General features: G+C 42.4%; 1 protein-coding gene across 2 annotated transcripts; it reads left to right on the top strand.

Moving 5' to 3' along the window:
* Window positions 1-29,654: 29,654 nt before the first annotated feature.
* Window positions 29,655-71,553, top strand: VPS54 (VPS54 subunit of GARP complex; the record flags this gene model as incomplete). 2 transcript variants are annotated; one of them, XM_081998380.1, is made up of 22 exons in its annotated part: window positions 29,655-29,790; window positions 30,693-30,898; window positions 32,363-32,441; window positions 35,410-35,444; window positions 36,756-36,887; window positions 39,538-39,923; window positions 44,352-44,478; window positions 45,514-45,621; window positions 48,741-48,796; window positions 50,655-50,751; window positions 51,229-51,566; window positions 53,460-53,589; window positions 54,036-54,217; window positions 55,006-55,118; window positions 56,392-56,455; window positions 58,622-58,727; window positions 62,194-62,281; window positions 63,912-64,033; window positions 64,145-64,225; window positions 67,882-67,989; window positions 68,953-69,047; window positions 70,977-71,553. In XM_081998380.1, the coding sequence occupies 22 exons, from the start codon at window positions 29,655-29,657 to the stop codon at window positions 71,080-71,082; spliced, it is 2,895 nt and encodes a 964-aa protein (XP_081854506.1). In that variant the 3' UTR covers window positions 71,083-71,553. The 2 variants fall into 2 exon arrangements, with proteins under 2 accessions (XP_081854506.1, XP_081854505.1); XM_081998379.1 differs by having other exon boundaries at window positions 30,657-30,898.
* Between the last annotated feature and the right edge of the window lie 241 nt (window positions 71,554-71,794).

Here is a 71,794-nt window from a genome sequence, read left to right as displayed (position 1 = left end):
ACATTGTTAAATGATCCCTTCCCTGAGTAAGTTACATGTAATGAAACGTAAGCAAAAACTTTAGCTAAATGGCTAGGCTCTTCTAAAATGTCAAGAGCTCCTGATTCCATCTTACACAAAATCGGATTGACACTTCTCTGGTCCCCATCTTGTTGACTATGGGGATATGAAAAGGACATGATGAAAGCTACAAAGCAGTGTGAGTAATATAAAGAGAAATCATGAAAACAGATTGACAGCTGGGTGGTAGCAGACATACGGAAAGCAGTATACTCGCCCTGTGTTGGAGGCACGTCTGGGTGCTGGTGTGGAACCAAAAGTGCAGTTGGGTATATGCGCATCTGACTGACTACTGGAGGGGAAGAAGAGGGGTTCATGCCCAACACACAACCATTGTTAAGCCTCTGACCCGTGAAGATGATATGTTATTGCTTTCATTATACTTCTCTACCCTTGCTGTCCCCCTGTCTGCCCTGCCTCCCTTCACCCCCCCACCCTCCCCAAAAAAAAAAAAGGAAAGAAAAGCCACAGAAGAAGGTGCAGTCTTAGCAGAGCTGGCTGTTTCTCTGGCTAGCGTTTCGCTAAGATGACCCTTCAGAGTCTGCCCTACACTCTCTGCCTGTTGTATGCTTTTCTTGACCCAAACTGGGCTTGTTAATCCCATTTCTAAAAGGGCAGAACCTGGGTGTTCAAATCCCCCTGTCAAAAGCTGGGTAGCAGCAGTTGAGTAGTTTGAGGAACAATTTCCGTACAACATGCAAGCTAACTAAAAGCAGTAGCTTTGACTACGCTTCGCTATTTGAGTTCCCCCAAGCTTCTGTTCTTTAATAAACAATTTAAATAGAAGGTCTTGTACTCTGTAAACTGTAAAATGAATGTTATGTTAAAAGTAAAATGATCCCTTTGACTCAACCAGCTGACTGAAACACTCCGAACTTTAAGGCCTTTGCTTCTGAACAAATCTGGGAGCTGGGAGAAGCGCAAGAGGTTGCGCTGTGCTGGCTTTGAGACTATTACAGCTCCATTTGTGTGCAGCCTAAATCAGCCCCTCATACCTGCAAAAAACAGCCCCAAATGAGATCTGTGGCCTTAATCTGCTTTCAAAGGTTGGTTTGAAGGGAAAGAGGCATCCATGATGCAACAGCAGATGGGACAGGACTGTTCCCTGGGAGATCACCGCCAGGTATGTGGAACTAATGAGGGAATACATGTAGAAATGAGGTAAGTGTAGGCCCTTTTGCAGCCTTAAAGGTTTGTGAAGACCTGCAGAAGTGCATCTGGAAATCAGCAGCTAGCTTACTGCAGTTGTTTCGTGCTTGGCTGCTCTGTTTTGTGCAGTTCTGTTTATGATGTGTAATGCAGGTGATTTAATGAGCTAATTTGCTTTTCAGCTGTAGGAAATCGCATGGATTTAACTCTGGTAAAAGGCAGCAGCTTGGCACAGCAGCTGGCTAATGAAGACTTTTGGGGTGGGTTTTTTTTTTTTTCCCCCAAAGCAGAAGTGGGGCAGCTTGGTGTGTTGACTCACAGCAGGGCAGGAGCATGTTGCGGAGGGGTTGGGGGGAGGCTTTCCCTGCGGCGGCGGTGGGTAGCGCAGCACTGACGGAGCCCTCTGTTCCCTTTGCTGACTCAGCCGTTGGGCTCAATACCATGAGCGTGTGGTGCGTAGCTCTGAGATGCGTGGTGCAGGCTGGGGATGAGGTTTTCTAATCCCATCTGTGCTAGGCTTGTTACACCCACAAGAATAAGACGGGTATCCTGAAAGGTTTAATGACGAGATGAAGTCACCCCAGCAGTCCTCCTGTATTTGAAGGTGCTCTGCAAATCCTGTAATGACCCTGCTGTGGCATGCTTGAGCTCTTTCTGAAGAGACACTTTACAGGCCTGATTCTAAAAATACATTTACACTTTGGCAATATACCGGTATCATGATGACTGCAGTTACCTACCTGCATGCTGTCTTTCAGCCTGGATTAGGTCTGGTTGCTGTTGAATTAGAACCAATTTCCTGGTCCTAGTCTTGGCTTGTGCAATCCCTGCTTTCTGTAAAAACACTGGCAAAGCTCATCTATTTTTAATTGTAGAACTCAGCTTTAACATAAGGGCTGTGATCATCCTAGAAATGCAGCTTCTAAGGCTCTTCCGTGGCTATGGGAGGTCACTTGTACACGCAGTTGTGCATCCTGGGGAAAAGATCCAGGAAAGCATCTGCGGGAGCTGTGACAGTTCCTGTGATTTGTGTCAGGGGCTCTTGGGCAAGCGTGGCCTCTGCATGGCCAGCAGGGAGCCTGCCCCTTGCCGGGTGCTGCTTCTACGGCAGCAGCAAGAGCTCAGGACTCTGTTGTGCTTGCCGTGAACGGCACTCTGTCAAACTGGCTTTGGATGCAGTATCCCATGGTAACGTACTGGGAGCCAGGAGCCAAGCCGGGGAAACACCGGTGCGTGCTATTGCACAAGAAGCAGCCGTCTGCTTCAGCTGTGCTGGGTGCTACCAGTTTTTGGTCTGGTCCTGTCTCCCTCTTGAAAGTTTTTAAAAGAGGTGGCAGATTTAAAGAGCAGCAAAAAAGTGCTTTTACTCCCTCGAACTGAAGCTGCCCCTGTCAGAGCAGTCTTCTCAAACACAGCCTCAGGGGACTGCAAAGCCTGCAGCAGGAGTGGTGGCTTTGGATGCGCCCGAGGCTGTGCCTCGGTGCAGTGTTAGGGAACGGTGTTAGCCGTAAGCCCCAGTGCCTGAATCTTTATGTTCCTGCCTTGGTCCTCCTGCGAGCTGCTGCCCATCCTCCTCCCTCCAGCCCTGGCAGATACGGTCCATTATGTGGCTGCAGCAAGCAGGCGAATTGGCAGAAGCCAGCCCTGTTTGCCTTGACCCGGTGCTGGCTTGTGTGGGATCAGGTCAGGCATCGGCTGGGACTGCATCCCCTGAGGCTGAGCTCGGTGGAGGATGAGCAACTGGGGGCGAAACGCCAGCTCCAGCAGTCTGGAGCTCCCTGCCCCACTCCCTGACTCCAGCCCTCCCCCAAGATCTCCCCGCACCTTGGCTGCTGCCATGCAGGGCAACAGGAGCATGGCAAAATGGGTGGACAGTGCCAGATTGTGGTGTGGAAAAGGGGGGTGGACCCTCAATCTGGTTTCTGAACTCTAGAGCAGGAGAGCTGACAGTGGTCCTCCAGGTCTTCCTGCATGAACAGCATTTGGATTCAGAGTAATCGCTCTTTTATAGTGCGTGGTCCATCCAACGCCACTGCTTGGTTTCCAGGGGTGGATGTAAGTGTGTGTCTGGGAGGAGTAAGAACAGCACCAGCAGATGTGACACTGCCCAAGCCTCATACAAGTTGTGGCTCGGAGGCTTTGAGTAAGAGGTGGCATCCTTGGATTTTTCTTCCTTTTATATAACTTCATTTGAGCTAAAATAGGCTTCCAGCACCTGAAATTCTTGATAATTCCTGAAAATTCTTGAAAGGAGACCCAAGGCTCAGCTGCACACTGTGGCACTGTGAAGTGTCTCATTTGTCTCGAGCCTGATGACTTTGCTTTCTACCCAATTTCTTGTGTTACAAGAGGCAGCGAATAACCATTTCCCATTCACCTTTTATCTGCCGCTCTTGATTTTGCACTAGCGCGCCCGGCTGTCCGCCCTTGTCCTACTGCCCCTCTTGTGGGGCTGGCAGGAGGGAATGGGAACCGGCACCAGCATGGCCCTATTTCCTGCCCTGTGACGTTTGCCTGGCTCTGCGGGCTCCGATGCGTTTGTGGCAGCAGCGAAGGCACCAGCAAATACTCGGTTCTGCCATCCCTGCTGGGGGCCCAGCGCTACCGTGCAGGGGGTTGAGACACCTCGCATCCTCTGCGTGGGGGCGAGTGACCTCACGGATCAACTGGAGAAGCACTTTCCTGCTGTCAGAGGCAACTCCTCTGTAATTTGGCAATGCCTGCAATATTGTGATGTTTTTATTTTGTATTTGCTTTTGCTGATTTAGTGTCACTGAACAGCTCTGAGGCAGGAGTAAATTATTCATCTGCTCTGACTTCCTTCCTCTACCCTGTCTACGTACACAGTAACAGCTCTGTACTGAGATCGCTACTGGAGACCTGCTGCCTTTCAGAAATACCATGAGAGTCCTTCGGAGTTATAACTCACACCGGGATCATCTGTTTTTCTTCATCCTAGTGGAAAGGTCTCATTAAAAGGCTTCCCCCCGCAGCACTTGCACAGCACATGACGGATTCCCGACGATTCCCTGTGAGAGTTCCGCATGAAGCATGAGTGGCACGGAGAGGGTAGGTAGGAAATGATAATTCATATTTTCAGACAGTAGATGAAAGTACAGTACACAGTTAAATCACACGAGCTGGGGAGGACTTCCCCTAGGTGTATTCTTTACTAATAACTCCCAAGATCATCCTGTTGGCTTATTTATAGCTCATTGTCCTTGTATTTGCTTCTGCTTAGCAAAAAAAAAAAAAAAAAAAAAATCACTCTTCATCTGCAGTTGTTTTATCTGATTGTTTCTTGGTCATGTTCACTGTGGTTATGATTTTTTAGTGTGTTTCTGTCAAAATATGTGATTTTTATTGCATTGAACCATGTTGGCTGGACTCAGGCTCTGCAAAATGTATTTTGGGGTTTTTTGGTAATCTGTTCGTGAGCCTAGATAGGGTTTCCCTTCAGTGACTCCTGGAAAATGGTGGAAATGTGAGCTGGTAAAGGATAAGGGAAGAGCGATGGCTTTCCTGGGTTCCTGGGAAATAGCCACATGAAAGACGAGCATTTCATCTCTGGGCTGAGGACATCCACTTCTTTCCCTGGATGACGCTCTGATCTTACCAAGTCCCAGCACCTCCCATGTCTCAGCACTCTGATACCTGTAAAATAACTTTTAAATGTGACTGCCTCACAAATAGGATCTACCTGTGCTATTCCCTTTGGTTGGTTGCAATTTAGGAGCTGAATGAACACGAAGCTTTTAGTGTTTCCCTATCCTCTTCTCTCCAAAATAATATTTTTAGCTGATCCCAGAAGATTTGGAACAAAACAAATGCATGCAGTGATATTCTAAACTTGCCTGGATGCAAAGCTAAAAACTGCAGCTTGCTGTCATGCGCTGTAGGAAAGGAATTGAGTCAACTCATCCTTTCCAAAAAAAAACATGCTTTTTTTTTTTTCTGTTGTGTGGGAGGAGGAGAGAATTAGATATTCAGTGGAACGAGGACAATTAAAAGGAAACGCAGCTTCCAGCGATGCCATCATCTGTTCTGTTAGCCCTGAGCAACACTGAGACAACCTGGCTTTGTAATTGGGCCTCTTTTTTTTTCTCCCCGGCCTGCGCTTCCAGTTGGCACGGTGGCTGACATTTTCCGAAGCCTCCGTAGGATTGGGACGCAGGCGTGCCCGCTTCCGTTTTGCTTGGACAATCACCTAAAATGCGACTTTAAAGGGGATGAAAGGCTCCAAATTGCAGGGGATTGAGAGGTCATGGTCTCACCTGCCCAGCTTGCCCTTCCATGGAGTGTTACCTTGTAATGGGGACATGTCCATGGGTCCTACCACTGGGTGAACCTGTGGTGCCACCCTCCACCATTCCTGGAGGATAAATGTTGTCCGAGATGGGTGGCGGGGATGCAGGCGCCTCTCCCATCTGCTGCCCCTTCCCCACAGCCCGTGGTCATGGCGGCCAGCTGGGCAAAGCCGGTCCCAGGCTCTCCAGGGCAAAGCTGACAGGGCCTCAGTTCATTTAACTGGCGTGCTTCACTTCTAAAAGGGGAGCTAAATCAATCAGAAGGTCTCTTAAATGCCACATAACAGCACGGAGCATGGATATTGTAATGCTTTTTCACTTACTTGCGTTAAAAGTGGATTCAGAGCAGCTTTCCTGAAAGGCAGGGTAAGCGATGCCGAAGTCCTCAGCTCCACCATCGCTCCGGGTGTTTTCAGTGTTACTCAGCATTTCTGCCAGCGTCACTCTTTATCGCTTGGAAATCTCACTCCGCCTGTTCTGGAGCAGGAGAAGCAGAAGGTGTGTGCGAGCGCCTTTGGGCGTCGATGAATCAGTGCTCATGTCGCACTCCTTGGCAGCGCCTGACAGCTGCCTGCCAGGAAAACCATCCCCGGAGCTGGGGCAAGTGCCTTTGCAAAAGCGGGGCTTGACTAGAGACCGTGCCAGCCCGAAAGGAAAAAACACCCCAGCCCCCTCGTCCTTAAAACAATATTGCCAAATGCACGGTATTTATACAGTGGAATGTTGTTCGTACTGTGGAGGCCTGGAGCGTTCCTCATGACAGAATAAATATATTTATAGACCATATGTGTCTGCATTTTGTTATATTTTTATCTTTATAGGCTAATGGTTAATAAAGTCAGGCTGTATTTATATTTCTGCAGCAAAAAATGTGTTGAGTGGTATCACGCAAGGGCTGCTGGCCCCAAACACTCTTTCAGGTTGTAGTTGAGGGGCTAGTTCGCACTACAGAAGTACAAAGGTGGGATGTCAGAGGTTGGCTTCCCCAGGACGCAGCAGAGGAAGAGATGAGCAGCTGTGGGAGTCCCCCGGGTGGAGGTGTTTAACCCACCAATGCATCCAGCGTATTTTCTGTAGCAGCGGTTTCTAAATGACTTTCCTCAGCCCAGCTTGCCGCCTGGCTGATCCTTACATCCTGTATGCATACTGCCAGCGACCACCTTACGTTCGCTCCCAGATCCCAAGCACCAACGCGAAGCAGCGTCAGGTCTGCGCACCTCCTGTGGGCGATTCTGTCCTGCCCGTGGCAGAGCCTCCACCGCGGGGATGTCAGCTAATGCATTTAACGTGAGCTTTTCTGATAGTGGAGAGTGCTAATCTTTTAATCATAACGTTGCTCCGTACTGAGTCAAATGTCTTACAAAACTCGATTACGACTGCCTTTTATCTGCCAAACTTGTTATCTCAGAGGAGGAAAGCAGGGTTTGCCAGATGTGAGTTTTTCTTCAAAAAAAAAAAAAAACCCATGTTGATTGGTATTATGTTATTGTCCTTTACGTGCGAGCTCTGATAAGCTTTCTCTTTATTTTGCTCATGGATGTCAGATGTGCTAGTCTAAAATTGTAGTTCTGGTTCTCTTTTGAGTACCAGAGCTCAGTGTCTCTGGAATTTCCCTACTATTTCAAGGGGGGGGAAGGAAAGAAACCAATAAGAGTTCCCAGATTGCATCAAACAATTTTTTCACGAGTTTAGATGCAAGCTTCTTCGCATCAGCTGAATTTAAAATGTCTTGTTCGTAATGTAACCATGGATCCATGGAAGGTCTTCTCCTGCATTAGTCTGCCCTGTGGCAGGGTCAGCTCTACCCAAATCCTGCTTTCACCCTTCCAAAATGTGCAGGTTAATGGAGACACTACAGGCAGCCTGTTCAGCTGTTCAGTCTCTGCTCAACTATCCTCCTAGTGAAAAACTGCTCCTCATTTTGAACTTAAAGCACCCCCAGAAGGAAAGCTTTAGCATGTTACTTCTTGTCATTGCTTCCACAACCCAGAGGATGTGGAGGCAGTAGTTTTTTCTCCGTTATTTTCGCAGTCTTTTACATAAGTGAAGGCTGTGAGCATGGCTCTTCTCAACCTTTTCTTTCTGCTGAAGCAGTCCTTTTGATCTTTCTTCGTAGGTTGTGCTTGCCAGACTGCCAGCGTTCTTGTTTCTGTTTCCTGAGCTCTATCCTCAACTTTGCCACGTCCTCTCCAAGGCCCTCCACTCGCTGAGTGAAGGGAAAAGGTCCCTCCCCATGACATGCATGCTGTATGTCCCTCCCCATGACATGCATGCTGTATGTCCCTCCAAAGACTCTTACTCACCTGCTCCCATGGGGAAAAATATCCTGATGGTTCTTTGTTTCAGTACATTTCTGCCCATTGAGAAGCATTTCAGTTTTGGGTGCCTGAGCCCTGAATACTGAGCAATTCACATCTTCTACAGAGTCTTTCTTTCAGGTTTTAACCACAAAGTGAGGGGGACTACCCACAATGGAACAATCCTACACAAGCAAATATTAGTGCTGCTGGTAGTGTCACTGCTGCACCAGGAGAGGGGCTGTGCACCCCTGGGACAGGGGTTGCTCGGGCAGAGCAACTTCCACCCTGAAAAACATGATGTAGAGGCTCCCTCTCTGCCATGGGCTTCTGTGCTTCTCCTGGAGCATCCCCAGTTCACCACACTGCAGGGAAGAGATCCTGCATTAAGATCAGTCCTACCCAGACCAACAGTCTTACACAGCCAGGCTACTCCCATCTTCCCTGTGAAATCAACTCCTTAATGAATGAATCTAGAACACATCAACTCCCACTCTACTAAGGTAAACTGAAGAGCAAGTTGAGGCCAAAGATGTACCTACCATTTGGGTGGGTGGTTGTTTTTTTTTTTTCTTAAAGAAAAAAGCAACCCAAAGTAAAAGATTTTGTATTCTAAGCATTTGTGCAGATTTTGGAAATAAAAACATTACAACTTTCTGCAAAAGGTACTCCTGTTATTGATTAACATCTTCCCCTGCATGACACTGAATGAACTCGTCAAACAAATGGACCAAGAAGAAAAAAAAGGGAGAAAAGGTGCCTACAAGCCTTAAACCTCTGATATTCAATTTATTAAAATTTAATTATGAGTATTAATAATGAATGCAGCCGGGAAGATGGGAGAACTGCAATAGAATGGCCTCGAGATTTCTAGTGAGCCAGATTTCCCTACAGAGCTGTGAAAGAAGAGGGCAGCTTTCAAAAGGATGGAAAGAGTCCTCTGAGGGACAGATGTAAGCAGCAGTCTGCAACAGTCTCTGTGGTCTGGGTAGGTTGGTGGAAGAGTATTTTAAGTGTTTCTTTCATTAAAAGCTGGACTGGGGGTGGGTGGTGTGCATGTCATGTAAGGAAAAGATGATCATGAATGCCAAGACCTTGAGTATAATGTAGGGAATTGGGGTCATTTCCTCACTGACAGTGATTTCCTGTGTGAAATGAACTCTTTCTCCCTGCGTCTCCCATCGCTTGTGGTACGCACACAAAAATACAGCCTCCTGCATCTTCAGCCAGATTTCAGGAGCCTATGTTCTCATGGCAGTGGCTGTCGGGGACATACCGAGCCAGGGACGTGATGAACATTACACCTTGAGCATAAACAACTCGCTTGCCTGTTCACCTTGTAGTCTAGACCATTTCCTTTTGGTGGCCTCACGAGCCAGCATTATTCAAGTGAAGATACAGCACATCTGTGACTTCCCTTTCCTAGCTGCCATGCCAGCTGTCTTATCAAAGAGAGAAATGGAGTTGGTTAGACACGTCTTGTTTTTGTAAGCCTGTAGCAGTTGCTTTAGGATCACATGGGTCTTTAAGATTAATTAATGCTGTATTTGGATGTCCCCCTAGATATTGATAATAGGTTCTCTGGTCCTGTGGGACCTCTCCTGTCCCCCAGAGTTTATGAAGTCGTTCACTGATGACCATTTGATTAGTTTCTTGAAGGCCCCAGAGTAAATTTTACTTGGCCCTGCTGACTCTGAATTCCTCTCATCTCTCTTAACTATTGTTTAAGCTGTTCTTTTCCTCATCTGGCCTGTATTTCCTGTCTCTGCTTGTTAGTAGGAAACGTGTTAATAAGCATCTGGAGGCCATTAACATATTTTGTGAGAACAGAAGCAGCATAAAAAGTAGAAATTGAAGGCAGAGCCTATGTAGAAGTGAATCTGTGTTCTTTCGTGTTTGCATCAGGAGCAACCTCCCAGAAGAAGACATCCTTGCACCTCCCTTGTACTTGTGAAACAGACCACTAGGACTGATTAATAGCAGTGAGGTAGGTATAAAAACACAGTATGGACAAGGGAGTTGCCATGTGGTAATAAGAAATGCTTCCACAGGATCCAGAGGGTCTTAGAAAGAGCTTGGTGTGCCTGTGGTTGTCTCAAACTCCCCCATCCCAATAATCATTCCTGTTCTCGCTCCGCGAGCAGGGAATAAAAAGTGGCAGGACAGAAAAGTGCTGATCACCTTTCTCCTTGCTTTTCAGGGCTGGGTGAATCCACAGAGTCTATCTGAGGCTGTTTTGAACAGTCACCAGCTGATGAAGTAATTTGAGGCCTCGCCCACACCACAATTTATTCAGCCAGCTGCTGTAGGTCTTTTAACAGAGGTGCTTTTTAATACGGCATGAATATCTTCTCAAGTCAGGCACTGAAAAATGTCACTTTGATTTTGACATACTACCCAAAAAGTATGATGTATTTTCTGTTATGTGTTGTTGTCAAGGTGAAAAAATGAATTAGCATAGGTTTTTGATTACTTTGATCTTGAACTCTGATATAAGTTGGAAGGGAAACATCATCCTAGATGAATAAAGAGGTGGTGCAACAGCTGATCAGACCTCTGGTGAGAATCCAAGCCCTACAAATGCAAGGAGGTGATTTTGGTGGTGTTTCTACCTCCAGCTTCTTCGATCCAGTTGCTCAGTTCCTACCAAGGCTTCTGCTGGCAGCAAGTAGACACCAGGAGACAAGACACAACACGTATTGTCTGAAATCCAGGTACTCTTTCATTTCTGGAAATCTGGGGAAAGGCTGCCATCTGCTGTAATACAAAGCAGGTGCTGGAAATAAATCTGACCTAAATCAAATCATAGTAGTCACGTTGAAGCTGTGATGCGCTTAGGGTAGAAGCAAGTTAAGACAAGCAAAGACAAATTGTGCCCTTAAAGGCATGTTGATGCTTTCCAGAGAGATCACTCTTCTAGCAGTGGCTATTACCTATTCCTACAAAATCATGCCCTTAGAGGAAAAGAATCACCCTTGTGGTCCCCACCTGCTTTAATCCCTGGGATTTCCAGTCAAGGTCAGAGACGGGCAGAGGGGGACTGAGGCACCGTTCAGAAAGCTGCTGGCTGGGGCAGCCTGCTGTGAGGGGGCAGGGTGCCGCTTCCTCAATTTGACCTAGGTGCCCATGGTACTACCGCAGCCAGCTGTAGAATTTTAAAATGCACAAAGGTGTGTGTTTTTCCTCTCGGTGGTATGTGTGTGATACCTAAGACAGCAATGACTTAACTTGGCCGATTCTGCATTACTTTGTTGGGATTCCTGTGGCTGTACTGTCTACCAGTGGACCTTGCAACCTAGAGCAGAGCAAAGTCTAAAAACATCTATAATTCAGGGCCTTTATCTCTGATCTTTAAAATAAAACCTGTACTGAAACCTGTGGTAAAACTAGAATCAAACTCGTATCTCTGAAAGTCCCTAACATCCCAGCCCTTCTTGCTTGGTATCTTCTTTGGTACTTGGTCTGCTTTTTCTGTACTTCTTTCTTTTTCTCACTCCACGTCATGGCTTGCTTGGAAACTGCACATTTTGACTCACAAGTAATCTCAGAAAAAAGAGTTTTTAGTTTGCCTGAATAAAGACAGACAGAGGCCAGACAGAATTGTTCCAAATAAACAAGTTAGCACAGGGAAAGGTGGGACTAAAGGATAGGCGCTCCTGACACCCTGCTCATTCTGTAAAAAGAAATTTACTGCATGGCTGTGGGGTGGCAACTCTGGCAGATGCATGTTCCTGGAGTCCTTTAAGAATCAAACACCTTCTCTTACACATGCTCAGATGAAAAGGATGCACTTAGAAGATGTAGTTTTTAAAACATTTGGGTTGTGTATTGTCTGCCTGCTTGTAGGCATGTGTCCGTCCCTCTGCCAGACGGTGCCTAATACACTAAAATCCAGTAAAGCCAAGACCTTTCGCTGCTTCTGAAATACCTGGATGGTTGGAAACAGTGAGGTCTGGGAAGGAAAATAATCAATTTTTGGCTATGTTTTGTTACAGTGGTCAGGAGGTCTAACATCAACTATTGCTGAACATCAAATACTGATGGTCAGCTCAAGATGGTAGGTAGTCAAGCCTAAAATGGTGGAAGCGGACAGAGAGAGAGGCCAATAAAAGAGAGGTAAATATTTGTCAGCAGTACAAAAGTGTGGGTCATACTGGTGAGAACACCCAGGATGTGATGTAAACAGAAAAAAGAAATGAGAGAGAGAGAGGAACTTCTTCGGGAGTATCTCTAAGAGCAGCAAGATTAGAGAAAGAGCCTACAGGCTGCAAAAGGAGAAGTCTTATATAGACCCAGCAAAGATGGAGGGCTTGATAAGGCATCTTAATCACTGTGGATGATTTAAGTAAATGCTATAGGTGAATTCCATAGGCATCACACACACCTGGTCTTCACACAGTCATTCCTCATTGCCAAACAGGAGAATCTCCTGTTGTGTTTTTCAATAACTTCCCGTGTCGCTGTTTAATTTAAAAGCAAAGCTCTGTTTGAGGTTGGTGATATTGGAGTTGCCGCTCAGACCAGACTGTTTCCCATTACACTTCCCTGAAAGCATCCCACTAGAATCCCTCCTTTTGTAATGTCGGGGTGGCGGTGGCCGAATTCAAAGGGAGTGCTGCACATAACAAAGCTAGCCTGGAAAGCTGACATAAAAAAAAAGCCAGAGCCCCTGATGACTCAGGTATTAATGTACTCTACTTCATCAGAATAAGCTGCTGTCTGATAAAATGTGCTCACTCCAGATACAGAAGCAAGAGCTTTTAATTTTACGCAGCCTTTTTACTGGAGGTTGACAGTACCAAGAAGAAACTGGGTTAAATGCAGATACATCTGCAGCATGTGCTGAAGAATGACTTGGAGCCAGGAGGAGCTCCGTATCATGTAGGAGCAACGGGAGAGACTTGGCATCCTGGTTTTATGGGCTGTCATTATTTTGCGTCAGTGTCTTGATGGAGTCTATTAAGAAACTGTCCTAGACAGAGCCATTCACCTCCTCTACCCTCATCCAGCCACTTTTCCTTCCTGCAGGCCCCTTCTTCTCACACTTTGTGCGCTCTGACACGCAGTAGTGGCCCGGCTCATTCTCACCTCTGAAGAAAAAAGTGGGTATTGTCCTCCAGGGTCAGAACAAGGTCAGACCCATCCTGCCAGGTATCTTGCCTCTAGCAAGGATACAGCATGTCAGGTGGTGGCCCATGAGTGCAGAGGTGGGCCAGTCATCCGTCTTCTCTACATGGCTCTGATCCTGAGCTCTAATAGTTAGCATTTGGTTGACGTGATAGGAAGAACCTTCAAAACTGTTGTAGGTTTTCATTTTGAAAGCCTTTAATGTTACCCTATAACACTGCCATCCCATTCTGCATCTTTCTAACCTCCTGTCTTTAAAGGTTTCTTGTGGCATTGATCGCCATGCTTCACTTAAATAAGGCATGGAAATGTTTTCCCCACTGTTGGCATGAAAAATTGAGTCTTAATATCCCTTCACATCACTGAAGACAAGGAGAGCAGAAACTCTCCACCTGCTTTCTCTGCAATGTTCATTATTTTACATATTTCTTTTATATGTCTTGCTTCCTCCAAGGAGAGCTTTTCCTTCATGTTTGGTTGTTCCTATCATTGTTTAATGCTGCTCTTTTAGAGACAGGATTACCCACTACACTCATGGTTCCTGGGGGACCTGCCCCTCTAGTGACATTTAATCATTATATTCCCTCATATTCCTTATAGATCCCAAAACCTTGTTCATTTTTCACTTGTAGTACAAGCTGAGCAAAGGTTTTCTGTGAAAGTTTCTGAAAGCTGGCGGTACCAGAGTCCTGCAGGCAAGGAACTTCTAAAACACTACAGCATCCCAAGCAAGGTGCATAGATATTACTAGAGATAACGCCCCTTTTACAGTAGTTGGCTACCAGTTCTGCCACTGAGCAGTAATACAGATTTCTTTACCTGTTATTGTCTCTTGGACTGTCTCATATCTGGGAAAATGTCGAGCTGCTTTGTTCCTTTTGCAGAACTTTGTTCTTTTGTTTATTTTCCACATCACAAAACCTAGTTCCTCCCGTCTCTTTTCCAAGAAGACTCTGCAGAAGGCTCCTGAACCAGACTGAGTGTAGGAAAAAACCCTGTCATATTTCTGTTGTTTTTCAAGAATGCCAATTTAACTCACGTATCTGAAAAAGTAGTGGTAGAAAAATTATTCCTGGCTTAAACTACAGGGGATTGGAGTTGTTTACCTAGGAGACTCTTTACAGGAATGTGTCCCACATGCAGAGGAACAAGGATGTTTGTCATTTTATATCACCGGGGCACTGTAACACACTGGCAGCGCTGAGTCACGTTCTCCTGCAAAGCTGACATGGCCCTCAGCAATCAGTAAGAAACAGAGATAACTGAAATCTTACAGTCAGAAGAATTATCATAAAAGCATACTTTATGGACAGAAGTTGTACTCGAAGAGGTACATAGACAACACGTCAGGTGAACTGTGGTTGACTGGCTCACAATTTCCTCACCAAACTCTGCTGGTAAAGAAATGGCCGTTCTTATCTGCAGAGAACTATCAGTGGGTTCAGGCTGCGAATACGAGAGTTCACAAAACCAGCCACACTGTGTGCCCTGGGGAAGTTTGTTATGGTATAAATCAGCCTTTCTTCTCAAAGTCACTAGAAATCACCCACTGAGTATCCTACAGTTTGGGCAGGGAGGAATTATCTCGGGCTGGACTGGAGTTGTCACTGCCACCATGGTGTGTAGCCAGAAGATGACAGTCAGAAAAGCAAGCAGCAGGAGGTAACTGCATGTCTGTCACCCTTTCCTTCTGGTCCGCAAATATTATGCAGCATTAGTTTATTTTTCCCCAAGGGGAACAGAGGGCTTTGCTGTTAATTCAAAATGCAGCAGAACAGTAACAACATTTAACTCAGAGATAACGTCAATGAAGCATAAGGTAGAAAATCAAACAATTAAGGTAGAAAACCAAACAATTTGTTACTTTCCCTGTGTGAGCAGTTAACAAGACTCTCTTCATTGCAACTGAAACATATTAAAGGTCATGGGAGGGCACATGGCTAAAAGGTGACTTTGGGGGTATGGAGTTCCCCTGTGTCTCTGGCACAATTAATCATTGTGGATTTGAATGTAGCTCTGGTGCAAGAGAAACACAGACCTGAGGTTTTCAGCCAGATCAGTACTTCCTGGGCAAATGTTACCAGCTCTACATAAAGGTCATTTCATGCTAAGCAAGTGATGCAAAGTTTCTGTTTTAAAGCTGCTCTGAGCAATTGACTGAGATAAACCTGGCAGGACATCTCCCTAACTCGGGTGAAGGCGCTTCGATATCAGAGGTCTGAACCTCACCAGCTGAGCACCGAGGTCAGTCCTGCACAGCTGGACTTGGCTCTGGCACCGTTTGCAGGCCAGGACTGGACACATTGCAGCGGTGAGTGTCTCAGCCCATGATGCATCCAAGGGAGATGTAGAAAATGGCATCCACACTGCAGCACTCACCTTCAGCCTCTCAACCCCACAGGGCTGCAGAGGGAGAAACTTGGCTTACCACTGAGGCTGTGGGAAGGGCTTTCCCTTCCGAACAGTGGCTGTAGTTAGTAACCACCCACATACTGGGGATTCCCTTTCTTTTTGCCTTTCCCTTCCCCTCCCATCCATCTCTTTGCCAGTGGAAAGTGGTTATGTAGGTACTCCCAAGTCCCTTCCCAGAAAGTCAGACTACTGAAAGCAAACAATGAATATGCTTTGGGCAAACCCAAACTTTTCATCTCACTTGTGAGTGCTTGCAGGAGCAATGGGGACATCCCCAGCCAGCCATGAGCAATGACAAAGCAGCAAGGCAGGAATGCCATCCTCAACCCACATGGCTGAGGACATTCATCTGATACAACAGTAAGTAACACAAAGCAGAACTGCAACGGAGGACTGGGCTAACACAGCCTCCATCCCTCCCACAGCCTCTCTGATTTCATTGATCTTTTCCACATGAGTAAATTCTGCAAATTCAGTCTTTCTGCAGTCTGCATCTATTTACAGCAATCAGTTTTACAGTATGCTTATGATCTCTCACTATATTGTAACTGTGTCATGTTTTGGGGATTAGAAAATGGATAGACTTCAACTAATGTGATCCCCAAGCAAAAGAAGAAAAACCAAAACAAACCACCATGTTTTCCCCATGAAGAGCATGTCAAATGTGTGCCTGCAGTCTAAACATGGCTGCAACTGTAAGGGACAAAGAGATTTCTGCCAGGTAGTGGAAAAGATGCCATGAAAATACTGTGAGTGACATTTGCAGGTTGGTGGAGGGAAATTCCTGTTGGCTTCTTAACAAGCATTTAATATTTAACATGTTTTTTTTACTGCTTTTGCTGTTCCAGCTTCCAATAAAGCCTGTTGGAGCTGTGCTGAGCTGATATTAATTCCACCACCTTAGGAAGCCAAGGATGGCATTTTGAAGCATGAGAAGGTACAGCTTTATTTTCTAAAGCAAGTCTAGGAAACGTATAATGGATGTCAAGAGAGCGCAGCAGTGGCGGTGATGACCACTGACACTGAAGCCAACAGTTACGAAGTAATAGTAATATTAAACTAGTATTTCCTTCTGGTATTGCCACATTTTCTGCACTATAAAGTCGTTGTATAAACCAGTTACCTCTTGCAGGTAAGACAATTTCATTGCACCATCGCATGCAAAGCAGCAAATGCTGCTATTTCAGCCTACACCAGTGTCTTCCAGACTGTCACACACACATGAGCAGCAATCAGTGGGCCAGGCTGAGTAGCTAGCACTTCGGTCCACATAGGAGCATGTTAAGCTGTGCTTTTAATAAGCTTTGCGATGAAAACTTTGCTTTTTCAGCTGTGTAAGCGGTGAGCCACAAAGACATTGTAAAAACTGCCAGCAATATTCTGATACAAAAAGTTCAGGATCCACAGCAGCAGTTTTCACTCACCGGTCATTGTAGCTTTACGGTGTTAATCTGAATCAACAATAGCAACAACAACAACAGTCAAACCTCCACTTTCAGCACTAGGTGTGAAATAAGCACTTCCAAACAGGGCTGGAATGTTTTGCTTATTGGAAAACAGCTGTACTCACACTGTAAATAAAAGGGAGTCAAAGGTGCTCCCCATGCCCTCAATAAATTGTGATGTTGCACAACTAGGGCTGCCAGATGTGCAGGCTGGGGCTGTGATTATGTCAGGAAAGGGTCCTAGACTGATCTCCACCATGTTCACGGGCTTCCATGTGGACTGTGGATGAGGAATTTGCTTGGCTTTGTAGCATGAGGCCAGCTGGGACCTTGCAGATAGGGAAGCGAGTGGGAAGTAATTGCAAGGTAGGCATCTTAAGATCCTTACTTGTGCTCCATGGCATTACTCAGTCTTTCACAGTCTGAAGCCTGGGGACCCACGGGAGCATCCAGATGTGCAGTGGCCTGAGAAAATGAAATTAAGCAGTGAAAGCAGTAAAACTGAAGCCACAAATTTCTCTCTTCTGCATCTACAACTCATTCCTTCTCTTGCAAAAAGCCCAGCCTGCTGCACCAGTGACTGGCACAGGGTCGTAACGGGTGTCAGCAGCTTTCTGTTGCCTTTAGTACATGTGAGAAGGAAAAAGCTGAAGGCAGGAGCCTGCTACCTGGCAGAGGAACATCCCGAGCCAAAGGGTGAACACAGGTCAGGTCAAACACGTCTCTCCAGGAAGCCATTGAAGAGTCCCTGTGACTCCCAGGCGCCTGATCCTGGCAACACCCATTTAGGATTTACTGGTCTGGCATCTGCGAAACAAATTGTACCCAACAAAGGTCCATCAACACTGACAACCAAGGAGCAAAAAAACATCTTCAGCCCAGCTGGGGTGACACCAGTCTGTTTGGTGTCAGCACAGGGGCAGACACAGAAATGAGTTAGCGAGCTGCAAGCTGGGGTGTGAATCCATGGATTTCCACATATGTGCATTTATGCGGCCTGTAGCCACGTGCTCACGTGCCTCTGCTCGTTAACACAAATGGAACTACTGCTATTAGTTAATCAGAGCCTTCCTCTGCTTTGTTATCTTTGGTAACTGCTGCAGGACTACAACAGATAATTTAAGTTGGGGCATCAGGCTGTTATTGCTTAACTGGAACTTAACGTATCCCTGTATTTCAGCATCTTTTGTGGTCTGATGAAGAATTATAGCCTAAAATATGTCTGAATAAGAAGTTACCAGCCAGGGGATTGCTGGGTACAACGCCTGATTAAAGTCTCTGAGCATGACCATGGCCACGGGTCACAATTTCCCCACTGCTGCGCAGCACAGCGGCCATGGCCGAAACCCATGCAGGAGCAGCTGCGGTCACATAGCCCCGGCTGCTGTGGTCCCCCTCTCCTGCTCACTGCCAGCTCGGAGGGAAACTTCGAGGCCTCCATGGCACTGAGGAGACCCTGCTCCACCTGCCGGGGGCACTGCTGGGGCACGTTTGTGGGACCGCTTGCACTCCAGAATGGTGGTGCCTTGGTTGTGGGACACTTGTGAGGACTCTCAGACCCTGGGATGGCGGTGCTGTAGCTGTGGGGCACTTGTGGAGACCCTCAAATGGCTGCACCTTGTCCCTGGGTCATTCATGGGGCCTTTCACACCCTGGGATGGTGGTGCTGTAGCTGTGGGGCACTTGTGTGGACTCTCAAATAGTGGCACCTCAGCCATGGAGCATTTATGGGCCCTCTCCAATGGCAGCACCTCGGCTGTGAGTCACTTATAGGGCCTCTCACACGCCAGGATGGCAGTGCTGTAGCTGTGGGTCACTTCTGGGGGCCTCTCAAATGGCGGCGCCTCGTCCGTGGGGCACTGCGGAGCCTCTCGCCCCGCGGGATGGCGGCGGGCACTGCGGGCCACCGCCGCCAACCGGGTCAGGATGGCAGCACCTCAGCCCTGCGGCCTCCCTCAAAGCGGGCCCCGCGCCAAGGGCCAGAGCCGCTCCCAAGGGGACGGAACCGCAACCCCCAGTGCGACCGGGCAGGGGCAGCCCCTTCCGCCGGCTGCGGCGGCGGCTCCTCCCCCGGGCGGTGAGGAGAGGCGGTGCCTCGGCCCCTCCCGCCGCTGCCGCCGCCGCCGTCCGCGCCGCTTCCTGCGCCGCTCTGCGCGGGGGGGAGCGACGTGTCGCCGCGGAGGCGCCGGCGCCGCGCTAGGCCGCGCCGCCCGCCCGGCGCCGCAGGTAGGCAGCGGGGAGCTCCCCGCCTGGCCCGGCCCGGCCCGGCCCGGCCCGGCCCGCACCGCCCGCAGCTAGGCCGCCGGCGCAGGTGCCTCCCCGCCTCCGCCTGCGGCCGGGGGCTCTCCCGTAGAGCGGCCGGGAAAGTTGAATTTTCCTGGGTGCCCTTTGTCTTTGCGGCCCGGGCCCTCCGCGGGGCGAGGGCTGCGGGGCGGCCTGGGGCCGTGTGGGGAGAGGAGGGTGTGAGGGAAGGGGTGCCCACTGCGAGGCGCGGGGGGTGCCGCCCGGTTCCCCCTTTTTTTCTGCAAATTTACGTTTTGTTATTTCCATGGTAACCCCCCGGTGGGAAACGGGCGGTGTCCGAGATCGGTGTCTGTCCCTGGCAGGGAGGCGTTGAGTGTGTGGAAGTGTCAACATTAAGCCAGGTTTTCCTGGGCAGCCCTGAGCATGGCTGTGGTGGCCCTCTCTCATGTGGGCTCTCTTCTGCAGGCCACCGACGCGCTGTCCCTGAGCTCTGAGACTAGGCAGTTTTCTGTACAATGCGACCAGGAAAGATATGACGACGGCCTCCCTGAGATCTTCCTGGCGTGTTCTCGCTAAGGTACGGCCGGCTTCTCACATGCCGGTGCCACACTCATCAGGCACAGCTTTTATAAGCAGTTGGTGCTGGCATGGGGAAGTAACGTTTGGAGCAAGTATTTGGGGTTTTTCTCTGTAACGCTGGCACATGACACTCATGTTAATGGCAACTGGGATAGATGGGATGTGGAGAGCTAAAGGATTTGTTTGTTACAAAAACCATTTAGGATTGCAGTGGTTCCTGGGTTTATAGATGATCCTAACATCGTGTGCGTAGACAAACATAGTTTCTCACCCTTTCCTTACTGTAATTTTTCAAACACAGTAAGTCCTGTTCAGAGGAATACCCATGTGTGTTTGTAAAGTACTGACCTCCTGTACTTTCAACAAATACTAACTTGCTCTCTGTGTCCAGTTTTGGCCTTAGTATTTTATTGATTCTCCTTTCCTTCTCCATTTTCTCTATGTTTTCTAAGTACTTAGGATTTCTGTTACAAACCATTGAGTGCTCCCAAATGTGTAAAGTACCTGTATTAAAGTACGTAAAAATATTTACTTAGTTACAGATTTGCATGTATGTTTCTGAGAGTTTTAAAGTGCAGGTGGTGTACTGGCTTTACCATCTTACCTATACCCTATCTGATGGACTCCCGAGCAAGAAGTCATTTTATGGACTTCTGTGCAGCTGTGGCCCTGCACAACCACAGCTGCTTTACGGCCCTGTGAAAAAATGCTCTTACTAAAAAACCTGACTGCAGTATGTTAATTGTTGTAGAGGCTGCAGTAATTGCTACTTTAGCCTGAGAGCCAGTGTGACTTTCCCAAACTGTAGTATAGACAAAAGCTATAGTTCCCTTGAAATCCTCTGGGCATAGGATGATGCTTCTGTTGGGTAAGAAAACAATGCCTAAAATCAACTAATTGACGGGAGATCTACAGCTGCCTAAGCAAAAGCTGATGTGCATTGTGTGGGCAGCCTCACTAGTGAGGTCTGAAGGCACACTGAGAAGCAGCTCTACCTCTCCCATTGGATTTGCCAGTAATAGCAGCTGTCCTGGGTGTCCCCGTCAATACTGTCTTTCTCTGTAGTAGGAGTCTGGCGCATGTGTGGTGGAATTTTGCTTTCCTGTCAACAGCACAAACTTCATGGGGGGAGAAGGGGACATAAGTTTCCAAGGTTGAACAGGAATATTGTTTGCCTGAGAAGTGTCAGGAGCCACTAGAGAGAGTGGAGAAAGCAGACCACAGACTTGCTCTTTGGCAGTTTGAGCGGGAAGAAGTTGGGAAATGGAATCATGTAGTTATCGTTTCTTCTTTTGGGGCAGTAACTCTGTGAGGAAGCCACTTCTGCTTTCCTTCTTCAGACTTTTGGGGAAATGAGGAGCTGCAAGCTTCTCAAGAAGAAGAGTGAAGGGCCACGAACATCTTACCATCCTTCCAGTTCAGAGGCTCAGTTTTCTTTTTGGTTTCTGTTTCTTTTTTTCTTTTTTTTTTTACAGTCTGTTTTGTTTTATGAGTATAGCATAAAGAGAGAAAGGATGATCATGAATGGATGTTCTACATAAATATTTCTGTGGCCTCATATGGTTAAGGCCAAGGAAATACTTACCAGCACATCTAAGATATGTCTTCTCCATAACTTTAACTTTTTGCACCCACCTCACCGAGGTTTTAAAAAAAGATCCGAGTATTCTTTTCAAAAGGTAAAGAATCCTTAACGTATGTCCCTTGTACTCAAAAATGGTGGATCCATTTACAGATCAGATGTTCCAAAATACTTATCTTTGGATGGAGAAAAAGCTAAGATATTTCAACTGTTGATCTGGTTCTTAAAAGAAGGAGCCACTTTGGACATGGGGCGGGGGGGGCGACGTGTTTAGCATAGATTATTAGAGTTGGAGTAGCATATCTGGTGCTTTGCAATATGGCAGAGAGTTCCCATCAGTTTTACACTCCTACTGTAAGCAGCGCTGTAAGACCTTCCTTTTATTTTTTGGGATTCTAAATGTAGCATAACTATACTGGTTCTTACATTTATAGAAATGTTTATTCTACTTGTAAATGAAGCTATTCAAGGCTTGAAAAGTAAGTGATGTGAATAGAGGTGATCCGTTTCATTTGATTTCTGTTGGGCAGGTATTAACACCACAAGAACCATCAATAAACATGGATGGCACTCTGGTGCTCACCATGGTAAAGTTTGGATGGTCTTGTCTGCTGGGTACTTGCCTTACAGGGTGGCTTACTGCCTTCTGCTTAGTGGACTGGCATCTTTTGTCAAGACCACTTGATAAGACTTGCTCTGAGGTATGCTGTGCCTGCTTTTGGATAATCCCTGGTCTCAGCTTTTTGCATAATGTCAAAACTATTAAATATTTTTATTTGGCTCTTTCATAGCTACATGCAGTTTTTCAGGGCTTTGGTAAGGCTTCAGAAAGACATAATTCTCATGAAAAATCACATTTTTAAAAAACTGGTTTCAGATTAACAAATTGACCCTAACCCAGCTGAAGATAGCAAGTGGAGAGCCTGCACAGGGAAACTTGCTGTTGATGCAAATTGCTGTCAGCTTCTGTCAAACTCCTTTCATAAAGTCAGGACCTTAGTGTTAACGATTTTTGCTCTGGCTGGTGCAGTTCTGCCTTTCCTCAAAATGTCACTTCTCGCAGTCTCTGCCTTTGACAGACTTCTAGCTGGAATGCCTGCCGGGGCTCCTTGATCTTGGTTCAGCTGCATATACCTTTATGGAGGTATATGAGATGCTTATATTTCACCATTTTCCTAGGGGATAATGCACACTGTAATGCTTGTGACTGAAAAAAAAGAGTACAAAGAGATTTCACTCTCATCTTGTGTGATTGTGTGGGCAACTAACCACAAGGCCTTTTCTTTTCTGAAGTTTATTTTTACTGCTTTGTTGATTGTTTCTGAATGATTCTGCCATCCCTGCCATGGAAGAACTTGATGCATAATGACCTGAATAGCTGTAGAAAGGTCTGTTCCTCCAGCACAGAAGCTGCCTTCTGATTTCAAATTAGCATTCATCATTGGGAAGTTAGGTTTCCGGATGAGAGGAAGTGCATTTAGTACATTGTGTATATCACAGATGTTTCATCTAATTGTTTTATTCAGTACCTGAATAAAAGTGAAATACTGCTTTTAAGATCGTTTGTCTACAGGGAGATAAATTTCCACTTTTTGACAAAATGTTTACACTTGTGTATTATTCTAAATAACTTTTGCGTACATGCATTCAAATAACAATATGTTGTTCAGCGATGGGGATTTTTAGGGTAACTTTTTTCAGAGGATCTTATTGCATTTAAAGAAGTGAAGCTCAACTAAAGCTTTTTTTTTTTTTTTAATCTAGTGCTCAGGTGACTTCAGCTGGGGAGGGCAAAAGAAACAGGTACAAAATATAATAATATGAAAATCAGATGCTGTTTTACTCTGGCCTTGTAGTTGACCCATAGTGCTTTGCAATGGGGATGCAGCTGTCCTGTCGCTTTTTCGTAGTCTGATTACTTTTTCCTTGCCAGTTTTCCTGTGTGAGGAGAGCATTTTGAGATGGCATTATGAAAGGGGTGGTATAAGGGGAGGCATTACTGCCAGTAATGGTGGCATTATTCTTTAAGCTATTCAAGTGCTCTTGCTTTTCCACAGTCCCCATTATGCAGTTTGTTGAGTAAGTAGCACAGTCTGGCTCAGCTCAGCGCTGTCCAAGGAATTGCAGAATATGCTGGATCGTAACAGCACATGTGGCTAAGCAGAGCTGATGAGAAATGCAGATAACTCACATATAGCTTCCTTGTCAGGTTGTTTTCATCCCAGCAAGGCTAATCTGGGTGGTCATCACTCATGCTAACTTTGCAGAGAAGGTATACCCTCAGTGTGGGAACATGAGATTTGGGATACTATTAAAAAATGTGCAGAATGCACTGAAATACATGTGTGTTCTTGAATACAAATATACATGTATTTATTAGGCTTTCAGAAAGGCTGGGCTGATGCAGACTTCTCTCCAAGTTGTGTATGGAGGTTTGGTGTTGGAGTGTGCACCAAATGTAGATGGCTTTTCATGGGGACAACTGTCACAGTTGTCACAGCTGTCCTCTGACTCTAGCCTCATCGTTCCCCTGACAATCATCTGCTTCCTGCTGTAAAACCCTGGGGTGGAAATAGGTGTTCAGAAGGAGCTTGAGTTGGCAGAACAGCTTCCGCAGCCTTAACCTCATTCTCTGAAACTGCTTAAACATTTCTGCTGAACACTAACCTTCTTGGCTCCCCCACTGAAAGAGGGATGTCTGTCTTGGGGCAGAGGGGCAAGCGTGGAAATTTCAGCCTGAGGAATTAGCTTTTTGAAAGAAATTGAAAGCTTGCATTAGTCCAGGCTGGTTCACATTGTCTTACAAAGGTGGTGTGTACTTTTGCTCATACCATGGTTTCTATGTTACAGGGTTAAATTCTGCTGATTTAGCAAAAAAAGCTGTATAATAGAGTGGGAAACCTAAACTTTTGAGGACAGAGTAAGGATATTAGACCAATAAACAGGCATGTTGTTGGCTGTTGAGGTCCTGGAAGGAATCCTTTGTGCATTTTTCCTCTTCTAGTTACGTTTCAGGTATCCTTCTTCTTTGTAAGTATCTGGTATTTATCACTTCTTCTAGAAATGGTGAAATATTTTGCTTTAGCATGACTTGTGGGTGTCTTCTGAAGGTTTTCTATCCCGAAGGGTCTTGGTAACCTGAACAGTACTTTAAAATGTTTTGATTTCACTCTGTTGCTGCCAGACAAAGCCCTGAAAAGCAGCAGGGACTTTAGCATGCCATTCGTATTCATGGAGAAACTTCTTATCTTACCTTTGGGATGCAGAGTCTACCACTTGAAAAGTACCTAGTGGTGTCCAAGTGTGGCTCATTGTGGATAATGTGGGAGACTAAAGGAGAACTTGCTCGGTGTTGTGTGGTCAGGTGGAAGCCCTGGGCTCCTTCCCCTGGGTGCTTAATGTCTCTTCTCAGATGTCAATGTTTTTGAAGCCAAAATCAAGGTTGGAGAGCAAATTCTATGAATCGTATGAAGGACTGGAGCTAATAAGCTCCGTGTTCCTGGGTGCCCCTTGTAGTACCAGCTAACATATCAAAACTACCAGTTTAAGTTGAAGGTATTACTAGTAGGTTGTAGATTTATTTTTGTTTGGAGAGTGAGTGCAGAGAAAGGAGAAATATGGATTTCTTTAGTGCATAAAATTGAGACTTCAGGCACCTTGCATGGATTGTGCTGGCTTCATTAATTCTAATTTGTATTGTTAATACAAATTACAGCTTTACAAACCAAAGTGTGTGCCCATGAAAATTCCCAGTAAAAATGATTAAGCCATGTAAAGCTGTTACCTTAAGTAGGAAATAGAAAAATGGTTGATAATGCTGATGGAAAACTGCCTGAAAATGAGGAAACATGAAGTTAATATCCATGAATAGGTGAGGTTTAGTTTGCACCTTCTCTAATACTGTGTTTATACAGAGATAATACTGGATGTTTCAGTAGTGAAGACTAATAATCTGAAAAACAAAACATGCAAATAACCCTCAGAATATGGAAAGGCAGTTTCTGAAGAACTTCATGCAAGTCTTAATACTTACAAAAACAAGCACATGCTCAAGAGTCCTGTGCAATTACTTCTGAGTAATGTACTTTGTTTTTTGTTGTCCTGCTCTTCTAACTGCTGCTTGGGTGTGAAACTCAAGAGTCAGAGTAGTCATTACAGAAGTAACTTCTTAAAATTCATGTGATTAATACATGACTAACTGCACAGATCTTCTGCTTTGCTGACTGTACAGTATCCAAGTATGTGGTTATTATATTTGTCATCACAATAATTTTATTGCATGCTGTGTGTTGTACAACTTTGTCATATCATAGTTGCTGAGCATGTTATTGAACAAGGATTTTTTGTAAAGAGGAAGCTGTAAGATTGTCGAATATGAAATATTAATCATCACATGTTCAGACTGTAAGAATACCATAAATTCAAATCATCAAGGCTACTTTCATTGTTGTGATGACTGATTTTTTTAAAAATGTTTAACTTCAGTGATATGAAGTCATTACAGTGACAATGTAATTTAATGTCACTTTTTAAACGAAGGAAATTAATACAGTATGTACAAAATAGATTTAACATCTTGAAATATATTGTTGCAAATACTTGCGGGATTATGGCTATATTTCCATCATTACCTTTGCATCTAACCCCTAAAGGGTTTTTTTTATTGTGTTAGCTTAATTCATATTGCTAGCCAAAATGTGAGTAAATTAAGGTGATTACTGGAGAGAACAGAGTTAATCTAACATAGTTTTTGTTGTATATAATCTAAATTTTGATGTCATTAGGTTACACAGTTGCATAGTCTTATGGCTTCACATATGCTCTTCTAAGTAGGAGGCTCAGGGGACTCACCATTTCATAATTCATTCTGCACAGCTTGTGCAGTTAACTACATTTACCTGCATTTCACTTGCTTCTAAAGTTGAACGAGTTAAAATATTCTGCAGCAGTTTTGTGCTATGTTAACACTGAGTTTCATTTTTTTGGTAGTATGTTTAAATCAGCAAATGTATGTATTGTTGCATATTTAAAAATGCTGATTCAGAAGTCTGGTTATAGATTAATTTCTTATAAAATGTTTAATAGTGTAGCACAAGGAACACTTCTGTTGGTGAAAGAATGAAACTATTTTTCTGTTGTCTGCAAAGTTAGCCTACACAGAAGGCCTCAGGTGTAGGGCAAGATTTTTGTCTTCATATAGACTTGTCACATATTCCTTTGTAATTTGAGTTTAATTCAGATAATTCTGTCCAGTTTTCTTCCTCTCTCTGAAGCTATACTTACTTGGCTAGTTTAAAGACTGCAGTTTGAAGAATGCCTGGTTTTGGGCAGTATAGATGGGTTTATTCCTGTGCAAATGGGGCTGTTCATTGAGGTTAATTATCCATAAGATCCTGACTTATGAGGCTACTAGAATAGCTGTTAACTATGAATAATTTAGTAGAGCATCATATTGCATGCTATTTAAGAAGGCTGCTGTCTGTGAATCTTTTTATCTTGTTGAAATCCACTCATAGCATGAAGGTTACTGCTTGCTGATGTTTTATTGTACATCTTTCCATTCAATTTTAAGATTTTTTCAGTGTACAAAGACAATGTGAATATCTTATGGTGATAAGTAATAAAAATACCTGTGTGAGAGTAGGTATAGTTTGTTTTGAAAAGTTGAGGTATTGAACCAGTCTTCAGTGTTAAATTGTCTTTTAAATTTATTTTAAATCTTACACTGGCATAATGCAGTTAGCATTTTCTCGGCTGAGATTTATGTAGTTGAGACAATTCACATCTTAGAATATATGTTTGGGCAATACCTCATTATGGGGAAAAGGAGAGAGGCTTAATGAAAGACGTGCAAGCAAGAGTACAAGATTTCAGTGCTTTCTACAAATTCTTAGTTGCTTGTACATCTGGCTAGAGCAGACTGTGTGTCATATTACAGAGGCTTTTTCAGGAGAAAAACTGCAAATACAGAACTTTGAAGCAGTGCCAAGTGCAGAAAAATTTACTGTCAGCCTTTAGGAGACTTGATCATTATAACTTAGCACTGGGTATGTTTTTTAAGAGTGCTAAACTGATATAGTTCTGTCATTATAATAAACTAGATTTTTTTACAAAAACACCTCAAAACAGTAGGGAAGAGCTTCATAAAGAAAGAAGTTTCTTTGGAAATGTTAAGGGAAGAACATAGGAATATGAACGTCTAACAGAAGTAGTAGTGGAAAAAAGTTTTCTTTGGGGTGTTTTGGGGAGAGAGGCTGATGCTTTATGGTATTTAAGGAAGGTCTGTCAGATGTCTGGGAAGGTTCTTCCCCTTTCTGACTACTTTCAGTTTTCCATTAGTGTTCCCATTCTCTATCTTGACCTAGTAAGTTTTTCTTCTGTAAGAAAGGAGGGAATCCGCTCCAAAGACAAACTGTGAGACAGCTTTTCAGTCCTGCTGCAGTGTTTTTAAAAAGGGTTCTGGTGGTCTATTTTCACCCCTTTCAAATGTCACTTCTAAAAATGATATTGGAAGCACATAATCCTCCTTGTCTTGCTGTGATGTAGATAGAAAGGGAGAGACGCTCGTGAACATCAGGAATGGTACCCAATGGACAGAGATTTGGCCAGAATATGTGTTTGTTAGTCATTATGAGCCCATTCATTGGGATGCTCTGTTATAACCGTATGTATCTTAACTCGTCTTTAGAATTGTTTTGTAGGACACTTCTAACTTCGTTTAGAAAGTAGAACTTTTTTCTTTTCCAAATGGGGTTTGCTGTAATGTATGTGGTGCTGTTAGAAGTTGACATGGTGACGTACAGTCATCCCTTGGTGCCTGCTTCAGTGATTGAAGATAAAATAAGCCTTTTATCTTTTTGTGCTCCTTCACAGGGTAGTAATTAATTTAGGTGTCCCTTAAGGGTTGTTAGTTAAATGCTAAGATCTTGCTAGATGTGTTTATTTCTCCTTAAAGGCGAGGATTCAGATAGGTCCTTTGAACGGGCACTCTTTGAGCTATACGTTATAGGGATGTTGTAATAAACTCTTAAACCTCTAATAGTTCTGCAGTTTACTGCTGACTGAACTGATACTTTGATGGAAATGCAGCTTTGTTTACAGATGGAAAGAACTCATTATGTTGTTCAGCCCTGGTGTAAAATTTTTAAGGCTTTTTTTTTTTTCCAAATTGGGAGCTTAAAATTCAACTGAAAATTAGTGGGACTTTCCTTACTCCGGAGCTTTTTGATCTATGTTTTAAATTGTCTTCTCTCTGCAAATACTTTTAATGCTGAAATAAACTATAGTTTACTAGGCAGCCAGGGAAAGTTGAATTGTCAATTTTCCTGATTCAAGTTATAGAAGTTGTCTATGTTATATGCATTGTGTGTGCTTGTGCTGTTCCAGTATGCTCGTATTCTTCAGGTTCTTATTTGTCTGAAATCCAGTGATTCCCATTACTATAAATCATTAATGATATATTCTATCTGTGGGTAGCTGTTGCTGGGTTTGTCTGAATCACATACGTAGGCTGCAGACCTCCTCCTTTGGAAAAACAGCACACCTCCTGTTGCTGGGGTCCTGACATTAAGGCAGAGCAACAAAGTGAAGGTATAGAACATCCCACCTGCACCCGTTACCTTTTTCACTGCAGGATGTAACACTATGGTTAAACCTCACTGCACGTGGCGTGCCTTCGCAGACATCTCGCAGGATGCTCTGCCCGCCTTGCGAGTAGAGCAGTTGCGGGAAGCCTTTTGGAAGGCAGCTTTTGTGAGCTCCGTCGGCTGTGATTATGCATCAGTTTTCAGGCTTTCAATCCTTGCCTAAGCCCCTCATGCAGATGGGGTAGTTTTTCAGAGGGTTGTCTTGCTGCTGCTAGTCGCTAGTCTCCGAAGCAGTTCTTTAAAGACTGAGATAATTTGTCTCTCTTTCCTTGCCCTTCCTGGGCTGTTGTGGTTGTTGTGGAGCGCAGCCCCCAGGACAGTAGAAGCACTGTGGGGACCAGATGCAAAAGGTGATCTGCTCCCTGCCGTCGCTGAGGATAGTAGGTAGGAGGGCAGAGGAGGTGGAAGGCTCTGTATTTGGCTACCCAAGCTTCCTGATATCTGTGCGAAGGTTCTACTGTGAATGTGTGCGGTGTGGCTGCAATAGTTATGGCAATAGAAAGGAAGAAGTGCCCAAAAGACTTTTTTTTTTTAAACATATGATTTTATTGGTCCTATCTGCAAGAACTATCCTCCAAACCTAGAGGTGTGTGAGGAAACAGGCTAGGAAGTTGCATTCTGCCTTTTATTTTTGTGTTTAAAATGAACTTTCCCCTGTTGCTGTTGAAATATGTCAGTTAAAAAGTTGCAGTACTATGTAGCTGGCAGAGTGTCATTGCTTTGATGCAGTCTGTAACAAGAACTTTATTAGAGCCTTGATATTTATTGTTTCTTATTTAGCTTCTATCAAGTGGTGATTTTATGCAATGGCATCAAGCCACAGTTCTTCACCAGTGCCTCAGTCAAACAGCAGTGATGCTTTCTTTAAAAAGGAAATGGATGCCACGAAATGCTTTCGACCTGTGCAGTCACTGCCTGATGTGTGTCCCAAGGAACCTACAGGTAATGTTGGTGTGCAAGGAGAGTGACAATGCAGTTAAATTTACTAATCCATTTACAATTGTACAGTCAAATTTTCTTGTATATTGGGTGTAGCGTACTAAGCTCTAGTCTTATTTCAAAGTGTGCTGTAATTCTGCTTTATACCACCCAGTGTCCCTTTGGAGCAATGGGAGAGCCATCCTATTTGCAGCTTGTTTTCAGATGTCCACATTAGAGAGGGAATGTTGCTTGTGTGATTCCATGTTATAGCTATGATCCATACTACATGCAAGAAGAGGGTATATTCTGTCAGGGCCTGTAACAGACCTGTCCAGCATGCTTGTCATCTAGCTGTATTACTTCTGTGAAACACCCCAGCCCTCTTGCAGTAGGAAGCAAGAGACCAAGACCTGCCTCTAGCACTGTCATAAGTCTCCAGTGGTATTGTAAAACCTGGTTTTGGCCACAGTTATAGCTGCTGCCGTATACTAGAGCTTAGTTCATAAAAGGAGTAAGTGGGGTGGCATCTTAAGAATTACAAACTATAATGCTAATGAATTTCAACTGTCATTCTGATCAAGTTCAGATTATAAAAAATATGTTTGTGGTTGGAATTTTTTTTCTCTTCAGTAGAAGCTAATGTTCTGCAGCTAAATATATTTAACGAGTGTGACTGCACCACTGTGTTCAAAATTTTTGTGGTTAATCTGATAGAAGAAATGCAAGTTAAAGTGTTGCAGAAGGAGAATATAATGAGTCTTTTGCATAGATAATTTTCATCCACTGTGTAATTGTGGAAACATGGTTTGCTTAAGGAACCACGTTTTAGCAAAAATACAGCTTTCAGTTTCTCACCTTAACAGAATGTCCTTTCTTTTGTGCTGCAGGTGATCCCAATAACTTATGTGACAGCCCATCTCTAGTTGTGGATCAGCACAGATGGACTATTTATCATTCCAAAGTCAATCTCCCAGCAGTACTAAATGATCCTAGGTTAGCAAAAAGGGAATCTGATTTCTTTACAAAAACATGGGGAGTGGACTTTGTGGACACTGAAGTCACGCCTTCATTCTACCTCCCACAGATCACCAAGGAACATTTTGCATTATATCAACAGGAAATCACTCCGGTAAGAACCCAAAATTAGATGCATGTAGTACTAGGGTCCAGAAGGAGATTTGAAATCCTTCCTCTAATTAGACATTGTCCCTTCTAATAGTCTATCATAGAGTTAGCTGATAATGAATTTTCTCTTCAGTGCTTGTTGACTCTTCATTAGGCATTTCTTGTTTTATAATTTCAGTATTCGTAGTGTGGAAAATGCTGTCTAAATTCTCCCTGGGCAATTTCATTTATTTTTGTCAGTTGTATTTCTGAATACTGAGCTCTGCACCAGGGCTTACAGGTCATATTTATTCTTTCTGATTATTAATCCTTTTTCTCTAACGATTATTTAATGATTGGGCTCTGCAGTGCAATATAGCATTTTCAGACCTTTGGATCAAATATGAAACATGACTGTGCTGCAAGGATTGGAAATATTTTTAAAGAGTCTCTAAATGAAACATTTATATGTGAAGTTCTTAAACTATAGATAGGCCTATTATCTCAATGATTTCTTTTGTAACAGGAAGGTTTAAGGTACATCTAAGGACACCAGGAGCAGTAGGAGACTTCTACAAACTCTTAAAATACAGGTGTCAGTAAGTATGTAGTATTCTTTTTTTTTTTTTTTTTAAGTGAAAGAACATGTAGAAGTCTCCCACTGTTTTCTGCTTCCTTGGTTTGTAACTTTTTTTTTGCTGCTACAGAATTGGCTGTAGGAAGTGTTACTTGTTTAAATCATAGTTAAGTATGTGAAATTGAATTGTCTGTAGCTGCATTATTGCCATTAGTTCACACATTGAACATTTAAAATGTTTAAGAGCTCATCCATTAAAATTAATGTGTAATGCACTGGCTGCTAAATGAAAGATTTTTGGGAAGAGGGAACTGACCCGTGATGTAGCTTCTAGCAGAGACCTAGCTAACATTAGTGTTCTTCAGAAACTTAATTTCTCACCATTATGGTCCCTGGTGTTTACACCTGTAGATGAAATTTGAAGCTCTGCATGATGAAACAAGATACGTGGTTTCAGCAAGGTACTGATTAGTAAGATGTGGAAGCTATTTCTGCTTTGATCCAATTTAATTTAGCAATGAAAAAGCATTCATTGTGTGTTAGTGTGATTTCTGGATTAGATAGCAAATAAATGTTTGGATATGTAATTACAATTGATTTGTGGTTATATCTCATTATGTAGAGAAGCTGCTACACCTCTTCAATAACTTTTGTCTTCATTTTCTCTTGAGATGTAAAGGTGCAGAGAAAACCAACGTATTGACTGCAGGTTGAAATTTTTGGTACCTTTCATCTGGACAAACATCATCTGAGTCTTTGAGAGGAAAAAAATACTGTTGTGAACTTAGAATTAGTTGGTGTAATGCAGTTATATTTCACTGAAAATGTTCTGAATGCTGTGTTTCAAAAAAAAAATCTTTTTTTTTTTTTTTACCCTCAGACTAATTCTTTAATATATTTTCTCTTTTACAGAGAGAGAAGGTTCATGAAAGATGCAAGAATATTTGTACTCCTAAAGATACCTTCGACAGGACTCCATTACACACCCACGGTACAGTCAAAGCCTTCCTTTAGTCATTAAAAAGTAATTTCTTTTTGTTTTGGTATGTTATAGCATTCATTATTGAATTTGATCATCTCCTTTACTTGCTCAAGGGCTTAATGTGTAATAATAGCTGATGATTATTTCTTTGTGACAATAATTGAAAACCCAGACAAGGTTGACTAGAACTATTCATGACCACTGCTGATATTTTATGGGTGAAAACGCTTGTGATACCTGCTCTTAAACTTTTCCTTGGGATGTTTGCATTCATGGCAGGTCATTATGTCCCTGGCAGTGTTTTCTTTAGTTTCTTTTTATTTAAGATCTGTTGAAACTATTGCATCAAATTTCTAGCAGCTGTTGACTTTGCAATGAAGAATGGCGGTGCTGGGCCATTCCTGTGTCTCTGCCATGAGGATCATGGAATGGCTAAGGTGGGAAGGTGACATCTCAAGATGGTCTAGTCCAACCCACCTACGCAAGCAGGGTCACCTGTGTGAGAACAGTGTCCGATTGGGTTTTGAATTTATCCACGGATGGAGATTACACAACCTCCCTGGGCAACCTGTTTCAGTATTGACCACCCTCACAGAAAAAGTGTTTCCTTATGTTCAGATGGAATTTTTCATGTATCAATTTCTGCCCGTTGCCTCTTGCCCTGTCAGTGGGCATCACTGAGAAGAGCCTGTTCTGTCTTCTTTACACACTCTCATCAGATATTTAAAAACATTTATAAGATTCCCCCTGAGCTTTTGCAGGTTAAACAGTCTCAGCTCTCTCAGCCTCTCCTCCTGTGAAAAATGCCCTAGTCTCTTAATCATCTTTGTGGCACTTCACTGGACTCGCTCCAGTATGTCTAGATCTGTCTTGTACTGGGGAGCTCAGAACTGGGTACACTGCTCCAGATGTCTCACCAGTGCTGAGCCGAGAGGGAGGATCACCTTCCCTCAACGTGCTGGCAACGCTCTGCCTAACACAACCCAGGATGCTTTGCCGCAAGAGCGCGTTGATGGCTTGTGGTCAGTTTATCTGCCAGGACCCTCTCTGCAGGGGTGCTTTCCAGTTGCTAGACCTCTAGTGTGTACAAGTGCCTGGGGTTATTCCTCTCCAGGTGCAGGACTTTGCCTTTTCCTGTGTTGAACTTCATGAAGTTCCACTCTGGCCAGTTCTCTGACTAGTATTTCTCTGATTACTGTTAGCAAAGACTACCTGGCAAACTTCTTTTGATGTCTGCAGCTGTAGCAAGGCTGAATTTCAAGATTTTATGAAAGTAGTTCAGCTAATATGAAACTGGACAAAGGAAGGTGAGAGGCAAAAGGAAAAAGACAAGACAAACAAAAGGAAATTAAACACTTATAACCTGGAGCAAACTTTTAACATGTAACTTATTTTCTCAAAAATATTGGCTTAAAAGGGTTCATTTGCCAATCCCTGTTTGACCAGGCTTGTCTATATCAACGTCTACAGGTAATGCAGCAGGAAGCATTCAGTAGTTTACTTCTTTTGATCAAGTTCTTTCCATCGGCTTTCTTTCTCCTTTTCCATGCAGAAGGAAGCCCTTCTGTAGAGTTTCTCTGTACTTGGTGTTATTTTGGAATAGCTGTTCCTGAATGAGCCTGTTTGTGGTACGTTCTGCAAAAGTTCCTTCTTCAGGCTTAGCTTAATCCATTTTGAAAGAGGCTTTTTTTAAAAAAAGAGAAAATTACTGTGTCACCAAAGTAACTGGGAGCTTCTTGGGTAGATGGACAATTCCTAGTAGAAGCATCATTTGCTAAACTGAAACTCTGTATTTTCTATAGTTTCTTTTGTTGGCATTGCATTTCTTCCTCCAACTCCAGCCCATGAGACTTGGCCTTTCACTTCCATAAGATTTGGTCTCTCCAAAGACTGAGGACAGCAGGATGATTCCTAGGTTGCCTTTTGTATTTCAGTACAAATAAAGTAACAAATAAAGTAAGAACCAAAGAGGTGGGAGATAATGCTGATGTAGCACTTACAATGTTTGTCAGGGACAAGTAGACTGTCCAGCTGAGGTATGGGCTTGTTTTTAAATTCCTCACCTCTTTTAGCCTCCAGTGTGCCCCCTCTTCATGATGCACACTAAGTTAATGACATGGGGAGGAAAAGAGGATTTTGGCTGAACCTCAAAAGTCTGAATTTGCCTTTTCTTCAAGTTCTGCTGCAGTACAACCATGCATCTCTTTTCCTAGCTCAACTATCTTACCCTCTGCAATTGTCAGGTCAGCTTACTTCAAGGGAAGGGCTACTTCTGTGCTACTTGCTCAGTGTGCTTAGGACTCTGTCCTGAGTCCTCATTTATTCTTCTTGCCAGCCTTTATGCCTCCATCCTCCAGGTGCTGTGCAGAAGTCATTATATGGGCAGCTTCAATCTGGAGCATTAAAATTGGGGTGATGTAAGGAGGCACCTTTTAGTGGTCCTTGCCAGTTGATTGAACAGTGCATTAAGGAATGTGAAGTGCTAAGTAGATTGTTTTGTATGACTAACATTTTTGCTGTCAAAGAGCTGAGCGCGAGCACCTTTGAATACACTGAGCACGAGACTTAAACTGCAAAGGATGACAGAGTGTTTCGAAGAATCAGAATATTTCAGGTTAGAAGGGACTTCAGAAGGTCTTTACTGCAACTGCCATCTCAAAGCCGGTTCAGCTGTGACGTTGGGCCAAGCTGTTCAGGGCTTTATCCAGACGGGCTTTGAAACTCTCCATCCTTGGAGGTTATCTAGCCTCTCTGGGCAGCCTGCTCCAACGCTTGATTGTCCTTATGGTGAAAAAGGGTTTCCTTATGTTCAGTCTGAACCTTTCATTGTAATTTATAACCGCTGTTTCCTGTCTGCCCCCTGTGAGGAACCTGGCACCGTTGCCTTGAAAACTTCCTCATAGGGTTTCATAGTGTTCAAGGTAATTGTTTCCATTGGTTGCTCATGAATGACTACTTGTATTTTGTTTAATTTTAGATAAATCCAGGACAGATCTGGAACAAGTACCTAAGGTATGGTTCCTGTGCACTCCAAGCTTTTATAAGAATTTCTCACATGTAGTCTTGAATATATGAATGTACTCTCTTCATGGTAGAAATTTTGTCCAAGCTGATTCTCAAGACAATCTGCAGTGCTCAGAATTTAAAACAACTAAGAACAATCTGCTTTTTCTTTCTTTTTGTTGTTGTTGTTTCCTGCGGTCTTGATTTTTTCTTACTTAAAGTAGAATACAAATGCCATTAATTCTTTCATCTCTAATAGTTAAACCTCAGAGCTGGGCAAAATTAGCCACTCTGTGTTCTAGGAGGAAAAGGAAACTGAAGAGTTTAACAGAAGCTTGACTATTGCATAGTGTACAACTTAGCATTAGGTTTAACTCCTTGAGTCCTTGAGCAAAGCCCTCTTGCATATATGCTTGCAGCATATATGATGTAGGGGTTTTTTGTGACAGGTTGACAAAAGACACTATTCCAGGTTCCATTTTAGTCAGAATAATTTCTTCTAGGTACATGAAGAGTCGACATTAATATGGGTCAGCATCTCTGTGCTAGTAGTGTAGGCTGTTACTTTAATATCTGTCACTGTGATGTTTGAAGTCCAGGAAATGAGAATGTTTGTGTGATGTGATGCTATAGTCTGTGTTGAACCTTTTAAAATTACACTTCATGAATACAGGGAAAGGGATACTACTGTCTGCCTGGAAGCTCAAGGTTTGTACTAATTTTGTCAAGTAAAAATAACATTATCAGAGAGAATTTTAGATTAACTCTACACATCTCAGAACTATTAATGTTACATGTTACTGACTCTCTCTGTGACCAGCCCGTTTCTGCACTGTGCTAAAGGAGATCAGGTTGAGGCCCTGTTCCCTCCCAGGTAACACTTGCTGCACCCTGACAGCTGTCTGGATCCTCAGTTTGGTAGGAGCCGTGGCCCCAGAAATGAGCACAGCAGCAGTAGGATGCCCCTGCTATTGAAGAATGTTTGCTCTGATCCTTTAGAGGACCCACCTGCAGTTTGATGCTGCCTATGTTTCCATGCTCAAGATTTTTAGACCATCTTGGGTGCTTGTTAACCTACATAATTTTGGAGCTGTGACTTCCACTTTTAGGAAGATAAGACTTGGTCAGATCACACAAGCTTTTAAGATGTAAAGTAAATTGGTCGTAAGGTCTGGAATGAATTTGTTTGCCTGGATAAATGAAAATTTGTTTTTTGAGAAATCAAAAAATTAGCTTCATGAGACAGGAGGTATGTTAAACTGGGGAGGAAAATGTAGGAGTGATAGAGGTGCATTTATTTCTTTTGTTTTTCTGTTTCAGATTTTTATGAAACCAGATTTTGCCTTGGAAGATTCCTTAACATTTAATGCCGTTTTACCATGGTCTCATTTTAGTACTGCGGGTGGAAAAGGAAATCGTGACGCAGCTTCCTCCAGGTTACTTCAAGAAAAGGTACAACTTTGATACAAGATGTTGTTATCCATCACAGCTGTTACTTACTACAGAGAAACTTCATTGCTGCTGTTCCACACTGTTTGTTGAGATGTCACTGTTGTGGGCTTTTTTATCTCTCATCTTACACCAGGCTGCAGATTGTTAGTAAACAATGCAGGAAGCATCTTCCTGAGAGAGAATTTTTTTTCCCCCTGCTAAATAAACGTGTCTATCAAATCTGGAAACAGGAATCTGTATATGGCATAATAATTGGCACTTCATGACCACTAAAACTTAGTGAAGCAGGTATATATTGAGAACTTCAGAGATGTGGAGCTGTTTGTTAGGGAGGAAGATAAATTCCATGAGAAGAGAAAGCTAGAGGTTGTACACTTTTTAAAACTATTGCTTTCTTACATCTCCAGAAAACTCCAGCTTCAAGGCACTGTGGTGTCTGTGCTAAAAGAAATACTGAATCCTGAGGTTTTGGATGTCAGGAGCTTGCTCTTACCTTTTGTTGTCGTGTCATCTGCACTGATCCATTTTTGTATTTCCAAAGCACTTCAGTGCATTGGGGAGAATGAAAGCAGAACTGTTTCTTTCGTATTGGAAACAGAAGTCTTTACTTGGTCTTTTTTGTTGTTGTTGTTAGTTATGTAGTCATAGTGTAGAAAATCCCATAATGAGTAATTTCTATGGTACAAATACTCACAAAATGCTTATAGAAAATCTACATGATTTTGGAGTCTGTTTTCTAACTTCTAAGTCTGTTTTCTAAGCTTCTGGGAGCTAGGGGCAGGGGGGAATAAAAAAAAAATAGTGAAGTGCCTTAAGAAAAAATAATATGAGATCTTCTGGAAGATGTTTCCAAATTTACAGGAATTAGTCTTCCTGCTCTCCCTCCAGGTCAGGAGGAAGAGACAGGCTCAGCTGGAGGCTAACTTGTTCCTTTATTGGGTTGTCCTCAACACCTAAAGTTAGAGGAATACTTCTTTGTGGTAGTTTCTTGTGGCAGTTGCTGTCTGAAGATGAAAATGCAGCGTCTGGCATATAGTTTAAACTCAAAGTGAGCCTGGCAGCAGCAGGATGGACACTCGACGTGCACTTTGAGCAAAGGAGACCCAGAGCCCTCTCTGATGCAGTGGAGTGAAAATAAGGCTTTGAATAGCAGTGAGCCACGCCTCTTTGGAGAGGTGATACAAATACTTAAGAGTATAAAACAGTTCTGTTCTGCCTCCAAAGCCACATACCTGACAAACAAATTATTACACTGCTTCCTGTTACTGAAGTGGGCCCAAATTTTTTGTTTTACTTTTTAAAGGTTCTGAACTGCAAAAGGTTTACACTTACCGTGTGTAAATAGGATAATTACGGCAGCAGGGTGCCTTAGCTCCAGGCACTATTTTAGGCTATTAGTCCTTTTAGGCTGCCGCTGATCTACTTGAACAGTTTCCCCCTGACACTTTTTTCCTCTTTACCTCCTTCCATATCTTACCCTACATTGCAACTGTAAGCTCTTTGAGGCAGGCATTATAATTTTATTCTGTTTGTTCACCTCACTTAGTATAGTGAAGGGACCTGGGGCATCTGGTTGGTACAATCATGTAAATAAAAAAATGTAATAACCTTTTCTCTGATCCCTGTGTCACAGTCTGTCTCAGCTTTTCCTGTGGGCTAGGTGTGTCACAGCTGTTTGGTGGAGGATGTTAAATGTCTTACAGAGGATGTTAAACACTGTCCCCAGTGTTAAATACATGCAGGATGAAAATAACTATAAGAAGGAAACATTCTCCAGATGATTTTTTTTTTTTCCCCCCATCTCTGGATGTGCCTTTTGAAATTCAGCATGAGGTTTGAGTGCTTGGCACCTCTTAGAAACCAGGTCATCGGAGTATTAGCATTCAAATGAGCATCGTGGTGCCTCAGTCCTTTGAGTTTGCATATTCAGCTTAAGTCGGAACACAGAGCGCTTACAGCACAAACAGTTAGGCTAACCCAGTGGTCTGGTAACTGTTCAACATGGAGAATTTGAATTTCAGGTTCTAAACGTGTAGGGGCATACTCTCTCTAGGAATCCCACAGTGCCAGCACATGTGAGATATGTTTAGTAGGAGCTCCAGCTGGTTGGCAAAAAACAGCTGCAGCCAGAGATAGCCTGAGGATTTTTCTACAAAGAAGATGCTACAGCTACATGTTTAAATGAACAGAGCCATTCCAAAGCCATGTCATCAAGTATAGTTGGGTTGTATCTTCAGGAACTTCAACAACCTGATGTACACAGCGTATTTGCATCTGTGTACTGTTCTTACTTGCAAGCCAGTATCTAGAGCTGTCTCCTGGTTAATTGGCTGTGTTGTAACGGTGCTGGTGTGCAACCTAGTGGTACAGAAGCTTGGGTATTTGAAAATTATTTGCTTTTCTACCTTGTAATTTTCAAGCAGGAGAGGCATCAAGTCAGCCTTAGCGAAGGGATTTTGAGCTCATTTAAAAATAAATGATCAAACCACAATGGGTAGTTATTTGCTTGCTAATCTGACAAAGGGTTTTAATTTTTATTAGCAAAATTTCCTCTGATACAAGAAGACAAACACTCTGAAAGTAGATTTGCATGGTGATAAACTTGCCAAGTCATAACAACGCTGTTCGTTTTTCTTCATACTCCTTCTAGCTGAGCCATTATCTGGACATTGTGGAAGTCAATATTGCTCATCAGATTTCTCTGCGCTCAGAAGCTTTTTTTCATGCAATGACCTCTCAGCATGAGTTGCAGGACTACCTCAGGAAAACCTCCCAGGCTGTAAAATTACTTAGAGAGAAAATCTCCAAAATTGATAAAGTAATGTGTGAAGGATCACTTCGAGTTTTAAGACTGTCACTCACCAGAAATAACTGTATAAAAGCGTACAATAAACTGAAGTTAATGGCTACTGTACACCAAACACAGCCCACAGTACAGTTGCTGCTATCTACTTCTGAGTTTGTGGGAGCTTTGGACTTAATAGCAACAACACAGGAGGTGTTACAGCAAGAACTTCAAGGCATTCACAGTTTCCGGTAGGTAACTACCTAGGAAATTAATAAAATGCTGGAAGAGCTAGAATGTGTTGAGTACATTACGTTGGCTGAAGGGATTTGTTTTACCTTTGTTCATTCCTGGAGGACATAGTACAAAAGGTACAAAATGTAAGTGTGGCATAAACAGTGTGACTAATGCATGTGCCGGGGAAAATTTTTTTTAGGGGAGCATGAACTTTTAACATCTAGATGGTTTGTACTCCGTTTTTTGTCTACAGATGGTTTAGGGGTGCAGAGATGAGAGCCAAGCAGTGGCTAGACCTTCATCTTGCAGGGTTTGTAGCCCACAGCTGAGAGATGGTTTCCAAATGGTGATCTCCAATCCTCATGCAATGCAGCATCCGATAGATACAGTTCTTGTTACACAGCTCCAGTCCAGGCCGCTGTCTTTGGTGACTGACCTAGGCATGTGGTGTTACAGGAATATGCATGGACTGTATGTCGAGTAGGTCGGCCTCCACCCTGTTCTTGTGCTGGAAGAAGATTTGCAAGCAAAAGCCAGTGCAAAGCCATCAAACCATGGCTCGAAATGTGGTCTGAGGTTGACAGCTAGTCAGATGGGTCATGTCCAGCTATGTCTGCTCTTGTGGAGGGCTGTATTTACAGTGGCCAGGAGGTGCTTCCTCTGTTCCATCTGACTGAGAAATACAGTTCTGTGAGTTGCTGAAGTTGGGAAGGGAAGAAACAGTGGGAAGGTGCTGCCCAAGCTGCTGTTGCTACTGGTTTTTTCACCCGTGTTTGGTACAGTGATGGGAATTAGTGAGTCCAAGGTCCCATGCTGGCTGCTTCTCTTAAGAATGAATGCTTAGTGCTCTGCCTGGGAGATGCTGCCGGACTGAGCAAGGTTCTCTTGTGATATGCGAGAGTATTACTACAGTAGAATCCTTTCAGCTGATATAAAATAAGCTATCTTAACAGTCGTATACAGGATAAAAATGTCATATGCAGAGCTGCCACTGTGGTAGAATGCTGACAGAAGTAATGTATGTTAAATCATCTCCGAGACTTGCATCAGCCAGTTGAGGAGCTGTAAACTTAGTTTTATAAGTTGATACTGGATTTGTGGGTTTTTTTGTGTTTTGTTTAGAGGTTATGTGGTTCCTGCAACCTGGTAGTTCCCACCTTGCATAATAAAAACATGGTTGTTGCTCAATAACTGTAACATGAATGTTCAGAACATCATAAGGTTACTACTCTTGTCTGTTCGGATGGGCTCCTCTTCTAACACCCCTTCTAGCTGGTTTGGAAAAAGACTCAAATTTTATGTAGAAAAGATCTCAAGAAAAGTTTTGGGTTTTTTTTTTAATTACATTTAAAAAAAGATTTAAAAAAATTTTTTTAGAAGAGCTAATAAACTATTGGGGGGAAAGTTGTTAGAAGCTGTTAATCTCTTTCATTTAGCTTAGATGGTCCATCTTCAGACGTCCCACACCACCTAAGTGCAGCTCCTTTCCTCTTTACTGCTTCTACTCTCAACCACTTGATTATGGTGCATGGCCCTTGACTGAGTCACATATGTATTTACCTTGATGATAGTGAGTGCACTTATACAACCCTGTGACAACATCAATCAGAATTAGTTGTGTTTTCCAATTAAGTAACCTCTGTGCTATGTCAGCAGTGTGCAGTTCTGTTGTCATTGTGATTAGTATACATGATGTCCCAATGATGTGCTGTTATTTTAAAATGAGTCAGATGTGGAACATATTTGCAGGTAAACATTCACCTTGTCTGTAAAAAGTGATTTCTGTGAATAACGCTTAGTTGATTGGTTTGGTAGAGTTAAAAATAGTGATGGGAGTGGGAAATGTTCCCTCTGCTTTGGATATTAAAGGTTCAGAAAGGTGAGTTAAATGTAACCTAAGTCATCAACCACAGATGCAAGTGCAGTTGAGAAGCCTAGCACAGTTGTTCCCAAGTCTCACAGTGGCCTGTGTGTATAGTGTCTGGAGAAATAATGTGCAATGGGAAGATGGAGATCTTGATAAAGCTTCTCAGTGTTGTGTTTTTAAAAATAGATGAAATAAAAAAACCCTAAATTAATGCCATACACAAATACTTCAGCTTTTTCCAAGAAATGCCAAATGGATGTTCTTGCTTTGTTCCAAGCAAGAATGCTGCAGTTGTCAAGTGAGTTAAATATCTCATTTATTTTAAAAAAAGATTAACTTCTAAATCAGTATCTCATTTTTCTAAAGAATTAGTGTAACTTTTTTCCCCTAAATAATTTGGGTCAACATTTAAAAAAAAAAGACTTGTTGCTTTAGTGTTGTGCATGGCAGCTCATAGAATTTTCTTTTGAACAGCTTTAAATTGAGACATGTTGCATGATCATTCAGTGTAAAGCACTAAGAAAACTATTCAGATCATCCATATACAAAAATTATTCTCCTCTTGTCATGCTGTATGCAGAAAAAATGTAATTTGATTCTGTTTAGCAAAAAGTGAAAGCACCTTAATGGTGCTATGAAGTAATAAATTGATGTCTTTAGTCTAGGTTAGTATCCCCAGTGATTTTTTTGTATCAGTGATAACTGAATGATTATTGCTTGCTATTGCTATAGGATAGAATTAAAGTTTGAGAGCTTTTTAACCTTTTCAAGTTAATCTTTTTAGTTTTACAAAAAAAATACTTAGGTGTTAACTAAATTACAAATCTGTACTGCCAGTTTTTACATTGTTTTCACAATCCTTGTTGGGGTGATGGAGATCTGGTGATTTTTTTGCATGGGTATGCTGGCAAACCACAGATGTTTGGTAAAATAGTTCTCATCTGTGTATTTTAAAATAATTTTTACCCTGCACTCATAATTATACATAAGAGAATTGCAGTATTCAGTCATTGAAAGTACCTGCTGTGGGACTGGTACCTCTTAAGAGATCATTGCCAAGAGGTTTTGCTGGAGTATGAATTAAGGTTCGACTTACTCCTGCGTGTTTCAGGGTGGAGTGATGTTGTTGTTGTTAGGGGCTAGAACATCTCGGGTGGAGGCAGTGCTGGGAACTCTTTTTGGGTATTTCCATACCTGAGGTCTGAGAGGGTAGGTTACATTGTGTTTCAGTGCAGTTAAGCACATTTGCAGAAATAATTCACATCTTTGTGCTTACCTAAGTAAGAGCCTTTGTGTTTTGAGTATTAGTCCTGCAGTAAGTTTCGCAACTCATCATTACCTTGCAAATAACAATCTTTAATTTTTTCTGTTGGGTTTGTTTTGAAATGTCCATGATGCAACTGGCTTGGATTTTCTAGAGGCCTTTTTTGCTTAAATTAGATATTTGAAATCTGTCCATTTTGTCCATTCCAGCCAGTTCTTGACCAACAATTTCAAAAGAAGGCACATCCCTGGGCACCTTGAAATTAAAAAAATTAACCTGCTTAACTGAGATCCAGCAAGATTCGTTCAGTTCAGCTCAGTGCTGTCCATGTAACCTTCTGCAAGGAGGAGCTACCCTGGCATCGTGCTTCCTCGCACCGTGGCACTGACTTTGCCCTGCATGTGCTGCGAGGCCAGATCCTGTGGGCTTTGCATTGGTACAAGCAGGGCTCCTATCAGGGAGTCCTAAGACTCTTTTGCTGCTCTACGCAAGCTACCAGTCCAGACACACCAGCTCTGAATTAAAGCCAGTGGGCCATGCAGGTTCATCCTCCCCATTTTGTATCCAGGTTTATCTAAAATATCACAGCTCCTTTTAATTATCATTGGAAAAGCATCTGTTACCTTTTTGGGTTTTGTTTTGTTTTTTAAAAGGAAAAGCAGTCTGATTTTTACAGATATTTGGGGCTCCCAGCTGTTAATGGAAGTCTGCAAAATATGGTTTAAAATCTGTAATACATGGGAAAAATATTTTTAATTTAGGATAGCATAAAAATGGCAAATTTGAAAACTCTTCTGTGTTCTCTGAAAGCCATCCTGTCATGTAAAGCTATTACCGTATCTCAGTCATGTGAATTAAATCTGTGACCACATTAAAAGCTCAAATGTTTGAAGTGGAAGAACTTGCAGATTGATGAGCTGAGGAACTAGACAAGCAGAAGAAGTATTCCTTCTTTTTAACACCTTTATACTGACAAGCACTGAGTATTCTCAGTTGTGGTTCACTTCACGGGGAAGAGAGGTACTCAGCACCTTCTCCCCCCCCCCCCCCCCCCAAAAAAAAAAAAGGCGCTAATTCCTATTTTTACCCTCCATCAATATTCAAGTCCGTATGTTTTGCTGCAAGGTGATGGTGCCTCTGAAAAATGCATGGTTTCAGCTGCTCTAAGAAGTGAAAGATTTGAGCCCTCCATTAAGCCAGCATTGATTGCATGGAAATTACCTGCTGGGTGGTTATTTTCTTCAACTGTGAACTAATGGTTCGTTTTTAGGTTGATTATTTAGCTCATATCTCAATGGCTGTTTTTCTTAGGCATCTTGGCTCACAGCTTTGTGAATTGGAAAAGCTGATAGATAAAATGATGATTGCAGAGTTTTCAACTTATGCTCGCAATGATTTAAATAGACCCCTAGAAGATGACTGCCAAATTCTAGAAGAGGTATGTCTGTTATTGAAATAAACTGTCTGATGAATATGTTTGCATCTTTAACATACTTAATTAGCACCAACTAATTCACTCAGGTCCCTAGTGGCAACAATATAATTTTATACTATTTCTCTCTTCATCCAAACCTTCCCCCGCCTCCTTTTTTTTGTGCTTGATAAAATTAAATAATTGTAACTAAACTCATGGAACTGCAATCCGGTCCTACTTTATTTTTTCAAAATAATCAGTTCTCTTTTCTCTGATTAAATGTGTACTGACTTTGCCTCATGAACCTCAACATGTAAGTGGAAAAGAACATGGACTCTCATATCTACCAACCAGTAAAATTTCTGTTTTGCAATGAAAGCTGATAATTGCATGTTCTCATTCTGTCTCCCTATGCATTTATGGGTGCTTGTATCAAGTCTATGGTTGCCGTGAATACATGCTTCATTTGCAGTGTATATATGTTTATTCCTCATTCCTCTGAAGATTAAGCTATTGTGATTGCTTTCTAGCCAGGAAAAGACTTTTCTGGATTTTGCCTGTACTATTCTTCAGAAATTGCTAGACCCTATTAACTGTTTAGTCTTGTTTCATCCATGGGTTTCATGAAATACAGTGAATGGCAACAGCACTTAAATGTTCCTGTTTCTGCCATACAGTTTCTTCCTGCCTCTGTGCTGCAATGTGATAGCCTCTCACTTGTGCAGGTGCAATTGTATTTAGTGTCATTCTTGCTCAGGGTAAGGAAACTCAGAAATACTTAGAAATATCCATGTTTTTAAGCACAAGTGGATGAGCACAACTGAGGAACAGGCATGAAAGGGGCTGAGTGGAAGGGACTCAGCTGGTATTGCCACAGGGAACTTTGTATAGTTAAAGCATGGCATTAGTCTCAAGGCGCTGGACTGATCTATATACTCTTCACCATGTGTTTGATACATGAACTTTCTTAACTGCTGTGCCATTTCTTAAAATTGTTTCTGGTTCTCATCTTGATATTTTTAGTGTATTTTTTCTTATTTTCTTTTTTCTTCTTGATAGGAGAGACTTGTGTCACTAGTATTTGGTCTTTTAAAACAAAGAAAACTAAATTTTTATGAAATATATGGAGATGAAATGATTATTACTGCAAAGAACATAATTAAACAGGTAAGTGAAACACTTCTAATGTATCTGACAAGGTACAACCCCTTACAAGTTATTTTTCAAGTAGTTAGGAACAGCTCTGGTGAAGTTTTTTGGTGGCTGATGGTCTCTCATTTAGAGCAGCTGGGCTTGCAGACACTAAGGACTCCCTGAAGCACAGAGGTCTGTTTGCAGAAAAGACCACCTGGAAGGAGTAGGTAGCTTAAGTACAGCAGATCACAGCTTTCTCTCTATAATTGCCATTGTTCTGAATCCTCTGATTTTAGCTTAGTTTTTTTTCTTTCTCTTAACACATGGCTTTCCTGAATAGTATAGTTGTGTCATAACACTCTCAAAAAAATAAAAGGGGGAGGGGGGAGGGGAGCAAAAAACCCCCAGTTCCCTCCAAACAAAAAAAGTTCTTGGCATAAATACATAAAAGGAAATCAAAACTTTGCAGCTGAAACCAGCAAGTCCCCAGCAAATGCTATCAGAAAATATTACTTGCCTGAATGTTAGCACAAACCTGGTATAGGCACATGATAAAAGATTGGAAAATATTCTTGTCCTTTTCTAAGAGGGCAAGGTGAAGTAATGAAGAAGGTAGAAGTACTTGCCTGTAAAAATTCTTTTAAAAATTAATCCTTGTCCTCATTGCTGTGGCTGTTTGCTGTTTAGGGTAGTGTATCTGTCTTTTAAAACCAAAAATTTTTTTAGATAAACCCAGTTAAAACCAACAAATAAACAAAGTTCAGATGACTACTTTGGACAATGATACAATGGCTTTTGTTTACAAACAAAAACTTAGCCTGAACTTTGAGTATGTGTTTGGTACTTTTAATTTTACTCATCTTGGTTGTTTGCATGCATATGTGAGAATATTGTGTAAGGAGTGTTTTTCTCCCCTAAAGATACATGAGTATTCCAAGAGTCATGTCCTGATGTGTTATGAGCTACCTCTGATTTGTACCTCAAAGGCTGGGAGGTAGTAAGGTGATGGGTTTGCCATCGGTTGAAGACAATCTCTCCTGTCCTCATAGTATAGTATGCTATTCACAGCTGTGTTGGGAACCACATTGGGAACCCAGCTTTTAAAAGTTTGTTTTTTCTTTTTTAATTGTTATTATTAATTTAAGGTTTTTGTTTTAAGCCACATTGGCTCTCACAATCCACTTCACATTGCAGCCCAACGGTTCTGTTGATCTGGTTGTGCAGGGTGGGTATAGATAACACAGGCCGGCGTTGCTGGTAAACATTGTGGCAGAATTAGAAGACGGATGGTGATGCGTGCGACTGCACCACCACTTCTCATGAGGACTTGGTGATGATGCGAGCGCTTTCTCACTTGACCCCAATACAGTTTAAATGGGTGAAGCATTTCTGCACCTAGCTGCTTGTTCTCTCCCTGCCTGAAAGCGATGGGATGCTGGGCTGGGTCATTGCCCCGCTCGCTGAAAGATCATAGGGTGTGAGTGAACACTGCTTTCTAGTCATGCTCTATTACTGTAAGCCTGGAAAAACAAAGGCATACAGATGTGTGCAAAGGCCAAGAGCAGCTGCATAAGGCTTAACACAAAAAAAAAAAAAAAAAAACCTCATGAATGAATAACACCAGGATTAAACTGTTCATCTGCCCATCAGTCTCTGTTGGCTTTTCACTTGCCTGTATCAGCAGTCATAAGGAGACTTTCTTTTCCCCCCCCTTAAATACTTTGTTTTGTTGCGTAATAGGCAGGTATCACTCAATGTTTTCCTGCTCATTCTCGGTCATAAAGTGCTTTTCCCATTCTGCTGGGACTATTTTCCTTTTATGTTGGATTTTTCAGGTGTCATCTCTGCTCAGTAATAGGCGAAGTTTAATCACCTTCCAGTGTAAGTTTCTACTGAATAGGGAAAATAGACAGCATCAGAGTGTTTCTGTGCAGTTTATGCAACATGTTTGCATTGTGGCCTATTGTCTCAACTCTTAGGGATATTTTTCCTTAATAAAGGAAGCTGTTTCCTTCCCATGTCTCAGATGTGCTTCCTGTTCAAATACATTGCTGAGCTGTTCTGGTTCGTACTTTTGTAGCTCTTTATTGCCAGGCAGGTGAAAGAGCAGAGGTTTGTAAGCAGAGAACACACTGCATAGTTCAAGAACAAGGTGTGTTTTTAAGAAGCTTCTGTCTTGACCACCGTTATTCAAAACGCAGATGAAATGCATGTAGCTTGAGGTGGTGGCCCTCAGTCACCATTTGGATTGTACATATTCACTTAGAGGCAAGATGAGTTCATACGCTCCTGACTCATTTTATCAGGTTATTGATTGGTGTCTGGGAGAAACCTCCTAACTCAGTCTGAATGGAGTGGATTTGTACCTAGGGCTTACAAGTAACATCAAAAGAGATCAGTGAAATCGCTGTAAAAGAATAGATGTGTTTGGAATGAAAATAGATTGTTCTGGAGACCTGAAGAAACTGGCCGGTTTTCTATGTATCAGTTGAAGAGCAAATGTCCTTTGAGGAAAGGCCACAGTGTAGTAATAAAGATGTGGAGAAATCTGGGGGCAGAGGCCAGCAGCGCCCTGGAGGTGAAGAGGACAGACAGACAGCAAATACCATGTCTGCTAGGAGAGCAGTTGAAACTGGGTCTGCCTTTAACAGTTGAAAGCAGAGGACTGTAGGTGTGTGCTTCCATGCTTCCCTGGGGCTGTTCCTTCCAGTGTAAGTTGGTTTCCAAGTCCTGTATTTAAAGCTGAAAAGGAAGTCAGCCAACATTGTCCAAAGTCAGTCAGTTTGGAAAGGGGAAGAATATGGCTTCTGTTCTTAAGTACCTTGAACAGTACTTAACATCCCTGCCCAGAAAAGTGGGTCCCTTTTGAGATGGAGCCAGTGTGCCCTCCAGAGCATAGTATGCAGTTAGATAATCAAAACATTCCCGTATTTTGCAAATAGATATTTGGGGGTGGTTTTGGGGGTTTCTTTTGGGTTTTTTGTTGTTTATTTTTAGAGAAACAAGTTGTTAAATGATACAAATATGTCTTTATTATTTTACTTTTCCTTATTTAATTTGAGGTTTATTGTGTATGTTATGAAACTCAGCAGTGGTTAGAAAGAAGCTAAGATCTTTTTTTGTTTTGTGTTTTTCCCCTTTAAATTTGACAGTGTGTGGTTAATACGGTATCGCAGATAGAAGAAATAGATACAGAAGTGGTTGTTAAGTAAGTATACAGCCAGATCTTTTTTTTGGTGGTGGGTGGGGATAGGAGATGGATATTTCTTAGCATAGATAAATTTACCATTCTAATTTGTGCTTAAATTTCCATATAATTAAGGATTATCCTTCTGTTTCACCTTAAGCCTCTGCATCTGTCTGCCTCTGAGAATATTGTGTATTCCCCTTCTCATTCAGATTCTAATGTTACCTTCAACTTAATTTTAAAATAAATACTAAAATTCTGTGGATCTCACTGCATGAAGCACAAGCTACTGTATTTAGGCATACATCTCTTAACTACTTGAAAGCATTCCTTATTGTCGTAACCTGGGATTTTGTATTAAAATGTGTCAGTAGTTTCAGTACCTTCTGCATGAATGAGAATAGGAGCTATTCAGAGAGGGGGAGACCAGACAACTTCAGACCCAAGAAGTGGTCCAGCAGGAACCTCACAAAGCCCAACAAAGGAAAATGCCAAGTTCTGTGTCTTGGAAGGAGCAACCCCTTGCAAGAGGAGAGGCAGGAGCTGGCTGGCCTCAGAGCAGCTTTGCAGGGCAGGACTTGGGGGTCCGTGATGGAGAATGGAGAGCTGGTTGGCTGTGGACCAGCAGCATGTCCTTGCAGCCACAGCCTGGGCCATGTTAGCATAGCCAGCAGGTCAAGGAACAAGAAAGATGTTGAGATCCAGCAGAGGCCACTGGGTCAATTAGGAGCTGAAGCATGGAGTGCAGGAGGAGCAGCCAAGGGAGCTGGGTCCTCCTCCAGTCTGGAGAGGGGAAAACTCACGGGAGAATTGCCCACAGCTACCCTGTGGGAGTGTTATAGCGGAGCTGTAGACAAAGCCAGGCTCCTCTCAGAAGTGTGCAGGGGAAGAATGAGGGGCAACAGGCACAAGATGAAAGATGAGAAGTGCTAGTTGAATCTTAGGAAAAATGTGTTCCCTATGAGGATGGTCAAACACTGGAACAGGGGCCCAGAGAAGCTGTGGGACCTCTGTCTTGGGACATAGTCAAGCCTTGACTGGGCAGGGCCCAGAGCAACCCAATCTGCTTGGACCTGCATTCAGCAGGGCTTGGAAAAGGCACTTCCAGAGCTCCCAGCTCCAGAGGTCCCTACCAGCTTCTGTTTTTCTGTAGCTCTGCAATTAATTTGGCTCAGCAAAGGGTTACCCCAAGATAATAAAACCAGACCAGCTGATAAAGCAAGGTGAGTGGCAGAATCTGCATGGGATTCATACCCAGATTGGGAAAAGACTGGGCACAGGGTCATTTTTAAACATTGGATATTTGGTCACCATTCTCCAATGTTTACTATTCTTCTGTTGGGTCCTAACTGTGTATTACAGGGTTTAACTTTTGTTGTATCAATGACTTTTCTGCCCTTTGCCACAAACAGCTGACTTGCACTTTAATAGCAGAAGTGGTCTCATTGCAATGCAACAAAATGGGCTTAATAACGTGGCTTTTGTAATACTTGCAAAATACTTTCATTTAATTTTTTTGTAATTTTTTTTTTCCCCACATGATTTGTGAAAATGTTATTAACCCCCATCCCTTGTTGGTAACACATACTTATCCCAGGGAAAAGAAAATTATGCCCTGGAAAAAAACTAGATGGTAAATGTGGGGCTTTCATCTTTTTAGTATGACCTATTTTTATGTACCTCCTTCCCCATTCCACTTGCATACATTGTGTTGATTGTGACTGTTGTTCAGGTGATGTCTGTTGTTCTGCCAGATAAAATGCTACACAGTTTTCCTTATATTTAGAATTCCATTTAAAGCATGGTTTTTTTCTTCATGTGCCAGTAGGCTTCATGGCCAGTAAACATTTGCTGTTTACTGAATACTGCTCTTTTTTAGGCTTGCAGACCAGATGAGAATGATGAATTTTCCTCAGTGGTTTGATTTATTGAAGAATATTTTTTCTAAGTTTACCATCTTCCTCAAGAGAATAAAGGTAAGACATTCATTTACCAAGAGCTTCACATAGTTCAGACATGGAATGGCATGAAGTTACTTTCCATTTGAAGTCTTAAGGTTTTGCTTATAGAATTCAAACTTCTGATTGAAGGAAGGATACGTGAGTATCGGCATCCAGGGCAAAAATGATTAGTGCTAACAAAGAGAGCAGTGGGAAGGAGATAATACGTCTTGTTGCGTGATTACATCCATTTCAGGCTGGTAGGGATTAGGGCAGAACTTTTGTATGTGTTAGATTGCTCCAAATGAGGTTTCTTTCACCATTCTCAGAAACATCTGATATTGGTTACCGTCAGATGGTTGGGTCTGCCTCTGAATGCTAATTACACAATAGAAAATAAAGCCAGGATTTAGTTTAATTTTGTGGGTAAAAGAAAATCTCTTTCTAGCATAAGCGTATGGCACAAGGTTTTGGGTGGGTTTTTTTTGTAATAAAAGTTATATTTGATTCCAGGCAACATTAAATACTATCCGTAGCGTGGTTTTCTTGGTTCTAGACAAGAACCAAAAAACCAGAGACCTGGAGGACACCTTGCAAAAGAACCCTGCTAAAGACAGTACGGTGGACACAGAAGTGGCTTACCTGACTCATGAAGGCATGTTTATAAGTGATGCGTTCAGTGAAGGGGACCTCCCACCTGTGACAGCTGACACTACCTCTCAGAGAAACATTTCCCCAAACAGTGAGCCCTGTAGCAGTGATTCGGTCTCTGAACAAGAGTGCACTACTGATTCCTCATCCGGCAAAGAGCAAACATCGTCTTCTGTTACTCCGGGGGGAGTAGAGATGATGTAAGTAAATGCACTGCCTGTCTCAACTTTGCAACATTGAGAAACAAGGTGTTAGGCGAAGGCAGTTGTTTCTGATGATATGGTACAAAAATTACTTCGGAGGAGTCTGCTTTTCTAGGTTAGTGAAGTGGAATGGCTCTCCACCATCGCCGCTAGAGACTGCCATCAGACTGCGCTGTCCCCAAGCTCACCTTTGTTTCATTTATTTGCCTTGCTTTCACCTCTGTGTATAGTTGTATGGGTACTGATTATGTCACTTCTTACGGATAAAAGCCCCCTTCTTCATCTGTTCTGCTGGGGTGCCCGCTTCTGTAGAGAGCAGGAGAGAAGTCTAGCCTACATGAAAGACAGATTATTTGTTTAGCAGGGGGAAGCATATCTGTTCCCTGTCCATGTTCCCTATGGCTATTTTTTCTGGCTTCTTTTTTAAGCTGGCTTCATGGAATACACCTTGATAAATTCTAGAGGAAAAATCTGCTGTTCATTGTCAACTATTTGACTTGCATGGTTAAATAAATCCATCTCAGTGCTTTGGTAACATAGGCAGTGCTGCCCTGTGGTGCTCCAGACTCAGAGTTGTAACCTTTGTGGCATCTTTTATGCATACCTTATTTATGGCTGGAAGTCAGAGCTACCTTTTTAAAAGAACCAGGCATAGTTGTGTGTGGGACTCGGGCATGAGCTACTTCAAAAGCCAGCATGTCTGGATATGGAGTTCTACGAAGCAAAATTGAAATACCACTTATTACCCTGCTGAAAGATTTTAAGATAGCAAGTGGCCTGCTCGCTCTAGCTGATTGGTACTAGATGTCTATACCTCTGCGTTTAAGCAGCTTTGATAGAGACCTTTCTCCTCAAATCACAATGCTGGCTGAAGGAGATTGATTTAAAACAAATATGCTGCCCATAAAACAAATTCAGGCCTCTCTGTGTCCAAACATCCATCGTACGCTGGAAGAGATATGCAATGTGAAGAGGAGACCAGGGTTACAGTGAGGAGCAGGGAAAGAAAAAGGGGTTGGACCCGAACTGGTCTCAAGCACTTTGCCAAGTTTGCTAAAACTATACCACCCAGCTAGAGCAATAAAGTTATTTTTGAGGCTGGTTGCATAACTTTGTTCTAAAATTAACTTGTTGCATCCCTCTTCTGGTTTTCTTTGCACCTCTGCTCTGTGTTTGCATCAGGCTAGCAAAATTACACAGTTACAACAATGTTAGCCAAGTTGCCGCTCTGTAGCATCCTGGTTTTTTTTCTCTACTCTCATACTGTCAGTCCCTTGAGCAGCCACACTGGACCAAAAGATTGTTATCTTAACTATTTGCATGAATGGCAGAACTGTGGTACAGGCTAGCCTCAAAACAGTAGACAAATCACAAAAGGTGATTTACAAAGCACCAACTTAGGAACCTGAAGTCTAAAGATCTAATAGAATGACAGCCTATAGATTAAGGTGGTGGGGAGTGCAGCGTTTCTATTTTAGGCCTTGCATTGGAAGAAAAGTGCTGTGTTTTATCTGTCATATGCTTGTGATGCTCAAGTGTTACAGGAGCTGGGTAAATTTTAGCTCAATAAATGTTAATAATATTTATTCTATTAGTAATGGCTATATCGTGTTTTTCCTTAGACTATTAACAGCAATTAGAAAGTGGATTTAAAAGAAAATATAAGGATGTGCAGTTGTGCATTTCCTTTTTACAGGGACTGACACGACATTGACAGCAGCTTAGAAGATCCCATTTGTACAAAATGACTTTGGTCATTAACTGTCTGCATTTGACAGTTGCTGCAAGGCTCTTTCTTCCTTCAACCTGTGAGCTGAAATACTGGGTTTTTTGTTGGGTTTTTTTTTTTTTGTAAACTGATGCTCAACCAACTGGTTCTGTCATTTGTAGGATCAGTGATGACATGAAACTGACTGACCTGGAACTGGTCAGGCTGGCAAACAATATTCAAGAGTTACTTTATAATGCCTCTGATATCTGCCATGATCGTTCAGTCAAGTTCCTCATGGCAAGAGCAAAGGTAAGGAGCTTGGGTCAGACTGCTGTTGCTGTCTCATATTTAATGAGAATTACTCCTAAGTTACTGATTTAATGAGTGAGAGTTCTGAAATAGCATTCTCAATTGAAGTTAAGTAACTGTTCCTGCTGCCACAGGCGCTTGATGTTAATGCCCAGAGCACACAAGCATTGGCATATCATGTCATTGTAAGGCAATGTGGGTTTCTGCTACTTTTTTTTTTCTTTTTAATATTCTCACTTGCTGTCTTTTGAAGCTCCATGCAGGGAATGCATGTCTATGACAAGATAGTTACTTGCACTGCAATCTGCCTTCTCTGTCCCATGTAGGGTTAAATAATGTGCTTCTTAAAATACTGGTAGTCCTCAGACATGCTGACTAGTTATTTCTTTATGTCCCTGAATTTTTGTGCTGTTATGTCTCCTTACAATGATTTTCTTTGCATATAGGATGGCTTCCTAGAGAAGCTGAATTCCAATGAGTTTGTTGCTCTTTCTCGCTTGATGGAAGGCTTTATCTTAGATACTGAGCAGATCTGCGGCAGGAAGAGTATGTCCTTGCGAGGAGCGCTTCAGAGTCAAGCCAATAGATTTGTGAATAGATTCCATGAGGAGAGGAAGACGAAACTAAGGTATGTGTGGGTAGAAGATCTTTGTGTTCTTAGATTAATAATTTTATCAACCATATGCCAGGCAAACACAATCTTTTGTGGTCTAGAACATTAGTAAGCCAGTTGTACTTAAGAGCAGAGGGAGAAAAAACTGTATTAAAACCTAGTTGTTTTCAATTGGTTTAGGCTTCTACTGTTTTCATAACTTAATTTCTTCAAACTGGATTGTTCTACAGTTACCTAAATAAGGACAGTACTACAGGAATTACTCAAGACTGACATTGAAGGGCAGGATTGCTCTGTCTCAGGGATTAAGTAACTTCAGGGTTAATTCACTTCCAACTGTTTTTTAAAAAACAAAAACAAACCCCAAACAAAAAACACAACCCAAAAAACCTCTCAACAAAAACAACAATTAAAAAAACCCCAAACTGCTTGGGGAACAGCCTTCCCAGTAACATACCTCAGGTCTTTTTGCTCTCATCCATCAAAAGCTCTTAAAATTCCAGTATTTACACATTACTTGAGTGTCAATGATCTCGTAAGGATCTTTATTGCCTAGTGCAGTCTTTTGTCCACTATGATTGAATGAACAAATTGTGAGATCTCTAGGCCAACACAGTGTTTTCTGGTTTTGCTACTGCCAGTTGTTGGGCACCTCTTTCTAATGAAGATGAATAACATAACATTTTGGGCTACTGGCTTTTTTAAATTACTGTAGTTTTGATTCCACAGCATTACAGGTAGGAGAAGCATCAAGACAAGGCATTTCATTTTCTCAGCCTCCTCCCTTTTGTGTTTATAACTAGCCTACTTTTGGACAATGAGCGCTGGAAGCAAGCTGAAGTTCCTGCCGAGTTTCAGGATCTTGTCGATTCAGTGTCAGATGGCAGGATTTCTCTCCCTGAAAAAAAACCAGCAGGTATGTATCTTGCTACTGTTAACTGAATTTATTATCAGAAAATGCTGCTACTGAATGTTGATGGACGTATTCTGATGTCACTCTTGAGCTGTGTTTGCTTGCTGTCTTCTGGGGGGATCAGAAGGAAGTTGCTACTTTTTTCTTTCTTTTTCCCCTCTTTTTTTCTGTTACCAGTGTTGAAACTTCTTGTGCTGACCTTAAAAGATTATTTATTTATTTTTTGAAAACCTGTTTAAGTGTTAGCACCGGGAGGGAGTACTTTTTTTATACAAGTATTCTCAGTGTAGAGGCTTACAGTCTTTGCACAAATTCAGTCTTTCCCCAGCGCATACCACTGACGTGTTGCAAGGGACCGAGGAGCATGTGTGTGCACACATGAGGTTTCTATGGCAAGGTAAATAATTGACTGTACATGAGTACATGTAGCTGCTTATGGAAGTGAAAACTCATGTACATTCAATTATTCACCTTGCCACAGAAACCTCATCTGACCTCAGACAAGTCGCTTTTTAGTCCTTGTGCCCCATTTCCCTGTGTGCAAAATGGGAATGCATAATGCATTGGATCCTTACTCAATATTGCAGTGATGAATGTGTGTGAACAGCTAGAAGAAACCATACATAGGGGGTAAGGAAAATGGCAATAGATGGGAAGGAAGAAAATACAGTAATGTCACAGTGGAGAAACCCCAACCCCCTGAAAGGACTGCAGCAGATACAGAGGGCGTATTAGGCAATAATCACTCCAGTTATAGAACATGACATCAAAATACGCTCATTGACCATAGCTCTTAAAATAAGCTCTTGCAGCTTCCTTCAGGAAGACAGGAAACTGGTCGCATCAAATCTAGCATGAAAAACTGCATCAGTAAGAGCTTGTACTATGGAGCCTGAGGAAAAAGTGGTTTGAAGCTAAAATATTAATATACACAGGAAATCATTTGAGAACATATAGTAGAAAACGTAGCGACTTTTTCTGCTTTTCTTCTATTTGTAGCCTGTAGTATTTGAAGTTTCTAAGTCCATAATGACTGTGGGACTTTGGGGGATTTTTGATCTAAAATCACAGCAGATAATAAAGTAACTGAGGTCATCAAAGTTATGATGAGTGACAAACTATGTAATAAATATTGTAAGAGATCGGCGCTCCAAAGATTGATTGTGGTTCTTTTCAAACCTTAGCAAGTGAACACTAAATTTTTAGAAACTAGTATTTTTTTTATACTTGTTTTTAGTTGAACTCATCCCTTTTCCTTTCTTGCCAAAATGTCTAGCTACTGAAGAAAGAAAACCAGCTGAATTCCTTGTTGTTGAAGGACAAAAATATGCAACAGTTGGGTAAGATGCACTCATTTCTCTTAGCAGTGTGTTAGTTGGCAAGAACTTTTGAGTAGAACTGTGATGAATACTAATAGCTTTAGCAATCTCATTTAAATAACCCCCCCTCCCCTCTCGCAGACTAGTTTCTCTTTAGTTCCCAAAGAGTTTTAAAACATTGCAAGCTCTTCTGTACATTAAAGTACTGTTTCTTCTCTGAATGACTAGGCTGAAATTTATGGTTTTATTTGAATATGTTTTTTTCCCCCCATTATTTCATGAAAACACATAGTCATGAAAATACAGGTTTGTCTGCATAGCATACTGTTGTTATTTCTTGCAATATAGCTTATCTCTGGCAAAATCATGGAATCATAGCATAGTTTGGGTTGGAAGGGACCTTTAAAGGTCATCTAGGCCAACCCCCCTGCAGTGAGCAGCAACATCTGCAACTAGATCGGGGTGCTCAGAGCCCCATCCAACCTGACCTTGGGCGTTTCTAGGGATGGGGCATCTACCACCTCTCTGGGCAACCTGTGACAGAGTTTCGCCACCCTCATTGTCAAAAATTTCTTCCTTGTATCTGAATCTACCCTCTTTTAGTTTAAAACTGTTACCCCTTGTCCTATCGCTACAGGCCCTGCTAAAAAGTCTGTCCCCATTTTTCTCCTAAGTCCCCTTTAAGTACTGGAAGGCTGCAATAAGGTCTCCCTGGAACCTTCTCTTCTCCAGGCTGAACAACCCCAAAATACATGAGTCCACTACAGAATGATTGCTTATCTTTTTCAGAATAAGAAATAAAATACAGGCTATCGCAGCAGCTGCATACACTATTTCTTGGTATCCCAATTGCTTTGGATTGGAAAGTAGTTTCTTAAAGCTGGTTATATCAAAGACATTTTTTAAATATATGATAATTGCATACTTTTTTTCATTTAAAAGCGTGCTGTGTTTCCAAAGACTGTGAAGCTTAAGCATTAAATATGCATGAGAGTTTTTTTGCAAAGGGAGTAAAACCTGGAAGATCTCACTCCCCAGAGTCCTAACATCAATTTACCTCAAACTTAAAAGTTCTGATTTACATAATGTCTTTGACCAGCTGTCATTTTACGAGTTGTTTCATGATGATGTGTCATTGTTCAATTACAAACAGAAGCTGATGGCTCAGAACTTCTGTGCCAACCAACTGATACCACTGTTAAAGAGTGTTTCAGGTCAAGTAGGAGCATTTGAACATGCTTTAGAGGATAAAATTTACTTAATAGATGATGTGTTTGATAATCCATCTCTGTTCATTTGAAACTTGTTATGTTTAGCTTTGTGAAGCTATTGTCAGCATCATGTTGGTGCAAATATTTGGTTCAGTTCTACACACTTCTACATACAGTTTCATGGTATTTAATCAAATAAAATGCATTCACAAAAAAAAAGCCTAGATGTTCTCCAAAAATTCTCCAGGTGTTTATTTTCAATTGATTGTTCATCATCTTTCTGCATTCTACTGCCTAAAGGAAGAAAGATATTTAACTTTTTTAATATCTACTCTGAACATTTGATCTTGCCTTGGTTTTCTTGCCTTTTGTGTATTTGGATTTAAAGGCGCTTACCTGCTCTTTGTGGAGCTGCCTTAATTCCATCCGGTAGCTCCCAAATTCTCCAGTGCCTGCTGAATTTAGGGGAAATTACAGGTGTTGAGCATCTTTGAATATTTGGTGCTGTTTCTTCACAGCTGCTGTTTGTGACTCCTTATATCCTTTTCAGTGGTGATTGTTGTCTACATTCTGTGGATTTTTATACTTGCTCAAAGTTGGCCAGAATTACACAGCAGTGTAAGAAGCAAGCTTTGGATTTTTTGTCCCCTGCCAACATCTACATGGGGACTTCTAGTTCCACAGTAGCTTTGTTTTTGAGATTAAAAAAATGTACCTATGAACCTTAGAGATATTCTCTCATATATCTCAAGTACTTTTTCCACATACCACCCTGTGGAAGAGATATTCTTTATAACCGTCTTTATGTATATCTACTTCTATGTTTTACTTCTGCTTCAGATCAGTTAATGTGTTTATTTAATGCTATAATCTCTAGCATTTGGTAGCTTTCTATCAACATGGCTGGCCTGTGTTTGATTTTTGCAATGTCTTCTGTGCACTGAGATGACATATTTGGCTGTTTCCTCTCTTGTAGGACAGTATTGCTGTTAATAAGAATAATCCTCGAGTACTGCCAGTGTGTGGATAACATTCCTTCCATCACCACTGACATGCTTACCCGCCTATCTGATTTACTGAAGGTATGACTCCAAATGCACTGTCGGTGCTAATCAGGGATATTCATGGCAGAGAACATGTCTTACACTCTGTAATGTTTCATGTAGTTTTATGATTTCATATAAATAATATAAATTGTCTAGAAATGATTGTGTTTGTTACTGTGCCAAAAGGTAGCCTTTTAAGCTAAGGGCTTTAAAGATAAAATTTGTCGTGAATTAACTTTGGAAGGGCTGTCTTTTCTCTTATTCACCTGGAATACTGGAAATCCCATCTAGTAGTGTTTGTCATAGCTGCCTGTCCTTCAGGCTGGGTGTAGGATTAATGCTGCTGAAAAAAAGGCAATTTGATCCCAGATGCCACAGACATATATCTGTATTCAGGAAGGAAATGAGTCCCTTGGTTTTTACAGGTCAGTAGAAGTATAGTCAGAGAAAAACATGAAAAACAGTATGGGATGAAGCTTCTGTTGTAAAATGTAAAGATTATGAAAGACCAGGACCTTTTTGTCATTTATTTCTCACTAAAGAAGAGGAACGCTAGTAAAGCACAGATACTGCGAGGTAATTTAAGAAAACAATAATAAAAGGAGCACATGAATGCACCTTAAAACTGTTTTTTATATATATATGCTCCAAAGCCTAACAATTATTTTATTTCAGAATCACAGAATCACAGAATCACTAGGTTGGAAAGGACCTTTAAGATCATCAAGTCCAACCATTAATCCAGAACCACCATGTCCCCCAAGGTTTTCACTTGTGTCTTTGCCCACAAAGGTTATGTCAGGTGTTAGAGTTCTGAACATAAGCAGAATCGATAAAAGATTAACAGATTCTGCTCTCCAAAAGTATATTTTACATAAGGCTGGCGACAGGGAAACACACCCTAGGAGATGAACCTTGAAATAATCTTTCTGCTGGTATTTCTTATCTGAATAACCAGATGCAGGAACATTGCTCCCTGCAGTCATCATTCAGATTAATCCACAAACCCTCCCCTTTGAAAGTACTATCTAAGGCAAATCAGTCAGTCTGGGACTGGGGATGCCCCTCTTCACCTCTCTTTCTCCAGCTGCTGCTTCACTCAAGTCTTGCAGCACTTTTTTTGCAGGCAGGCAGAATAGCAGCAGATGCCTCAAACTTGGCCAGATTTTCATCTCAGTGTTACTTCTCTCTCCCTACCATATATTGCTCTATCTCGCTGTCATTTGTGGTTTATTCCTTGATATTCAAACATCATGTGCAGTTTAAATATTGTATTTCCTATCTGGCAGTGAGATGCCATCAACTGAAGAGGTGACAAGAGCAGCTAGCAAAACCAAAAACTCGTTTATTACACTTGGAACAAAATAAGAGCCACTCAGGGTGTCCTTGCAAGTCACTACACTTTTTGTTTGACAGCTGTCAGAGCCAGCAAATTTTGAAGGTAGCGAGAACTAGTCTTTATTTTGATGGAAGCTGCAAAGCATGCCCAGGTGATGAAATTCCAGGCCATTTTGGACTTTGGCTGCAACCACTGTGAAATAATACCTGTATATGAATGACAACACAATCATAATTACTGGAGTTGTTTAGCTGATGCAGAGAAGAGAAGGCTGGCAGCCACGGTGTCGGAACACAGAAATGCTTTCCTCCAAGCAGTCACAAGGAGGGGGTATTGCTCTCTTGATGTTTCAGGCATGCTGCTTCCTTGCTGCTTTGTCTGCAACAGGCCACCCGGTGACAGTAATATCTACGAAAGGCAAGGGGAGAGTACGAGTGCCTGTCATCCTTTACAGAGCATGTTTTTAATGGTCTGCCACGCAGTCAATGAGTTGGCGCTAACCTGAGCTAAGTACCTCAGAGCAGCTTAGGCTGTGTAGGATGTATCTGTCTTCGGCTCAGTGGATCTACGTCTAAAGTCCACCAGGAGGCATAAGAAAAGGTCTTAAAGGTTTCAGGAGGAGGAGATGAAATGAATGTCAGGCAGTTTCAGATCCTGACTTCTGTCTGGGAGCAGAGTAGATTATGCCCCTCTCAGGTTGGGGGCCACACGTCGCTCAGGTTCAGTTGTGACACTAGGTCTGGGTTGCTTTTCTGGCCCTGGACACACCACTCTGGCAGCCCAGAGCGAAGGTGTGATATTCACGACATATCCTTTCTGGTCCCGAGTTTTGTGACTGACTCCAGGCAATAGCCAGCAAAATTGTTTCCTGGTTTTACTCAAGGAGGGTTGAAATTTTGGGTTTGTTCTTGCATTATTGTGAAGCAAGACCTGTGAAGCAGGATTGTGGCCCCCAAAAAAATGAGCTCTATGTGAGGGAAATCCTCTTTGTGGCAGACACAAGCTGCAGGGCAACCTTGTCACAATTCCTTGTGAATCTTTATTCAGGTGTAAGAGAAAGGGTCAGCTCTCTGTAGGTTTTGCCTCCTAATGTCCACCCCAGTGTCCACAGGACAGTTCTGTTCAAACATGAGCCCTGGGACTTCTGCTGTCAATTCAGAGCAGGAATTGGGAACAGCAGCAATGGCGTCTCCATCTCTACTGCATCATCCAAACCAGTCTAGAATACCTGGAGTCTCAAGCTGGGTGGTGGAGCATAATTCCAAATAAGGCAGAATATGCTAACAGGAACTGTCTTACTGTCCAGAGACCTTGCTGGTCTGTGTGCATTTAATGCTAACTTCTTTTCTCCTGGAACTGAGTTAGGAAGATGAAGTCATGAGTCATCCACTATACCTGGAATTCTTACGGAATTGTTTTTTGACATGGATTAACATCATCTGTGCACCATTTCTTAATGTCTGTGTTTTACAGTGTTACAGGTTCAGCCACCTCAGCAGCAGTGAATTTCAGTGCTTTTAAGTTTTCTTTAACATCAGCAGCGGAGAAGGTCTAGAGCCAGAGCAGAAACTTGTTCTTTTGATACTTTCCATTCTGATATTACACTTGCCTACTCTACTTATCAAAACTAGTGAGATCTTTACCCTTCACTCCACCCAAGGCCCTGGTTTGAGAAGTATGCTTTACAGATTTCTCGTGTAAAACCTTTCTTGTGCACAGCTTTCAAAGTAAGGCTGAACACAGCTAGTCTGCAGAAAGTCTGACTTGCTACTTCACTTTCACACTGAGAGACGCCTCACCCAAAGGACTCACAGAGAAGCAGAAATTAGTCCCTGAACTGAAATAACTGAGCAGCTGTGGTTTTAATAACAGTATTTCTACTTCCCTCTGCTGAAACACTGCCTCAAGTGCTTAAGCATAAGTTGAGTCAAAAAAATTCTCTGGGCCAGTGACTACTGAGTGGTGAAAAAGTTTCTTTTGTCTTACTAGTTAACAGTCATGGGCTCTATAGCAAGGAGTATGTGACACTCTGGTACTGGCCTTCATTTATTTTGTAATATCTGTTTAATTTTGCAGAATTCTATTGATGGTTATTTCTAAACTGTGGCTGTGTGTAGCTGTTAGAGTCAGCATAAATTTTCACTATCTTTTTCTTTTTCTCAGTATTTCAACTCTAGAAGTTGCCAACTAGTGCTTGGAGCTGGTGCATTACAAGTTGTTGGTTTGAAAACAATCACTACAAAAAACCTAGGTATGGATTTCTATATTTAAACTGTCAAAGCTTGTTCTCCTCCTGCCTGGTTTAAAAAAAAAAAAAAAAAACACACACACAAAACACACAAAACCAAAAACCAACAACACAAAAGAACCCTAAACATTTATGATAAGCTGTGTATGGAATACAGAGGATGATAAGACCTTGCTGGTTAGGGGGTAAAACATGTATAAAAACTAGTGAATTGTCCGATTAAGGGGTGCACTGAAATCCATCAAATTCCTTTGCTGTCTACTGGATCACTTTAAATGTAAAGCTTCACTGTGTTACATGAAGGAAACATAAGGACAAATATACAGGCTAGCAGGTTTTCCATTAAAATGTTTTGACTGTGGGAAGATGTAGTTACTTTTTCAGTGGTGACTTTGGCATGCTTTGAAGCTGTTTAGTGTTCGGGTCTCGAGACTGGAGGTACATAGGTAGAGGAATGCAGCCAAACCCCTGTCTCCCCGTGCATTTCGCTGAGCTGTGCTGTCCCGTCTGCCTGCGGTGCCATATTCTGCAATACCGCGTCCACATACAGCTCCTGTGGGTTATAATCGCATGTCAGTAATGCACAAAATGATTTCTGTGGGTGGCTCTGAATCAAATAGTCTTTATGTGGCTGAGTGTCCCGGTGCAGTCAGGTAACTTAGGGCTCTGTGTCTGTGCTGAATCCAAACTCATTTGGGCTTTAGAGTTTCTGGTTTTCAATGTGCAGCTATTTAGCTGAAGTGCCAGCTCCAAGTTACTCGCCTGGACTGCCCTAGCAGCTCTGAACAGCTGAGGAGAACTAGGTGCCCAGTTCCATGCTACAGAAAAGTCTGACATGCTACTTGAGACCCCCAGTTTTAAACTGTCTCCTGAAATTAAGAGCCTTTGGTTGATGGGTTGAAGCAGGTGTTTGAACTTGCAGTTCCCATGTTTCAGGGTGTCCTGAGTACTCTTTTTAAAAAGGGCATAGCTTGAGGAGGATAGGTTGAGAGTTTTCCCCCTCCTCGGGGCGGGGGGGGCCATGGGAAGACATGATTGAGGAGAGAAAAGCTTTGCTCCAGAAGGCTTGGCCAATGTAGTGACCAACTCTGGCACCACCGTGTGCCCTGCTGCCAGCTCAGGCCCTCGTGGGCACAGGAGCTGGCTTTTGGGAATCCTGCCAGCACCACAGGCAAAGAGCTGCCTCTGGGCAGCTCAGCATTGGCAGGGCACAGTGTTTATGTACACCTCCCACAGAAGAAATACCGATGCCTTGAGAATGTGGCTGCCGAGGTTTAGGTGGCTGATGAGTCAGGTCTTTTGAGATCTCTCTGATGTCTGCATGTGCTCAGGGCTCAAAATGTCAAGTAGACAGTTAAAGACTCTTGTAAAATTAGGCCCTTATCCCCTATCTTACAGAAGCTGGGTGTGACTAGCCAGGTACTAGTCTGGCATCTTCACTAGGTGGGGTTTCCCAGTGGAAACAAATGCTTACCTCTTTCTTGTTTGTTTGTTTTAAAAACAAACAAACAAAAAAGTTAAATTGTGTCAGATCTGTTATTTATGCTAAAGGAGATACAGTCTATACAAAATGACTCTTCCTGTGTAATAATTAAGTTATTTTTCTTTTCCTCTCTCGCTTCTGGATTTACAGCCCTTTCTTCACGTTGCCTACAGCTAATTGTACACTACATTCCTATCATCAGGGCTCATTTTGAAGCTCGACTGCAGCCGAAGCAGTTTAGCATGCTCAGGCATTTTGACCACATTATGAAGGTAATTCTTTTGGCATTTCCTAATTAAATGCGAAGTTCTGTTTTGCAACTGTGCTCTGAAGAATATGAATGCCATTAGATAGTAAATAAAACCTGCTTTCTTCCATTACAGGATTATCATGACCACATAGCTGAAATTTCAGCAAAGCTCGTTGCCATAATGGATAGCTTATTTGACAAACTATTATCCAAGGTAATGATTTATGGAAATAATTATACACTCTCTAAATTGCAGTTGGAGGTCTCATTGTGTACAGTCTAGATGTTTCAAATGGAGTCTTAAACTTTCCTAATCAGGAATTGTTTTAACTTCTTTAAACCGTATAAACACAAAGCTTTGTGCTGTACTTGTGAATGTGTTTTGTCTTAACATTTGCCACCTGGGTGTCGTTTGCCTTCACCCCCACAAAAAAACCTGTTTGTTTACTCCTTCAGCAGTAACAGAAATGCTTTGGCTGGTGCAGATGCTCTAGTGTTTAGAAACTGAAGTGCTCTCCTACCCTCAGCAGTTTTATCCACTGAGAGCTCTTGTCTGCAGTCAGGCTGAGCCAGTTCCCGTTTCCTGCTCTTCCCAACGATGCCTCTGTGGAAGTGGGGAATGTGTAATTTCCTGCAGCTGAGGAAACTGCAAAAAACTGCTGAGGAGGAAGAGTTTTTGGAGGGGAAGGACCAGCTTTTCTACTGGGCTGCAGGCGTGGGGTTAGAGGTCTGCACTTAGCAGTTTCTGCTGCGTAGCAATGCTAATAGCTGTCCCATGACAGCTCTTAGTACATTTTGGTTTTTGAACACTCAGCAATGGAACAGGTTGGCCCTGGGCTGGATCCACTGGCTCTGACTCATCTCAAGGCCGAATACACAGAGAGAGACTGCCCCAGGATGGGACCTGCTGGGACCACAGATCTGATGGATAAAGTACATGAGCTTTTAAAGCTTAGTGTTTGGATTTGGATCTTATGCTCTTAAAAAAAAAAAAAAAAAAAAGGCAGCAAAAAAGAAGCAGTTTCATGAGAGAAAAAAATTAATTCTTTACTGACTGGTTTAATTGGCCTGGGCCAACATCTTCCTTGTAGCAGTTCATGAGAAGCACAGAATCTCCCTGGTCGCGCACAGGTTGGGAAGAGGCTGATGGGGGCTGCAGTGTGGCAGCTATAACAGGCAGCTTTTCTGTTTTCCTTGCTGTTTGTATTATTTTGTTTTTTCTTTGTTGTGCTTTTTCTTTTCATCTGTTTCTTTGGGCTAATAAGTAGTGTTACCTAAACTTAGGGGAGAGAAAACTCAAAGCATTTAAATTAGGATTCCCTGCCCCCTGTTGTGTTTACACTTTTAAAAACATGCTTATGCCCTTTTCTAAAGATCCAAATAGTGGTCTTCTGCTTTTTTGGTTTTGCCCCACATAAAAATACCTGTTCTATGAAGTAACATGGCTTTTTGTCCACTTTACCTCTTATTTCTTGAAAATAAAAGACAAATGCAAGAATTTAGATTATTGATACTAAATGAGATAGCTCACAACAAACCAGTAACACAAGTTTATGTTCTTGATGGTAGTTAGTAAGTATCCATCCCTTACTGTCCTTCCATCTTTACAGCCCGTTCTCTTTTTGTGAACTGGCACGAGGATATAAACTGAGAATATTCCTGTCCTTTAGAGCCCTTAAAAGCTTGAGTGAGAGTGCCTGGCTCACGTGAATGCAACCCACGGAGTACAGCAGAAAAGGAGACCATGTGTTGATTTGCCTCCGTTCCTAACATACCCCATAATTTGGCTCATCTTGTTCCTGAAATAATGAAATCTTGGCACTGAAGGCTGTGAAGAACATAAAAACAGGAAATTTGCAAATAGGCATGTCAGTACAACCATGTCAGTGTGTTCTTTGTTTTGTATGTTTTTGTGAGAGTTCAAGTATTTCAGTGCCTTGTGGATAAAGTGGTCACCTGCTTTGAAGTTTGTAAATCTGAATGAGTAAGCAAACGAGTTTCATAGCAGCGCGTGTCCAGCCCGCTTCAGAAACAAACACTGCACAGTCTTAGAAACCTGCTTTGTATGAGACAAACGTTTTGGTCTAGTAGATGGGACGTTGACCTGGCACTTGGTAACATGGGCAAGTTACTTTTGTGTTTTCCAGCCCTGCTTCCCTCTGGGAGCTCGGTGGAACAGGAGCTGTCTTCACGCAGTGCCACTGTGATGAGGCTGTGCGCTCAGCGAGGCGTTTCACAACAGCACGGACAGTTCCCAGCATCTGCCTCTTGACTTTGGCAGGGGGATAAAACAGGAACAGGGCTATTTAACAGCTATAATTAACAAGTGGAAAAGAGGGTAGGTTTTTAAAAAGGGATAAATGTTTGTGGAAACAATTCAGTGCAAGCTGCACAAGAGCTTGCTGTCTTGTGACTGTTTGGACAGAAGAGCAGTAAATTTTTGTCTGATCCCTCATGGTATTACAAGCTGTTGACCTTAGCTGGAGATAAAAATGGCCAGCAACTTGCAAGGCTGGAGCTCATGTTTCTTTCTGGTTCTGTTGCTTTTCCTCTGCCGCAGTGAAGAGTTTGATTTGTCTTTAGTCATGTAAGAGCCAGTTCCCTTTGGCTTTACAACATAATGGTAAATTGTAAATCATTTGTTGCCTAACACTCATGTCTTGAGGCACAATCCTGTATGCTGTGCGATTGTCCCATGCAGGGACCAGGGCTCCTGGAGCAGTAAGTGCTATTTTTCCACTACTTCTCCTGTTAGAACTAGGTCATTGGTTTGGCTTTTCCGTAAAGACTTTCTCAACACTCCCCATTTCTTTTTTTCTCTCATGCTCAGGCAAGCTTTGTTCTCTTTCACAATTCAGGCTAGCCTAAGAGAGAGCATCTCCTCCAATGTGTTTGTAAATAATTTGGTTATAGTGATTCAGCTCTTCCACTGGATTGTGCAGGGCTCTGTGGGCAAGTATCACCCTACCAAAGGCAGTCGACCTGCTAGTGTTTAACCCAGGCCTGTGCTAGCACAGCCTCTCCACCAGGAACTGAAGAGCTGTCTTCACTGTTCCTGGGACAGTTTTTCAAAGTGCTTCTGAAATCGCATTCAGATTTTCCCTATCCAGGGTGGGGACATAGAAATTTTGTTCTCTTTGTAGCAAATCTCTTGCCATCTGGTGGTTTTCAGTGTCCTGTTTCTTGATCTCAGTCACTGGGGGAAGGGACGTTTCCTACTTTGTTTTCCAAGGTATTTCTGCAACGTTTTTGTTGCAGGGGGGATTTTTTTGTTTGTCTTTTTTGTGGCCAATATTCAGTTTTCAGGAGCTTCCATTTCTTTATGCTTTCCTTTCCTTGTTTCTTCAGAAATTTGGATGCATGTGATCTTAGAGTAGTTTTCTCTCATTAAGTACTTGAGGGACATGTCCATCAGAGGTAGAATTGCTTGTCTGTCATTGACTCACAAATCTGAAGGAGAGGGCCAGCTAGAAGGCCACATCGTGTGCACCTGCATAGCTGGTGCAGTGATAATTCTCTCTGCATCTGCATAATTCATAGGGTAATGGAAACCAACAAAAAGTAATGAGCAAAGAGAAGCAATTCAAACTACCGAAGGTGTGTTGATGAGGTTGGGGAACCCTCAGATTTCATCCTGCTTTGAATGTTACTGTTTGCTTATAAAGCAAGAAGTGCTAAAAGATTGTATGATGCTAGTGCTTGGCTGAATCAGATCATGCCCAGCGACTGTTTTAATGTGCGATATGGTAAATGAACCTTGATTCATGGTGTCATTAGCAACGCAGGGCTTCAGATCACTGTTGGAAACTCTCCTATGTAAACCGTTTTAAAGTGGTAGGAAGGAGTAACTGGTTGTGTTTTTATTTCCAGTATGAAGTGAAAGCTCCTGTTCCTTCAGCATGCTTCAGGAATATCTGCAAGCAAATGGCAAAGATGCATGAAGCTATATATGATCTCCTTCCTGAGGAGCAAACTCAGGTGAATGTTATTTCTGAGATTCATGTAACACCTCCCTTGCAGAGGCACATGAACTTGGTAACAAGAGAGACTTCTGCTTTATCTAGGGAGAAAAAAATCCTTTTTTGAGTCTTTGTGAAACCCACACATTAAAGGGATTGGCAGCAGTCACGCAGACAGCTCTGTCTGAACTGAAGTAAGCGTTTGGATGTGCAGGGAGAATGATGAGACTGAAAGAACTGACTCACTCCAGCATTTTGAGCTGCATTTCAATGTCTGGAGAGGTGAATCTTCAAGTCAGGAATCAGTGCTGAAATTCTATACAAATGGCAACACTTTGAGGCTCGAGTACAGCCCTTTTAGGGAATTATTCTGTAATGCTGTTCAAACTTAGTGGCTTCTGAAGGTCCCTAAATGTATTATGCAGCCAAATTGTACCAGATGTGCTTTTTCAGTATTTTGCTGCTGTTACTGCTACTGCAGAGTTGTAAATCTAAGGACAGGAAGGAGTGATACAGTCACTTAATGCACTAAGTCATCGTTTCTCCTTTACGCTAAATTAAATGGTCCCTTCAAACTGTTTTTCACGCTTTCTCTTGGGAAAAAGACTTTTAAGTGGTTATAGTACAGGGAAAAGATTTGTTATCTTCTAGTCTTAGCACAAGTTGCTAGATGCTTCAGACAGCAGGGAAGAAAAATTTATGCTCCAAAGAACATGTCCTCCAAGTACAACACGTAACAAATAAGCAAGGGTGTATACACCTATATGTATTTATAACACTGTCCTGTGTGTTATAAATTGTATACGGCCAGAACGATCAGGAGGCTGAAGGATTGTCAGAAGGGGGTGGGGGGCACACGGAAAATCACATGAACTGCAAAACCGAAACCGAAGGTTAGTGATTTAAGGTGTTCATGGTGTATTTCCTCGTGGTAGGCAGCAGTGGCGATGGTTCCTTACTTTGGTTCTGTGGTTTCTTCTAGATGTTGTTTTTAAGAATTAATGCAAGCTACAAACTTCACCTGAAGAGGCAGCTGGCCCACCTCAACGTAGTCAATGATGGAGGACCTCTGAATGGGTACGTTTGGGCACTTTTTTTTACTGCTTAATTTAAACAAGCAGGCTTTGTCTTTTGCAAGAAAGCTGTGATTGCAGAACGCAGCCACGCTTCATGTTTGAGTATGTCCCATTTGGAGCTTTCTATAGTAAAGGACATGACTTGTGCCTTTCCATAGTAACTCGGAACGCAATCAGCTTGGTAATAGATTGGGAGTTGGGCATTGTCCTACTGGAAACCAGCTGTAGCCACAGCTTAATTTGCAAGAATTGCATGATTCATGAAGCAGTTTTGAAATGTGGATGATGACTCATGGTGCTAGCAAAGTAAAAATAGGAAAAAGTGGTATTTCGTCTGTGCAACGAGCAGCTTCTATACAGGAATTGTTTTTACAGCAGAACCAGATTTGAAACAGAGATTATGCTCACAGAGCTTTTCCCCTTTCCTGCCTCAGCCCAACCCTCCACCACCAAAACAGGTCAGTGGTACCTCTCCTGAGAGGGTGTGCCTGGCTGTGCCTGGCGTGTCCCACACCTCCCAGGAAAGCATACAGCCTCTTGCAACCTGAGTCCTATTCTAAGTTGGATTGTCCCCTGAAACGGTGGGTTTTATCATTGTTCTTAGAGACCTGGGGGAGTTTATTTGCAGGGTGGTAGGGGTGGAATTCAGTTGGCTTACTCACATGCAAGAAAGAATTGTCTTAGGTTGAAGAAGCCAGAGAAGGAAGTTTATAGATGTTTCAAATGTTGCTGGAATGAAGAACAAGCTTTGTTCCCATCCAATTTATCCTTACTTGTCCTGCTTAAGCTTATTCATCCTTGTACCCTGTGAAAGGGTCTATCTGAAATGGTTTTCTGTACTTGTTTGTTCGCAAGATAACATCCTTTTGGTACTTAGGAAGCTATTTGTAAGCCAACAAGCTTACCGAATAGGAGTGGGGGCGCAGCAGCCCCAACCAAAATTGAGAGCAGCCCCGAGCGCGTCTAGTCCTAGACAGTGCGCTGTGCTGCTTTCATCCTGCTCTTCTGGTTTTCTGTGGTGCTCGTGGCTGGATGGCCTAAGAGGATCCCTTTTTGATAGCAGGGTCAGGGCAGGCGACATCCTGGTGGGGTATTTCCCAGCACAGTCATCCTTGTTGTCTGGGGGTCTCCCAGCTGCAGCTGGAAACAGGAACGCCCCAAGCCTGTTTCTTTCCGGGCAGCAGTTTCTTATTTAGAACGCAGCTCTCTGGGAGTGTGTAGTTGGGGCCTTTTGAGAAGGGGAGCGTCAAATGCTGGATTTCACTTGCTGGTCTTACAGCAGCCTTCACTGACCTAGTTTTCAACGTGCTTTTCTGATCCACATCCTATTTTAAACTGCTTGTTTCTGTAATAATAGTAAAAATGCAGGTCTGTGAATCCTGGTTAATTTTTTTACTATGAAAATACAACTTTTATTCCTACATCTTGCTGCTTTCTAACTAGAAACATTGTGATCATGTTTCTGTTATCCCCTGGCATGTTTCAACAATGTATGAGGGATTTTAACTCTGTATAAACTGTTACAAACAATAGGAATGTTTTGCTGTTTGGGTGCTTTACATAAACCTTCTAGAATACAGAGTTAATGTTGCAATAATTAATATTTGAAGTTACAATGGAATTGGGGTTTTAAGTCTAGATAAGCCTGGGATTAGGGCAAGAGAATGAAAGTTTTAGATGCCTAATTCCTGCTGAGTTTTTTGAACTCGTCGTTTGATCTCCCTTCCCTATAGCTAGTTTTACACCTAGCCATAACCATGTTATGTATGTTATCGCTGCTGTGAAGTAAACCAGGGCTGTAGCATTGAGTTTTGAACATGTGGTGTTGTAATTGTGTGCCCAAGCCATAAACAAACCGTGGCTCTTTTTCAGCATACTCAGGTGGATGCGGTAGGTCCAGATGCTAATCCTGTTGTATGTTTCACTGCAGACTGGTTACTTCAGATGTAGCTTTTTACACTGGAAACCTTCAAGCTCTGAAAGGCCTTAACAACTTAGACCTAAACATGGCTGAAATTTGGGAGCAGAAGAGGTGATAATCCACTGGGAGCAGTCACTTGGCTCTGACAACAGACCGACTTTCTTCTAAGCAGCATGAGGACTGTGAGGTGAATACTTAAGACTGGAGTCCAAGAAAGGACACTATTGATAGTTGGGGAGACTAGACTCAGAGTGAGCTGCAGGGAGTGATCTTTTCAGTGTCCTTCACCAAGAAACAAGCGATCAGCTGTCTGTGCAATGTTTTTTTTTTTTTCCATTCTCTCTGGAAACAGACTCAGGTTTCTTTGGACCAAATCCAAAAGAACACATAGCTGTAACACAGCTGTAGTTGTCTAGAATGCTCTGTATATCTTTATATTAAAAAGATGCTTTGCATTTCTTCTAGTGCAATGAAATTCACATGGTGTCCCACCTTATTTAATGATGGTACAATATAAAAACCTTGCAGTTGGAACTCTGTAGAAAATGTTTTTCTCTATGAAACTATGCTGTTCTAAAATTTATTTTTTTACAGAACTTTATATAAATAAATGTCTTTTGATTGCTTGCATATAGGATTCAGATTTGTTAGGGAGCGGTCTGATTTTGGGGGATTTCTCACAGCTGGGCTTTAAACTGCCACCTGAAGATAACAATGATTTTCTAACACATTGTCAGTTCACTGAAGCCACTGCTGCCAGGATAGAGTTGTGAAATGATCGATCACCCTTAGCAGTCACAAGGTAACAGTGCGCTTCTGGTAGAATC

The sequence above is a fragment of the Phaethon aethereus genome (assembly GCF_964289735.1).
Source record: "Phaethon aethereus genome assembly, chromosome: 3".
NCBI lineage: Eukaryota > Metazoa > Chordata > Aves > Phaethontiformes > Phaethontidae > Phaethon > Phaethon aethereus.
The sequence above is the reverse complement of the archived record's forward strand: the minus strand, read 5'-3'. Positions and strand labels throughout refer to the sequence as shown.